The 69739-nt window shown below is 45.2% G+C and overlaps 6 protein-coding genes and 1 long non-coding RNA gene across 8 annotated transcripts; 2 read left to right on the forward strand and 5 right to left on the reverse strand.

The window, feature by feature from the left end:
- Window positions 1-2469: 2469 nt before the first annotated feature.
- On the reverse strand, window positions 2470-7011 carry LOC122367892. Of its 2 annotated transcripts, none has more exons than XR_006254132.1 (3): window positions 6819-7011; window positions 3531-3659; window positions 2470-2818 (listed from the first exon to the last, which is right to left on the reverse strand). It is a non-coding gene; the product is annotated as an uncharacterized LOC122367892 (long non-coding RNA). The 2 variants fall into 2 exon arrangements; XR_006254133.1 differs by lacking the exon at window positions 6819-7011 and adding an exon at window positions 4766-5460 and having other exon boundaries at window positions 2474-2818.
- A 6335-nt stretch (window positions 7012-13346) lies between these two features.
- Window positions 13347-14980, reverse strand: LOC122367885 (heterogeneous nuclear ribonucleoprotein A1-like). The gene is made up of 3 exons (XM_043341412.1): window positions 14784-14980; window positions 14181-14374; window positions 13347-13638 (listed from the first exon to the last, which is right to left on the reverse strand). The coding sequence occupies exons 1-3, from the start codon at window positions 14959-14961 to the stop codon at window positions 13510-13512; spliced, it is 501 nt and encodes a 166-aa protein (XP_043197347.1). The 5' UTR covers window positions 14962-14980; the 3' UTR covers window positions 13347-13509.
- Window positions 14981-19643: 4663 nt separating this feature from the next.
- LOC122367890 (keratin, type I cytoskeletal 24-like) lies at window positions 19644-38155 on the forward strand. Its single transcript, XM_043341417.1, has 3 exons — window positions 19644-19675; window positions 23647-23843; window positions 37867-38155. Exons 2-3 carry the CDS (start codon window positions 23661-23663, stop codon window positions 37990-37992), a joined length of 309 nt encoding a protein of 102 aa, XP_043197352.1. The 5' UTR covers window positions 19644-19675; window positions 23647-23660; the 3' UTR covers window positions 37993-38155.
- Window positions 28289-29270, reverse strand: LOC122367888 (nucleoporin NUP145-like). Its single transcript, XM_043341415.1, has 2 exons — window positions 29052-29270; window positions 28289-28538 (listed from the first exon to the last, which is right to left on the reverse strand). Exons 1-2 carry the CDS (start codon window positions 29235-29237, stop codon window positions 28413-28415), a joined length of 312 nt encoding a protein of 103 aa, XP_043197350.1. The 5' UTR covers window positions 29238-29270; the 3' UTR covers window positions 28289-28412.
- Window positions 38156-43695: 5540 nt separating the features above from the next.
- On the reverse strand, window positions 43696-44957 carry LOC122367887. The gene is made up of 3 exons (XM_043341414.1): window positions 44763-44957; window positions 44305-44484; window positions 43696-43963 (listed from the first exon to the last, which is right to left on the reverse strand). Exons 1-3 carry the CDS (start codon window positions 44940-44942, stop codon window positions 43838-43840), a joined length of 486 nt encoding a protein of 161 aa, XP_043197349.1. The 5' UTR covers window positions 44943-44957; the 3' UTR covers window positions 43696-43837.
- A 2386-nt stretch (window positions 44958-47343) lies between these two features.
- Window positions 47344-48338, forward strand: LOC122367891 (glycine, alanine and asparagine-rich protein-like). The gene is made up of 3 exons (XM_043341419.1): window positions 47344-47392; window positions 47690-47878; window positions 48050-48338. Exons 2-3 carry the CDS (start codon window positions 47705-47707, stop codon window positions 48173-48175), a joined length of 300 nt encoding a protein of 99 aa, XP_043197354.1. The 5' UTR covers window positions 47344-47392; window positions 47690-47704; the 3' UTR covers window positions 48176-48338.
- An 18380-nt stretch (window positions 48339-66718) lies between these two features.
- LOC122367886 lies at window positions 66719-67942 on the reverse strand. Its single transcript, XM_043341413.1, has 3 exons — window positions 67763-67942; window positions 67295-67474; window positions 66719-66973 (listed from the first exon to the last, which is right to left on the reverse strand). The coding sequence occupies exons 1-3, from the start codon at window positions 67940-67942 to the stop codon at window positions 66848-66850; spliced, it is 486 nt and encodes a 161-aa protein (XP_043197348.1). The 3' UTR covers window positions 66719-66847.
- Window positions 67943-69739: the final 1797 nt, after the last annotated feature.

Genomic DNA, 69739 nt, shown 5'->3' on the forward strand with positions numbered 1-69739 from the left:
TCTCTCTCCTCTTTCTACTCTTCTCTCCTACTCTTCCCTCTCTCTCTACCTCTTCCCTCTCCCCTCCCTCTCTCTCCCCTCTCCCTCTCCCTCTCCCTCTCCCTCTCCTCTCCCTTCTCTCTCTCCCTCTCTCTCTCTCTCTCTCTCTCTCTCTCTCTCTCTCTCTCCTCTCTCTCTCTCTCTGACCGATTCTCACCCCCTGACCGATTCTGCTCTCTGAACCATGCTGACTGTCCGGCGGCGGCCGGCGCAGTCGACGACTCAGAGTAGGGGTCGCCTCGGTCGTCGGTCGTCATGCATACAATCTCTGACATATGGTACAGTGTCTGACAATGTTACAGCTGCAATGGGGTTTTCCGGGGTGCTGATCACGAATATCGTGTAAGTTTGATCAGAGATGATGTCTTTAAGCATTTAGACCAGGTCGGGTCAGGTCACGTCAGGGCAACCGGTAGGGGTTGTGACGGGTATTCGTAATACGTGTCAACCGCCTCTTACAGCTTCGTAACATGTTATGAAGGCTTCAAAACTACTTCGTAAATGTTCAAATGGTTGCTAAATTCGAATTCAGCTCCAAAAACTAGCCTAGAAACATGTAAACTCGAAAAAGTGAACCGAGGTCACCCGAGGTCACCAAAGGTCAATGACCTGATCTGACCTTCAGGTGACCTTGACACCCACCATAATATATGGGAGCAACATCAAATCACATGTCAAAACGTTTGAAACCACGAAAAGCTTGCAAACGCGCGGCTAATGCGAGCCAACATACGCCGAATCGCGATTCCGGCCAAACATGGTCTCGGATAAGAGGTCACAGGTCAAAGGTCATTTGGGTCAGGGTCATGAAATTTTCATAGTAGGTGTGAAATTGATCAATGCGAGGGTACTGTAAGTTTGTCGCGATCGGCCGCTTTTTACGCGAGTTATTCGCGAAAAACCTTAGGGGGATTGCATCAACCCCCTGTCATCAACCCCCCGTGCCGGCGAGGGTTAATATTAATGGCTGTAATTGTGTCAGTCTTAGCTGTCATTGACGACCTCATTTTGATTCGGCATCCGTAAATCCTAATCGTCTTTAACGACATGATGTATTCGATGTCACGAGTGATCTATGGATGAATCCACACGCGACTCAAACTTGCACATTTAACCCGCGCGGGGCTGGGGTCTCCAGCCGAACGCGCGGGGCTGGGGGGGGGGGGTAAATTTTACCCCCCCCTGTTATCTCCCAAACTAATGGTCCGATTTGGAAAATTCAAACGCCAATCGAAAGCTCTCATCACGAACTACTAAAAACATGTACTTAATTTAAAGTTTGAGGTCAAGGTCAAGGTCAGGTCAAGGGTACAAATTGCGAGTTTCTACAGTATCGGCCTTGCACCGTAGTTGCCGAAGAATGGAGTCATGGACTGAGACTGATCGCCCAAAACGTGTTCTTAGGCTACCAAGACAATATTCGTTGCATACAATATCATTCAGAGGTCAAGGTCAAGGTCAGGTCAGGTCAGGTCAGGTCACCAAAAAACAAAATATAGAAAAGGGCATGTGCGACACATGTTTTATGGGTCATTTTACTCATGGAATTCAATAGGCACACTCAATAAGGGATATGGACCACCTCTGGATGAATTTCAGGTCGAGGTCAGGTCAAGGTCAGGTCAAGTGAGGTCAAATTTTGAAGTTGGTTGTTAAGGCCTAAAAAGGTGTCTATCTGATGCAGTTTTTCACGGCGAATCGAATGGTGCTATTTTTGTTTCCGTACGAGGTCTAGAACTTTCAAAAAAGTCATTTTTCAAAAATTTTGTGTGTCGTGACGTCATAAAATTTTGAATAACTCCCACATTTTTGAACCGATTCTTCCAAAATTTGGTATGTAGGTGCACATAGACCACTTCTCTGACATATATTCCGGTTTTTTTGATAGACTCAAAATTTTGGATTTTATAATGATTTTCCCAAAAAAGTCAGTTTTTTGAAAAAATTTAGGCCAAAATCCAATATTTTCAAAAAACCGAGATAGCCATTTGATAGACAAAGTAAAATTACGTATAACCTTTTTTGTTACGTCTTGATTCCTTTAAAAATGAAGATGTTAGCGGCGTTTGAACTTTTGCCGTTTTTGAGGCGAAAATGGCGAACATGACGTCACTAAAACGTCAATTTCGCAAAAATTTTCCGACGGATTTCGCTCAAATTTTCAGGGAACGTGTCAAATTGATGTAAGAAAAGGTACTGAAAGTTTGGCGGCGCTGCGCGCCGCCGTTTTTGAGATATCGCAAAAATTCGCGAGGGGGGGTAAAATTTACCCCCCCCCCCAGCCCCGCGCGGGTTAATGGTGTATTGCATGCCCGAAAGGCACGCATAACATGTTTTTTTTTTACGTTTTACCTTGTTCCCGCTCGTTTGATGAATATGACCGGCTTCATTCAGCATGCTATAGCACAAGCATAATAAACCCACGAAACCTCTAAAATTGCATATTTATTATGAAATGACAACAAGTAATGCACAGCAATGAGCAAACGATATACAGTCACACTGTTTCCTTCAATGAAAAACTTCCACGAGACTGACATCGCATGGTTCCGAAAAGGTGTACATAAGTGTACTCTTCAAGTATGCACTCAGAATCTGTGGATTAGCGACCCACCCCGAAAGTGTTGCCGAAAGTCGTCTGGCTAGTAGTGACCCGAGTGCCACCGACACCGAGGCCTGTGCCGAGTCCGAGTCCTGTGCCGAGTCCACCGACACCGAGGCCTGTGCCGAGTCCGCCGACTCCCAGGCCTGTGCCGAGTCCGAGGCCTGTGCCCAAACCCTGGAAATGAGCAGTGTTTGTTGTCACGGAAGCATGGTACCTTAAACAGAACACCTATTTTGACCTCGCCTTAACCTCAAGGTAACACTAAAATAATCCTTTAACGGAAAAAGGTACATCATTTATGGCCGCTGAGCATGCTGAATACCGTGGTGCCGAAATTATGCCGCTGTTACTATAGTTTTTGACGACGCTTTTCTCAGCAAAAACCGCACTTTAGGCATTTTGGTCTGTGCTCTCAGATGAGAGCTCACCAGTTGATCTGATTTCTTAAAATTGAGAAACATTCTTACCTTGCAACGCGGAAACATGTTAGCCCACGCATATAACAAATACTCGCGAAAAAGTATGGATTTAAACGGAAATTGATGGCATTTGTAACGAGACACTTGCTCGTTTTTGCTAAGCCAATTAGGTTGGCGATGCGGCAGGAAGAGAGCGCATCTGACCCCCCCCCCCGTCTTCTCTTTGCGCCACGCCGTTTCTATAGAAAATGGACGGGTCTCGGAAGGTTTGCTTTCATGATGAGAATGGAAAAGTACATTTTACCTTATAAAACATTACGTAACGCAGCCAGCAAATGACGTACCAAAGGACCTACGACTGAACGCGCGCAACAGTAAGCCGTTTTAGCCTAAGCTGATTAAACTGACTCCACCCGTTTGAAGCACACCCTCCTACCCGACAGATTACACGAATCAGCTGGACTTACGCCCGTGGTGAGACGGCCGGTTCCAAGAGTTCCGACAGTTCCAAGACCAGTGCCCAATCCGAACTGGGGCCTGGCAGCGACAGCCACCAGCAGGCAGGCGAGAACGACGGCGGTCTTCATGATGAAAGGCTGCAAATGAAAGAACAGGGTTAACGACCGAGCCCGAAATGATCACTGAAGGCCTGGCTACTGGCGACGGGACTATGCGGGCGGGTCACCGAACCAATTGACCTGGGGAATGGACGAGGATGTCAATTGCTTCGGTGACTCAAATTTAGCAGGTCCTTCCTCGATCAGGCTTGATGGATCCACCGACCCGTTACTTTGCGCGGTACTTTCAAGACAGACTGTACACCGCACACGTCGCACCAGCATAAGTCACAGTAAAACGTAACGCTCGCCCGGCCCCTTCAGCCCTCCCAACGACGCGGAACGAACAGGACCCGGGACCGTAAGGTCCACTCCTTTTCAACAGCCGCATCTCGCGAGCCGCACCATGCATCGCGACGAGTGACATTTTAGCCATTGTTTGCTCAAAATTTAATAACTTTTTGGCCATTTGTTGTTCTTTTATTGCATTTGAAGTAAAAAAGCGGCCCCATAAACTTTCCCCTCTATCAATTTTTGTCATTCTTCGTCATCGTATGCGCCGTGAGATTGGATCGCTTCTTCTGCGGCGCACACCAGTTTGGTAGGTGCTTTCACTACAGGTTTTTCCGCCTGATACTAGCCGTAAGTAACTCCCTTTTCAGAGTTTCTATGACTGCCCTCAGGGCTTAAACCGGCGCTGGACCGTGGACACTGGACAATGCTCCGTGAACAGCCAGGTTTTTGGTGTCTTGTCTGCCTGAAGTTCCCGGGAATTTCTCTTCGGAGAACAACTACTGTTTGATTGCTTCTCTGCACTTTGCTTGTCAGAGCCTGCATATCCTCTTTTAGTTACTGCTCGGTTTACTCGAACCCCCTGCTGCAATTTCTAAATGAATGTTGATTAATTGTTGGTCGCATTTTGATGTTGAAAATTCCTATATCAAACAAGCACCACGCCAAAATTCTTACTCCAATGCCATTTTGATGGAGCCTCTCATTAACAAGCTGGATGAACGGTCGAGTCCTGAGGTCATTATATTGTTATCAGTGCAAAATAAGTCATTATTAGTTCAAAATTAATCGAAATACATATTTGTCTGTGATGTCACTGATGACTATGTAAATTCAAGTGATAAGACACTCACATGGGCCCAATCTCACCAAGTGCAGTAAACTCGTTTGGGGTTGCGGTAAGTTACCGCACCGAAATAACCCCAAGCAAATAATCCAATCTCGCCAACCCAAACTGCCCCATGCTGTAATTTACCGCATTTTGTGCAAATCCTGCAAAAGAACCCCATTTTTCGACGCTTCGGATTGGTAGAAAAGCTGCTAATCACGCCGGCGCCATATAAAGAACGCAATTGTTTTGTCGCCATGGCAACGAGAGCGTGTTTCTTCTTTCCAAGCGGCACCTCAGTTTCCAAGACTCACGGGCGACATCTACATGCTGTTTTGGGTACTGCAAATAGGAAGCATAGGTGGCGCAGGCTGCAATAAAAATAATCTTAAAAAAGAAACTTATTTCTTTTCTTTCTTATAAAGTTCTTTTTACATCTTTAATTGTTGATTCTTGCTCACAATTAGTATAAAATTTAGAGATTACGGCACAAATGTCTGCAGTAATTTTTGTCCGACATTTGGGGGCAATCAGCTGATTGTTTGGTTTGTTTACTTGCTTTCGGGCCGTGAGCAGCTGCGCACATGAAGAATTTGCAGTAAAACCGAAGCTATCCCATGGGGTTATTTCGATGCGGTAACATAAAAAATTACGGCAGTGGTGAGATTCGTTTTGGGGTAGGTTACCGCAAAATGAGTTTACCGCACTTGGTGAGATTGGGCCCTGGTGTGTCAAAAGTGGAAATAACCGCCCGGCTTTAGTTCGCCAGCCTTGACAATAGATGGCAGTACAACAATATGGGCAGCGGATCGTGCAATTCACGTCAAATTGTCGTTATCTGCTAAGAATTGAATGGCGGATCTTTTCATGCAAGAATCAAGTAAATCGGTCTACAACTTTTCTAGCAACAGAGATATGAAGTCAAACACCCTGCCAGAGCGGCGGCGCGGCGGCCGGCGGCAGCCGTTGTTCAGACCAAGTTTTAAGCGATTTTTCAACGAACAAACCCATTTAAATCAGAATGACTAAACGAGGTGACGTCACACTAACGGTCGCTCCATGTTGAAGATAGGGCCTTGCACAAGGCCCATTTTCAAATGAAGGGAACGAATTTCTTCAACACCAAGAGGCCGCGGGGGTTGCAACCTAGATAGATAGTGGTTTCTGAACCTCGCCGCAAACTTGGCTATCTCAACTCAAATCCCATGTTAAAGGTGGGATAGTCCCTTTAAGCGAATTAGCCCACCCTGGTTGAATAAATAAGAAGATTCCACCACAAGGTCGGGGAAAACTGACCGAAAACGGCCGCGCTCAGCGTTACTTTGGGCATGCAGACTCTTAAAAACTCGCATTGGGCGGGTAGGGTTTCCCATGTATTGGCTCCAAAACACCGTATTCGGCACCCGAATACGTCCAAGTGGCCCGCCTCGTTCCTAGTTAAGCTCTAATTAGATCAAATGACTCATAGGGAGCGAAAAAGCGACAAAAAGCATGAATTTCCCTATGCAGTTGGCTGCCGGGTTGCCAGACGGCGCACCGGCTATTTCCACTTTTGACACACCATGATCTCGGTATGGGTAAGGAATTTAGTCTTTAATGGTAAAAGGGAGAAAAAAATGCAAAAAGGCAGCGCTTAGTTTAAGTTCAAGGACTACAGTTATAGGCATGTTATTTCACTCAACCTTTATCATGACATCAAAATATGTCGCTATTCCACACGATGAAAAGTTGTGTGTTTACAAATATTTTAGAAAAGGTTCGTCTTTAAAGTGGGAAAAGTTTTATTGCTACCGGGTATGAATAAACATTAAAGAATAAATGTTCAATTTTGAGGCTCATTGTCTGATGACAAAGCCTCATGCTTGCATGTCTCTTTCTCCTGGCCATTAAAAATCATTTAGTAACATAAGGCTGAGGTTTAGTAGCATATGACTGTCTCAACTCAATGAAAAAAAAACATCAAAGAGTAAAGGGAAGTATATAAAATTAATTCAGACATTCATTGTCATAAAAAGACACTGGTCAAAATTTTCTTAATTATGTCACCTGATATTTCGCTGACTCTTGACTTCACTAACCTTAGTGCGTTGCAGAGGTTCTGTCACAGAGGGAGTCGTACGCTGAATGATGAGACTTGCGTGGCAGGCTCACCTTACCTATATAGTGGGTATTGGCATGGGTTTATCCAAAATGCAGACAAGTCTGCGGAATTCTGAGAACCCCAAAGCCATGGTGACAGCGAGATTCACTTTGACGTTCGTTTCCCTCGTAAAGTCGTGCTGCTTCCTACGGTGCATGTTATGTAAGAGACGAGTGTCATACCTGTCATACCTGTTTCGTGTGCCTTTTTGTTGTTCAGTGTGATAAGTTACGCATAAGCGCAATGCCTAACTTTTATCTTGGATTACCAAGATGCTAGGCGCTTGCCGCTTGGATAACACATTGTTCCTGTTTCACACTTAAATCGTAATATTTGTAACATCGTTTGATCTCGCTTGTCTGGGCTGTGACTAGATGAAGTATGTGATTAAGTTAAGAAAATTATGTAATTAAAGTAAGTAAATTAAGTAATTAAGTAATTTATGCAAATTAAGTAACTAAATTAAACAAATTAAGTAATTAAATTAAGTAATTAAATAAAGTAGGTACACCGAGCGTAAGTGATGTTGTCCATGATTGTTTTTGATAACTAAATCGGTCTGACCGCCGACATTGGTTTATGACGCGCTAAGGTCCTGTCATCAGCTCACACTTCGTGACATTTAATCAGCATCTTCCTCTTTTCCCCCAGCCTCGGCTAGCGACCCAATGCTCAACGGCGCTGACAGCCTTGGCCCCTCGTTACGAATACCGGTTATTTAAGTGTTACGTGTACAGGTTATGTTATATAACTAGCATTTGTCCATAAGATATCAGCAGCCGAGGAATGCTGGATGAATATAAGCACAGCTGAAGCTCGCCGTTACTTAGAATCTCATAATCCTTTGTGTTTTTATTACATATTACGGAATTTTGATCTAAACTTTCCCCAGCCGCACTTTGTCATCTGACGCTTATAACATAGCGAGGAAATACTTGCCTGCGTTGCAATTGGGGATAGCGAATCATGCGTTACCGGTAACCATGTTGACTATGTGTTATTGGTACCTAACTAGTTATATCATGCTAAGCAGGGGACGTAAAATTGGGGCCGCAGAGCCAGATCAAGTCTAAAAATCACCTTTGCTGTTAAGCATAACTGCCATGTACATAATTCAGGTCATTCGGCCCTAATCTTAGTTTTTCCAAGGCCACTGAATATGGGAAGTCGTTTTACAGCAACTGCGCTTAGTGTAATGCTATCATGCACGTGCAAAGGCTGAAACCGACTCTTTCGGCAGTCAGGTAATCGCATGCGTGAGCCTATTCTAATACATTTGTTCTGGCTCGCACCAATCGTCCCACCGAGGAGCGTGCAATTAATGTGAGTGAGATTTCTGCAGCCTTAACGGTGCAAAGATAAAAGTAAGGATTGCCGATTGTAACTATGCTTGCTAGTTGCTACCCTCTCGCAACTTCCGGAGAGCTCAGGTGTGCGCTGTGATCATAGTTGGCAGCTGCGTATTACGTAATGGACATTGCTTTACGCGTGTTACGCACTTCCATGTCGCGTGCGCGGTCAAATAGAAATGTGATGGCAATTCATTTATGGGAAAGGATATGGTCTGAACGAATATCTAAATAGGAAGGAATGCATCTGAACAATTTGTTGAATCATAGATGTGATATTGCATAATGCATATGACATGGCTAGTCAAAGTTGTAGGTAGCAATTATCATAGTTAAGATACAAACGTAGTGTTGGATCAATAGTGTTATGATTTTATATTTTATATTTCATTTTATATTTAGCATCATTTTATATTTTACGATTGTACTTATAAGTTTTGACTTTTCTTCAATTGTAAATAGATGGATGCATCGGTCTTACTCGATATAGGAATCCCTTTCCAGTTTTTTCCCAAAATTTTCTAGAATGACCTAAGCATCTTTCATGTCCACATTCATGCCGTGAAAATTGATTAAGTTCGTTTTTTAAACCGGTTTGGCTCCAAGTACGTTTCGACTAAGCATACGTTTTAGCCAGCGAAAAGAGCAAAAACTAAGCCTAAGAAAATCGAACTTGGCTAAAACTTAACACGGGTATTATTCACCCCATAATGTTCACGCGTGCGCTTTGGTGATATAGTTTTTTTTCAAAAGGCCTTTGGCTCCAAGTATATTTTCCGAATAAGCAAGTGTTTTAGCCAGCGAAACGGGCAAAAACTGAACCTGAGAAAATCGGCCGTCGACTAATTTCAACATGTGCTTTCTTCTCAATAATTTCAATCCGTAGGTATACATTTTGAAGCTAAATATTAGAACAGTGGTGATGTCAGGCTGTCAAACTTGCATTAAAACGTAGTGTATAACTACCCTGGACAGAACAGATTACTCGATTCTAACCTTGGTACAAGTAAAAACGAAGTTTTCATCGAATTCGTTGACACTTTGTGCCATCGAACGGACGTTGGATAGCCACGAGAACATCATAGTATGCTTATTTTGAAGACACGAATTCCACATACTTACCGAGCATTATTCGAAATGTAATATTTTAGCTGTGAGAAATTCTTGGCCAGACGCTGAAGCTGCCAAAAGTCAGGTGCGAGCTTCAATAATCAACCTGCAGCCAAACTGATTTCAAAAAGGGAACTATAGTTCCTGCTTTACCTCCCTATGGCATCAAAAATTCTTAACAACCGATAATACCTATATCAGTAGGCATGACACTTGTATCATATAGTCAATCATATAAGTCATTGCATTTTCTCGAATCAACATTGCATGCAGCGGCAGCGGAAGGTAGGCTTGAATGGGGGTGCAAAATTTTCTCTAGGCCCCCCTATGAATGTTTTGAGCCCCCTTTTTACTTTTCAGTGATTATCATTGAATTATGAACAACACGATTTCCTCAGTGGCCGTCGTGGGGCCCTGACGCTACCGTGGGCCTTTGGAGCTTGCTTTGGGTCTTGAGGGCCCTCGGATGTTGTTATGAAGACCCTTAGAAGCCTTCGAGAGGACTATCAGAGGTCGTCATGAGGGTCCTTGGCCATCGTGAGGTTCATCATGGGCCCCCAGAGACCTTTGCAAGGCCCTCAGAGGCATTGTTAAGGCCGTCATAGGCCCGCGTTAGGGCCCTCAAGAGACCGTCGCAGGGCCCTCAGATACCAGCATAGCCCAGTTCGCACATCAACGTTCGTTTCCTGATCACTGGTTTCAGGAGAAAAATGCATTGGATGGCGTGGTGGGCCCCTTGTACGGATTTTGGGGTGCAAAAAGATATGTTTGCGCCCTATGTTTTTCGATGGGAGTGCAGCTGTACCCCCTGCTCTCCCTATTATGCCGCCACTGATTGCATGTTCACCCGCTCTATGAGGCATAAAGACATCGTGGCACCCATAGAAATAAGGTGGCACCAATTAAATGCAGACTGCCCAGGTCTCGTAGCCGCTGTTGGCGGCGAGCGCTGAACAAAACGCGAATAGATGTCGCCTCAGTGCCTACACGAACCCAGCGAGCAGCGACTTCTGTATTCTTACGTCTGCAAGCGACGGTTTCAATAGGAAAAAGTATATCTACTATCGGCATCTCGGTGTATATGATGAATCATATGAGTGATGGATGACATGAATGTGGCATATGCATTATGCTGTGGCATATATGCAAGGCATAAGAGATGGAAAATGGAGAGTGTGCATTGTGCGACTAAATTGACAATGTGGACGTACCTAAGTACAAATCATGTTCGCCTCGGAGCCGAATAGGATCTTATTTTTATCTTTGCGCATTCAAGCTAAAACCTCATAGGCAATGTGTGTTAACTGTAGCTGTATGTTACATCATAGGCCACTTCATACGTGTGTTTAAAGAAATGGTAAATACTAGGTAGGTGCATAGATGGACAATGGAATGATGGACATGGAAGTGGCATGTTATCACGGCTGCAATGACCTCGGCACCAGTAATAACTGCCGATCAGTTTGCATATGACACAGCAAAGTGCCTATCAGTTTTAGTGATAGTATCGACTATGGGTAACACCGCCGTAGCATTTGCGGCATCACAGCATTGACGTCTCATGGAATCTATCGTAGACGTCAAATAACATGCAATGTGTATTGTGATTGCCTTAATATATTCGTATACCACGATAAGCTGGAACAATGAACTCAACTGTAAGTAGCAGCTGAGGATGAGCATATTTACCTAGTATATGTGATAAATGTAGTAAATGTAGTAACTTAGTGGAAGTAAATGTGTTTGCATGTGTGTAGGGATGTGGTGGCTCAAGGGTACTGATCTGGGGCTGCTTCCTGTCTCTGATGAGAGGTGACGGCAGCACATTTTCGCCACTCAATAGCCCAATTTTCTGAAAAACGCAGGTGACCAGCAATGATGCCAAATTGATAATGATAGTGGCAAAACCTTGGCGTCAATATTTCTTAGTTGGATTGCAATCCAGATATTCTTTAAGTACCACACATTCCTAACACGATACTGCCGGGTCGACTCTATTGTCGGCTTGTCATAGATAGATAGATAGATAGAATAAATTTATTTCATTAATCAGAACACGTACAAAACAATGATCGCCAATTGCTGCAAAAGCAATCTTAAAATTTTTCATATTTTCATATTTTGCATAAAAAACTCGCTAGATTCTCCTATTTTACATCAAGTTAATTCATCACTATTTAACCCACGAGCCGCTGGGGGGGGGGGGGGGGGCATAAAGTTGCCCCCCCCTTACGTTTTGTGGAATATCTCCGAAACCTGATGAGCTACGAACGTGAAACTTGGCATAGCTTCAAATGAATACCTAGGCAATGTTTGGGGAAAGTTTGGTGGTTGTAGCACCAAAGATGACGTCACAGTGACGTCATAAAGTTTTGTCGTTTTCCGATATGGACCGTTTCTGATGACGCTGAGCATGAAACTCAACTGTGAATGAACTAGACAGCACCTGCTGTCATCCTTAAACATCTAAGCACACTTCCATCTAGTTCCTGACCAATAATCGGCTCTTTATATTCGGTCCCATACATCTGATGTATCGTGAGGAAACTGAGAGTCGCAAATCTATAATTTGACTTATGACGTCACTGTGACGTCATTTCAAATGGGATCGACACCAAATTTGGACACAACCTCGGCTAGGTATTCAGAAGGACGTGTGCAAAGTTTCGCTTCTCTATCTCTTCGCGTTGCGACGATATCGTCGTGGAAGTAAAGGGGGGCAACTATATGCCCCCCCCCAGCGGCCGGCGGGTGGCGCGGAGGCCCAGCGGCCGCCGGGTTAATCCAAGCTTTACGACTTCCAGGAGTTGAACAGGTAAATTTTTACTAAATCAATTTATCTTCCATGGTTTTCGCAGCTGTTATGAATTGATGATAACTCTTGCTTGCCTCGGTTGGAAGAACGATGTTTTTGTTTTGAGGAGCAGAACGTGTGAATCGCAACCCAAATTGAGGTAAATTTTTAACCCTCGCCCGCACATGCCATTTTCCCATCCTAGAACGCACATGGGGGGGGGGTGGTTGCCACCCCCCCCCGCGCCATTTCGTTCCTGTTGGAGATAGAGCTTAGCGATAAAGACCAACAAGATTCTTTGGGAAGAGACGAATCCAATGATACCCAGATTTACCTTCTCAGGTCAGTCATTGACCTTCCAGGTCAGGTCAAACTAAAAAATGTTGCTGTTTTGGGTCACCGTTGGATATCAAGTGCGCTGCTTATCAAATACCGATGACGATGCTGTTTTCTGGTGCCAAGCCAGCTAGAACCTCTTTGTCACACTACCCGACCAGAATTTTGCTGCTGAGGTCATTTCAGGTCAAGTTAGGTCAAGGTCAATTATATGTGAGTGTATGTCTGTGTGTGTCTGTGTGTATACTGATGTGTGCACGGATTGTTTTGGGTCCATATTACATGAAATCATGATCTGAGAAGCTTTTACCAAAAATGCAGTCAAAAAACTTCACAAAAAGTAAATTCAGCTTGCCTAAAACGCAATTATCTTAGATGACCTAGGTTGACCTTGACCCTGACCTTGACCCCTATACATCGTCGAACAACATGTTCCATGATAGGTGGGAGGTAAGACTGGCAAAAAAGGCCGAAATCAGGGTGTCAAAAGCTCACAAGGCCCATGGCAGGCGCAAGATGTTGAGAATTGGCCATTTGGGTCATGACATGACCTGAAAAACAAGGTCATATCTCTGAAAACAAAAAGCACAGAAACTTGAAATTTTCAGTGGACCTCAAGAAAGGATAGAGGAGCAGCTATACGAAAAATCAGCCTTCTAGCTCTAAAAATGTTGAGTGCAGAGCAGAAAGACTACCTGGGGGGTGGGGGGGGGGGTGGCAACCACCCCCCCCCCCATGTGCGGGCGAGGTATAATGCTTTGAAGGGAAGTGTAACATAGTGTAACATAGTGTAAGGAAGGGATAACATGACGCCTGACGCCATTCCTTTGAAGTGCGCAGAATTGCAAGTCCCACAGAGTTCAGTTCAGAGTCTGACTTGGTCGTGCAAGTAACTATATTGCTCAATATCAACAGATATGTATTACCCGTGCGGGATGAAAAGATGCGTCACACATGTCAACGTCCATCATATAAAAACGTCAGGAACATAATGCGTGATTAGTGATACAGAGATGACCTAGCTATCATGCAGCACTCAATTAGCGTCCGCCGAACTGGTTACTGAAGGCGTTGTTGCTGGCGCTCTGCTGCCCTCCGAAGAGTCCGAAGCTCTGACCAGCGTTGCTGTTGGCACGGTTGAAGGAAGATCCACCGCCGAATGCAGAGCCCTGAAACCATGAGCAAAATGTCATTTTGAACTTAGTGCCTTTTGTGACATTTTTTGTCTCCTGAGTAGTAGCCGTTTTCACGACGGGCTATCCGGCGAATGCACCTGATTTGACCAAATCTACACCTAATTTCTTGTACAGCAAATATCTTCATTTTATGAATTCATTTAAGTGTTTTAATCGATGTTACTCTCTGATAATATGGCAAAGCAGGCATATAAACAATTAGCGCAACCCTAACTGATAGCTACTAAGAGATACACTGCACCTAATTTGACCAAATCTGCACCTAATCTGCACCAAATGTGCATAATATGTGTACCAGATGGGCGTCGTGAAAACGGCTATTATCTTAGGGAAAACACACCAGACAGTGATTTCATGCATGACAATGCAGCATCGCATAAACGCGTAATGCTTATTGCAGTCTAAGGTCATATGTGACAACAACAACTTTGAAAGCTGAAAGCATCTGATATGGGAAATGATATTCCAAAAGTCACTTTGATCTATCCTAACCCAAGAACAGCACGACTACTCACCTGTGCATTAGCGAAGCTGTTCTGAATCTGGCTGTTTCCGAGGAGACCACCGGTCTGTCCCTGAATGGAGCCAGAGTTGGTGCTTCCCCTGGAACCACCAAATCCACCGAAACTTCCGAAACTGCCGAACTGGGGCTTGGCAGCGACGGCCACCAGCAGGCAGGCGAGAACGACGGCAACCTTCATGTTGAAGTCTGCAAGAAAACAATGACCAGTTAGTGATCATGATAGTGTATGCTGGGTAGCAGTTAACGATAACTTATGCTAGTTCAGGCTACTGTTCAACACAATGATAAGTTTATTATGAAACAAATGATGCATGATGGCATTTGTCACAAAACGCGCTGGGCTGCAAATACTGAAAAGCTAGCGCCAAAAAGTCGATTGAGCTTTTCGAGATGCTGAAATAAAGGCTAAGTAACTCGCATGAAATCGTACACCGAAGTCAAATATCTTTTAAAGTTAGCATCAATCCAGAATCACCAAAGGCATTCCAATAAAGTCATCACCTCGTATATAACAAACAGTATTCCTAGATGCAATTACTTCTATGCGCACAAGTTGCAAGTATTGATCTGCTATGAACGGCCATATTACGCTTACCTTTGCGTAGTGAGCGACTTGCACGGGTTCGCAGTGGATTGCTGAATGACTGCCGCAGCGTCGACCCGTATCTTATACCGTCTTGCGCCAGAACGGGTTTTCCGCGCCCACAGTCTGGGCAGGCAGCTCCGGGAATCGCGTGGCCCGCCCGCCACGCAAATCCTTCCATGTTACTCATTTCCTGGTGGTAATTCTTGAAAACTTGCAGCAGCGGCAACATTTTTGCAGTTAAGCGGTTATCAGAAACGGCTACCTGTAAGGCTATCGATGCGGAGAGATTTACTTTACTCCTGTAACATTTCGTCTATTGATATTCACGATGAAGGTGGGGCTAATAGGCAACAAATTATGCTTAGGCACCACTCACTTTACTCATCGCTCTCAGCCTATCAAAGCAGCAGCTACTTGAGGTGACGTTTAAACGCAAATTCAGTCAGGCACTTCGGCCTTAGCCTCGCACGATGACAAATTTAACCCTCGCCGTCCGAGGGGGGGGGGGGGGGCGGGTGCCGCTCCCCCTAGGGTTTTTTCGCGATAGCTCCGAACACGCTGGCGATAGAGAGCTGAAACTTAGCATACCTGACCTTTGATTCAAGCCGCATCTTTTGACACCAACCGCATTTTTGGGTCAGGTCAGGTCACTTACCTATGACGTCATAAGTGAACCTCTGCACGGTCTTCAGATGTCGCAACTTCGCAACGCCCTCACTGCCAGAGGAGATGTCACAGGGAAATGAAACTTGCAGGATCTAGTATCCATTATGAGTCTCACAACTTGTATCTCTCGGATTTTTCCTAAATGTCATATCATGAGGTCAGGTCATTTTCATGACCTCACCATTATACCTGGTAAGTCAATGGGGAAAACTGAAAACTGCTATTCTGGCGCCGGGAACGATCTCCAACTATCTCAAGCACACAGAATCGTGATTTGATGCACTTTTTGCAAGGTTAGATGCGTCACTTTTGCAATGTTGACCTTGCGTGACGTCATTTATGACGTCATCAAGGTCATATTCGTTTTTCGTCAATAACTACGATCAAATTGAGCTAGCGAGTCGGAAAAGCCACCAATGGACTCAGGAAGACCTGCCGAATCGAATGATATGCGACATGACCTCTTTCGACCAACTTCGTGACCTTGGGGTGCTGACCAGACCTTGACCTGAGGTCAACACCCTAAGTTGACCCAGGGGCGGATCCAGAAAATCTCCAAGGGAGGGGCCATTAGAAACCAGGAGGCCCCCCCCCATAATCCCACCTGTTGGAGGCCCCATCTTCCCACTTGTTGGGCCCCCCCCAAAAAAAAAACTGCGTCTATTGAGCTTATCTAGCTGTTCAGGCAACATCTCAACATCTGTGCAGGCTTGGAGGCCCTCTGTGCAGGTTAGGAGGCCCTGTAAAAGTGGTCATCTCTGTGAGTATAAGAGACCTCCAAGTTATGAAAAGCTTTACCAATCTTCTAACAAAGAAGTCTTCTCAGCTAGTCTTCTAAGAAATAACTAAGTGGGTAGGTTAAAAAAAAAACTCATCGGATTTCGGCCACTTTATTTTCAGGAGGCCCCCTTTTCAGCTTTTTAACTTTTTATTTTATTTTTGAAAAAAAAATCGGCCAAGGGGGGGGGGCCATGGCCCCCATGGCCCCCCCCCCTTGTATCCGCGCCTGAGTTGACCTGACCCGAACAAAAAGTATATCATTCGACGCGCCTCAGCGAGGCGAACACGATGCTGCCAAAATCGCGGCTCTGCGGGCATTTTTGCGAAGTTATTCACCAAAAACTGAACGTACCTTGGGGCACTTGACCTGACCTCGTAGGTCACCGGTTGACCTAGGACCTTACAATCGGATACCAATCCCTGCATCTCGTAACGGCGCACACGCTCGTTTTTCCGCGACGCGCTAGCTCCACCAGGGGCGAAACGGCGAGGGGGGTCGTACCCGCCCCCCCCCCGGCTGGCGCGTATGTAGAAAACCAATAGGTCCGGCGAGGGTTAACATGACACTACTGTGTGACAACCACCTGAGAACATTTATTTGATACCGGGCATGAAAGTTGTCTGAGTCTGGCAGATGTGATGCGGAGTGGATACAAACGAAAACAGGGCTGTAATGTCTGTAGGTAAGTATCTAATCAGGAAAATCTAATCAGGTGAAGTCTGCGGAAGGTAGCCAGTTGCTCGGCGCGGAACACGAACTCTCCGGAAAAGTGATCAAACTTGCGCAGGCCTCTCACAACTCGAGCACAGAAATGCAAGTTTCTGAATGCGATGTGGTTGTGCTTTACTGCCAGCCGCCAGGACCCGAAGGCTTCAAGTGACCGTGCCTCTAATAAATTTTGTTATTCTGCCATTCGGCATTCGTACAGTTTGCTATCCATAAGTTTGAAACTCGAGCTATTGCATGAGGAAATCAGTACCAATAATTCACATATTTACCTCGGAATTTTTATATCGGTGACCTAAAGTTGAGTCAATTTTGAGATCGTTATAAGCCAATGGGAGAAAATTGAAATACTCTTCTTTTGGACAAAAACATCGTCAACAGTTAAAAAAAAAAATCAAGCTTTTAAATAGGAGCATGCTTGAGCGCTGAAAACACCGTGCATGCGTTCAGCTCAACGATACGGTTCGATAGATATGCAACTTTGACCTTGACCTTACGTCAAATTTCGAAATTGACCTTTTCAGGTCAACTTATAAGTTATAGTTCAATTTCACCTTTTCAGGTCAACTTATAGTTCATTCTACGCGTCTCGACACGAAAAAACGCGATGCAGGTAAAATCAGGGTGAGGCAAGCTTGTGTCAAAAGTTATTTCAGGAAAACGTTTTCCGTAAAAGGTCAAATGCTGAGTGTTTGTCCTCTGGGGGCTAAACCGTTGACTTAGATCCAATCACAGAACGATGCTCAAAGAGGCATTCGAAAGAGCTATCGAATGCGCCTTTCCTCGGCGCTGTAGCTTCATTGGTTTCCGACTTACTGCGCCGATTGGTGCATGCTGTTAAAATCGGTAGCCAAAATCCGTGATATTTTATTGTTGGTGACCTTCAGTGACTTCAGCAATGACCTGATCGAAAAATGATCGAATGATTCTGAAAGATCCTATAGCGATTTATATATTGCTTTTTGCCGTGTTTTTTTTTTCTAAATTGCTTACTTTCTGGGATAACCTGGTGAGGCCAAAAAGGCCCCCGATCATGGTGAAGTTGGCTTAGCGCGGGATAAAGTCGCCTGATCCATATTTTCAGGAACCTGTCTTTGAGAAGTTTAAATTGGTCGATTTCCGAGTTGTGTCTGCGTTTTGGGATGGAAGGAATGAACGGTTTGGTATGATTACTGAGTGTTGTGGTTTTTAAGTGCATTCTAACTTGTTTCCCCTTTTATCTCAGACGCGACAATCAAAATAGCCATTTTACTGTGAAGAGTCAACTATACATATAATGCAGTACAAACCTGTACGGTCAACCAATGATCTACTACCTTAGAATAAGGTACCATCGGAAAAACATCAGTTTTTCCACGAAGCTCTGGTCCATCTGTGATCGGAGTGCGGGAGATCCGATCGCCTCCCCCCTCCCGTTGACTGTGAAAACGTAAGTAAGGGCGAGAATTAATTTACTAGAACTGTAGGGGTACAGATCATGAAGGAGGTGTATCAAGGAAGATAGACAACAACAAAGCTACTGCTGCAATTCAATAACCAGTAAAACGCCTTTTGGGCGAGGAACGAGCGAGCGAGATAGTGAGCCCTGCACGTGCGGAAGGGCGTGAGGGTACTTCCAACGGGCTTGCGCAAAGCACCCCTCTAACCGGTCGCTAGCGGTGTACCAAATTTGAACGCAATCGGCCCAGTCGTTCCTGAGATCTGGAAGCGGCACTATGCACGTGCGCACGTGCAAACGGGGTCCAAACTGACTTTTGCAAGGCACCTGACCCTACTAACTGGTCCCCAACCGTGTACCAAATTTGAGCGCAATCGGCCCAGCCGTTCTCGAGATCTGGAAGCGCCCCCTGCACGTGCGCACGTGCAGTAGCACCTTAACCGCAACACATGGGAATGCATTGCCTGGTGGGTGCCTACCTGTATGCCAAGTTTCAGCGAAATCGCCGCAGTAATTACCGAGTTATTAAAATGGGAACAAATTTGACACCTCTTATTGTTGTATTTTGCTGTTTGCACGTGCACTGGGGGTGACCCACATGCATCGAGAGTATCCTATTTTTGGTAGAAGGGATGCTGCTACCCTACACAAATTACCGCAAGTCAATCGCCCAAGCGGCTGCTGAGATATGAGCCTCTCAAAATCACTACTTTTGCAAAACAGCTTGAATACCCTTGGCTTTTCACGTGGCACGTGCCACGACGGTCACTGAGATGTATCAAAAGTAGTCAATTACGGGGTAGAAGGGATGGGGATTCCCAGCAAAAAAGACCGCAGGCCAATCGGTCCAGCGGTTGCTGAGATATAAGCCTCTCATAAGCGTTACAGGCCGGGCCGGGCCGGGCCGCTCATACTGAGATTTTTCCGTTATATTGAAAAGACTCGCTTCGCTCGCTGCGCTCGCTCGCTCGTAATCAATGTCTATATGCACGAAGGAGAAGATGCATGGCATGGTCGGCAATTTGGTGCACTACTCGCGCCAGGGTTTCCCCGCTACGTAGAATTCACCCAACATATCCCGCTAATCCAGCGTCGCCTGTGTGACGTCACCAGCCGTCGGTATTCTGCGTAGGAATTCTCGTAGTAGAAGCAGGCCCACGTTGTCATAACAAGTTTGACTGGTTGTAGCGCGGGAAACCCTGCAGCATGACTACTATATAACCGCGGCTGGCACCAGAGTGGTCATTCAGTCGATACCTGAGCTAGTATTGGACAGTCCGCAACTCAAAGGTAAGCAGCATCACATCATATCAAATATTAATAGTACTTACAACGGAAATGTGGTTTAATTTAGTTGCATCGAGGTATTCTTAAATATATCCGAATGTGTTGTCCAACAGAAGTATTATTTCGGGTTTTAAATGGGATAAATTAACATCGTAAAACAGTATGTTGCAAATACTATAGAAACGATCAGCCGAAGGCGGCTTTCAACAAATGAGTTACGTACATTAATAAATACACACATATACAGTTGGTGCACACGCTAAACATACATGTGGTCCTACAGGGCGCGATCGATAAAAGGTCAATAACATGAAGAGCTACACATTGTAAGCAAGGTTACCTGACAACAGACAGGGGATATGCCGATGTTGTGCCATTAAGCCTTGGCTTCAGTTGATGGATGAAAAGTGATTCCAAGATCCTGAGAGAATGTGATAGCTCGCTGCCTAAAATGGTGAAATCGTTGAAGGAGACAGGGGTGTCACATGTGTGACTGTGATCGCGAATGGACGATTGTTTTGGAGTTGTTAGAATATTACCAGTGCGGTCAGAAATGCCCTTATGTTCACATACCCTGGTGTACAAGCGTACATAGGTGGAACCTATGTACGATTCCTCGCACGAGGAACAACGAAACTGGTACACTACACCAGAGCGGATGCACATAGGGACATTGTCTTTGAATTTAAAGAGACTTCCAATGGTAAATCTATTCCTGAGAACTATCTTGGGGCTTAGGTATGGGTAAAACTTCTTAAACATCTCAGTTAGCTCATTTTGCATATTGATCGAACCCTTACCTAGATATGGGAGGACAAAATACTTCTCCAACTTTGGAACTGTTGGTGCAGTCATACTGCGCTTATTGAACATCTTGTCGAGCACTGTCCGGATAATTGTTTCAATAAACTGCTTGGGGTAGCCGTTCTTTTGGAAGAAATCTCTGATGAAGTTCAGCTCTATATCAATCAATTTGTAATTGGAGCAAAGGCGGAAGGCACGAGTCACAGCCGAATAAACTATTGCCCTATTGACGGTTTGTGGGATAAAACTGAAAAAGCTCAATCCCAAGCCTGTAAAAGTGGGCTTTCGGAAAACGGACATCTGAAGGCGGTTGTTTCGACGCACTACGTTCAGGTCAAGAAATGACAGACAGCCATTATTTTCGATCTCTTTTGTAAAACGGATTTTGGTGTGCTGACTGTTCAGGTAAGTAAGAAAATGATCTATATGAGTCTCGTCTCTGAAGATGATAAAGCAATCATCTACGTATCTTCTGTAGTGAACAGGTCGAAACGCCACGGGACAGTCGCGTAACCACTTCTGTTCATGAAAACAGAGGAAGATGTTGGCGAAGGTCGGTCCAAGCGGCAGGCCCATACCGACGCCGTCTGTCTGTTTGAACAGGTCACCATTGAAAAGAAAGTAAGAATTGAGGGTCGCTGTTTCTAACATAAGTCTAAAAAGGTTTTTGGTGAACTTGACAACAGAATCCTTTCCATTGAAGACATAATTGACACAGATATCGATAGTTTCACGAACAGGTATGTTGGTAAACAAGTTTTCTACATCGAAGCTAGCCATAACCATGTTGTCATCTAGAGTAACTTTAGACATGTCTTCAGCAAATTGGTAGTTGTTCTTCACAGTGAAGTCATTTTCAGTGTAAGGAGCAAGTATAGGAACAAGAAACTTCACCAGTTTATATGTGGGTGTTTTACATGCCGAGAAGCTAGGGCGGAGAGGAACCAAAGCCTTATGAACCTTCGGCAGTCCATAAAGTATGCCGGGATTGGAACCTGAGCAATATAAATGGCCGTACTCAGTTTCTGAGATCGCTGCAGTCTCTTTAAGTTTAGCCAAAAGCCTGTTCACCTTTCCTTCCACTTTGAGTAATACCTTATGCAGTGGCTCCTTGATCTTAACAAACTTAGTTGCATCAGAGAGAATAGTGGTGAGCTTACCCAGGTAATCGTTTCGATCCAAAATCACGACACCCTTGCCCTTGTCATTGTCATTGTCATTGTCATTGTCATTGTCAAAATCACACACCCCCTTGATTAGAACAATAAGTTACAAATACTATCACGATTTCAAGCCCAGCAAAGTATTTTCTATTTTTTCCCGTGATGACATCAAGACACTGAAAGAATTTGCCTCGGACAAGTCAATTGTGGTGACCAGACCGGACAAGGGCAAGGGTGTCGTGATTTTGGATCGAAACGATTACCTGGGTAAGCTCACCACTATTCTCTCTGATGCAACTAAGTTTGTTAAGATCAAGGAGCCACTGCATAAGGTATTACTCAAAGTGGAAGGAAAGGTGAACAGGCTTTTGGCTAAACTTAAAGAGACTGCAGCGATCTCAGAAACTGAGTACGGCCATTTATATTGCTCAGGTTCCAATCCCGGCATACTTTATGGACTGCCGAAGGTTCATAAGGCTTTGGTTCCTCTCCGCCCTATCTTCTCGGCATGTAAAACACCCACATATAAACTGGCGAAGTTTCTTGTTCCTATACTTGCTCCTTACACTGAAAATGACTTCACTGTGAAGAACAGCTACCAATTTGCTGAAGACATGTCTAAAGTTACTCTAGATGACAACATGGTTATGGCTAGCTTCGATGTAGAAAACTTGTTTACCACCATACCTGTTCGTGAAACTATCGATATCTGTGTCAATTATGTCTTCAATGGAAAGGATTCTGTTGTCAAGTTCACCAAAAACCTTTTTAGACTTATGTTAGAAACAGCGACCCTCAATTCTTACTTTCTTTTCAATGGTGACCTGTTCAAACAGACAGACGGCGTCGGTATGGGCCTGCCGCTTGGACCGACCTTCGCCAACATCTTCCTCTGTTTTCATGAACAGAAGTGGTTACGCGACTGTCCCGTGGCGTTTCGACCTGTTCACTACAGAAGATACGTAGATGATTGCTTTATCATCTTCAGAGACGAGACTCATATAGATCATTTTCTTACTTACCTGAACAGTCAGCACACCAAAATCCGTTTTACAAAAGAGATCGAAAATAATGGCTGTCTGTCATTTCTTGACCTGAACGTAGTGCGTCGAAACAACCGCCTTCAGATGTCCGTTTTCCGAAAGCCCACTTTTACAGGCTTGGGATTGAGCTTTTTCAGTTTTATCCCACAAACCGTCAAAAGGGCAATAGTTTATTCGGCTGTGACTCGTGCCTTCCGCCTTTGCTCCAATTACAAATTGATTGATATAGAGCTGAACTTCATCAGAGATTTCTTCCAAAAGAACGGCTACCCCAAGCAGTTTATTGAAACAATTATCCGGACAGTGCTCGACAAGATGTTCAATAAGCGCAGTATGACTGCACCAACAGTTCCAAAGTTGGAGAAGTATTTTGTCCTCCCATATCTAGGTAAGGGTTCGATCAATATGCAAAATGAGCTAACTGAGATGTTTAAGAAGTTTTACCCATACCTAAGCCCCAAGATAGTTCTCAGGAATAGATTTACCATTGGAAGTCTCTTTAAATTCAAAGACAATGTCCCTATGTGCATCCGCTCTGGTGTAGTGTACCAGTTTCGTTGTTCCTCGTGCGAGGAATCGTACATAGGTTCCACCTATGTACGCTTGTACACCAGGGTATGTGAACATAAGGGCATTTCTGACCGCACTGGTAATATTCTAACAACTCCAAAACAATCGTCCATTCGCGATCACAGTCACACATGTGACACCCCTGTCTCCTTCAACGATTTCACCATTTTAGGCAGCGAGCCATCACATTCTCTCAGGATCTTGGAATCACTTTTCATCCATCAACTGAAGCCAAGGCTTAATGGCACAACATCGGCATATCCCCTGTCTGTTGTCAGGTAACCTTGCTTACAATGTGTAGCTCTTCATGTTATTGACCTTTTATCGATCGCGCCCTGTAGGACCACATGTATGTTTAGCACGTACATTAATTTCTTACCCGATCATCCCTCAGTTTCAGACCCCGTCATGAAGGTTGCCGTCGTTCTCGCCTGCCTGCTGGTGGCCGTCGCTGCCAAGCCCCAGTTTGGTAGATTTGGACTCGGTGGATTTGGTGGTGCCAGGGGAAGCGCCAACTCTGGATCCACTCAGGGACAGACCAGTGGTCTCTTCGGAAACAGCCAGATTCAGAACAGCTTCGCTAACGCACAGGTGAGTGTAAGAAAGAACAAAGTGCTTAAATTTGTTGCTGTTTTTTTCCCAAAATATAAACACATTTTATCATATTGTCGTTTACTGAAAATGAGTCAATGAAAATGTCTGTGGATTTGAATTGTTGCAGCAGATATCAACCTATATAAAACAATATGAATCAGCTCCTGAAGTTCAGGTTATTGACTAGGCACGTCGTCTTTCCAGGGCTCTGCTTTTGGACGTGGCGCTTCTTTCAACAGCGCTGGCAGCAACGTCGGACAGAGCACTGGACTCTTCGGAAACCAGCAGTTCGCCAACAACCAGGCCACCAGCAACCAGTTCGGACGCTAATGCGATTCTTTTATAGATGAAAATTTTGCCATTGTGCGCTTCTGTACATTATGACTTGTACAAGGTAATCAAAACATAAGTGTAGAGAATTATTGTTACCACCGTGCATATTGTACAATATACATATCATATTGCTAAACGTGTGATTTCTAATGGGAAAGAAGAAGTTGAAGGTCAGAAATATGAACAGTTGATTGGTTATCATTCAACCTTAAAATGTTTCAAATGCTTTAAAAAAATAAACAAGCTCATATATACTCGAGATGCATGGGAAGGACTTGATAACGTGCCCTGGCTGATGTGTGGCTCTCGTACTGACGCAGATGACATCAAGACCAGGGCACTAAAAAGTCATCAGGACCATCGGCACCAGTCATAATCCCAACAGGCACTGCACAATTCGCAATTTGCAGCTGCCGGATGCGCTGTCAGTTTACAAGAAGAGACATCGGGGGATGGCCGTACTGTCATTGAAATGAGCCGACATCGTCATATTCATCCATATTCCATATTCTTACCCGATGGGTAATCGCCACGCCGATTGTGGATTGCTCTTGATCGTCATACATACATACAAGGCCTCGAAGTGTGTATCAGAACTGCTTCAAATTCACGACGTACTAAGGCAATCATAAGTTTTCACTTCTGTATCATAGCTAGCAGTATCCTCGGACCACACACATATACTGAACGGGTGCGCAAGTGCTCCCCGCTATGTCTAGAAAGTAACGGAATGGGTGTTCCTGAGCACACCCGAACACTGAGCAGATACGTTTGTGGTTCTTGGAGCTTCCTTAGCACGACGCAAATGATGTTTTGATTCAAGTTGGAGGCCAATAGCGGAAAGCAAAATTGTTGTAATACATTAAACATTAGAAATTATTTATTGGCAGACATTGAAAATATATGTCTATAGAAATTATTTATCGATTGTAATTAGGCAACACATTTTGAGTGACAAAGTCTGTGCCTGAAGTAAACCTATGCCTCAACTTGCATGGTCCAATATCGCTATTCGCTATTCAGTCCAATATCGCTATTCACCCATCTGAAGCCTTGGGCTGTATGAATCAATCATGTGTGATGCAAAATTGTCCGAAAATAGTTTCCATTTAGTAAAGATTGCAGAAAAGATCCAAGATTCCTGCGTGACGAGGTGCTAAATTTCGGAATCGTGGAACTATGTGTGGGCTTGAGAGGGTTAACACAGCTAACACTGAACACATCATGAACCGTAGGTCAACATGGCTACAAACAGGCTGCAGCCTTTCTACTCAGTGCTCACTGCTCCCACTGTAAACACGCCAAAAGAAGCGAACACTTTCGGCGTCTATAATTCCCCGTCACCCATAGAGCCTAGCGCCCAGGGTATATTGAGTGAACCTAGCGCCCAGACTGGCCGGCGACTTCCAGCTCAGAACTGTCGGCGTTTCATGGGTTCAGGGGTTCAGGGGTCCACCAGACACACGGTCGGGTCAGACTTCCTCGGAGAGCGCGCCGCGGAGTACTCCAAAATCGGCCCCTGTTTCACAGCAAGCCGCGCGCGACTTGCCGGGCTTGCCGGTACCTTCTAGGTGTTGGGGTTTAGCTTTCATCGAAACGAAGGGAGAATCAGTCATTTTGTTTGTTTCCATGGAAACCGAGCGTGAAACCCTAGTAGCGTCAGATAGCGTCGTACCGTGAAACATGGCTCAGGGTTGTTCGAACGATCAAAACAACGGCGGCTCGCACAGGCTCCGTGCGCCGCGGCGGGTGTCCGTCCATCCTTCTATAGAGCCTTGGTCCATCCTACATACAACGGCCGCACCTGACGGACGACGAATCCGGGTGGGCGGAGCCTAGCACCGGAGCGAGGCTCCGCCCATCAGGACCCGTCGGCCCGCGGCCGTTAGGAACGCCATTTTAAACACCCTCAGACACAGAAGTACAAGTATAAATGACACACTGAACCGAAAAATGGCACCCGCCACCCCTTCTCATGTCCCTGGGGGCACTTAGGTTACGAGAGGTGTGCAACAGTTTTTCGCTAATAACTTTTGATAGAGGCACGCTAGAGCGATTAAAAGGCCTAAGCTGTGTTCGGCTCGACGATGCGGCTCGATTGATATGCAACATGACCTTTTACGGTCAGGTCATGACCTTGAACTTAGGTCAAATTTATTGATTGACCCTTTGAGGTCAAATTATAGGAAATTCGACGCGTTTTGAGGAGAGAAAAATTATGCCGGTAAAAGTAAGCACGTGCGGTGTTTGAGTCAAAAGTTTTTGCAGAAAGCTGTTTCCGCAAAAATTGCCTACTTTGGCAGCTCATGTTCTAGCAAAATCGTTCACGTTAGGTCAAATCAGAGAAAATCGTTCTGAACAAGTGGTGCAAAAAGGGCTATCAAATACATACACTTATCGAGGGCGCTGTAGTTCCATAAGGATCCCAGATGCGCTGCTTTGTTGTAAATTGTCAACGTTTGCCCTGCATATTGGCGAGATTTGGCCTTCGATGACCTCTGGTGACTTGTCCTTTGACCTGACAAAGAAATGACCTAAGTAATTTGGTCACAACTTTTCGTCATGTCGCTGCGTAGCCCAGTGGCCGGCTTAGAAGGGGGCTCAAACACCCTCCCCCTTTTCTCAGAAGGGCGTGCCAACCTAGAAACATCAGCGGGGCGCGAGCTTATTGAGCTAGAGCCTCGCAGAAAAATCGCTTTGTTTTCGTCCCAAACGACACATGCTTCATCTGGCCTCACCCAGTATTACTAGAACCTTGACGTAGGCTTCCTGTTAGATGTTATTAGTCTACATATAGGTACTTGAGATTCTGGATCCGGGATCGTAAAAGAGACGTGGTATTTTGTGCGCACCTCAGTCTTTGATATCGACGCTGATCCACTCCGTTCAGAGACTCTCGTAGTTGACACAAGTGACGATCTTTCCGTTTTGTATTAACCCGCGCGGGGCTGGGGGGGGTAAATTTTACCCCCCCTCGCGAATTTTTGCAATATCTCAAAAACGGCGGCGCGCAGCGCCGCCAAACTTTCAGTACCTTTTCCTTCATCAATTTGACACGTTCCCTGAAAATTTGAGCGAAATCCGTCGGAAAATTTTTGAGAAATTGACGTTTTAGTGACGTCATGTTCGCCATTTTCGCCTCAAAATCGGCAAAAGTTCAAACGCCGCTAACATCTTCATTTTTAAAGGAATCAAGACGCAACAAAAAAGGATATACGTAATTCTACTTTGTTTTTAAAATGGCTATCTCGGTTTTTTGAAAATTTTGGATTTTGGCCCAAATTTTTTCAAAAAACTGACTTTTGGGAAAATAGCTATAAAATCCAAAATTTTGAGTGTATCGAAAAAAACCGGAATATATGTCAGAGAAGTGGTCTATGTGCACCTACATACCAAGTTTTAAAAGAATCGGTTCAAAAATGCGGGAGTTATTCAAAATTGTATGACGTCACGACACACAAAAATTTTGAAAAATGACTTTTTTGGAAGTTCTAGACCTGGTACGGAAACAAAAATAGCACCATTCGATTCGCCGTGAAAAACTGCATCAGATAGACACCTTTTTAGGCCTTAACAACCAACTTCAAAATTTGACCTCACTTGACCTGACCTTGACCTGACCTCGAACTGAAATTCATCCAGAGGGGGTCCATATCACTTATTGAGTGTGCCTATTGAATTCTATGAGTAAAATGACCCATAAAACATGTGTCGCACATGCCCTTTTCTATATTTTGTTTTTGGTGACCTGACCTGACCTGACCTGACCTTGACCTTGACCTCTGAATGATATTGTATGCAACGAATATTGTCTTGGTAGCCTAAGAGCACGTTTTGGGCGATCAGTCTCAGTCCATGACTCCATTCTTCGGCAACTACGGTGCAAGGCCGATACTGTAGGAACTTGCAATTTGTACCCTTGACCTGACCTTGACCTTGACCTCGAACTTAAAATTAAGTACATGTTTTTAGTCGTTCGTGATGAGATCTTTCGATTGGCGTTTGAATTTTCCGAATCGGACCATCAGTTCGGGAGATAACAGGGGGGGTAAAATTTACCCCCCCCCCCAGCCCCGCGCGTTCGGCTGGAGACCCCAGCCCCGCGCGGGTTAAACAGCTCTCAACACATTGTAAACCACGAGGATATTTCCAATGAACAAACACTTGCATAAGCTGCATACAAGGACTCATGCAGTTATGACAGTATCACATATTTTTCCCTGGCCGAACGGGTTACCGTCCGAACTGGTTGCTGGTAGCCTGGTTGTTGGCGAACTGCTGATTTCCGAACAGCCCGATGCTCTGTCCGACGTTGCTGCTTGCCCTGTTCAGGGAGGCGCCACCTCCAAAAGCGGAACCCTGGAAAAAAAGATACGTCATTAGTTGAATGTCATAAGTCGTTTAACTTGTTTCGGACCCACCTCAATGGATGACCTGTTATAATCAAATATATTTATACATGTAATTTTTACTGTAATGGATGGTGTTTTTGCCATGATTATTGCAAAAAAATAATACAGAAATTGATCATTAACATGGCAGAAAAGGCACATTAAGGCAATTAGAAAGACTGAAATGCAGAATAAGCTTTTGCCGCTAAGGCACCGTCAAATCCTTAGCATTTGAATCTGATGATTACTTCGCGGCGAAAGCTAATTCTATATTTCGGTCTTTCTAATTGCTAAAATGAACATTGCTGTAGCATGTTAATGGTTAACTTCTTTACCACTATATTAATAATGAGAATCAACTAATAATGTATCTATCGTTTCTCAAAACGTATCGAAACGTTTTTAAGAGTCAAGTGTAATGACGATTTCGTATAGCTGCTGTCAAACTGCATCAAAGCGATATATTGGAGTTGGTACTCACCCCGGCGCTCGCGAAGCTGTTCTGAATCTGACTGTTTCCAAAGGGTCCACTGGACTGTCCCTGAGTGGATCCGGAGTTGGCGCTTCCCCTGGCACTGCCAAATCCACCGAAACTTCCGAATCTACCAAACTGGGGCTTGGCAGCGACGGCCACCAGCAGGCAGGCGAGAACGACGGCGACCTTCATGTTGAAGTGTGTTTTCTGGAAAATAGGGGCAATTGGCTTTCATATAGCTGAGTTCTAAACGAAGCAAAAACCTGAAACTCATAGAATGCGTGAGTGACTATGAACTTCACCGGTCCATGAAATATCTGTCGACGATATTGGTAGATGAAAAATCAAAGAAATTTCCTTTTTCACTTGAATAAATTCAAGTGAAAAAGGAAAGCAGTAAGCAGATCAACGGAAAAAGTGACAGACGTGAATGAAAATTTCAATTTTTAGTCAACACACTTGACTCAACAAAAAATTTGAGTCAAGTTTGAGTCAACTCATATTTTTATTGAGCCCCTTGAGTCATGAGTCGAGTCAAAGGAAAAAAATCAGCTCCTTGTTTGAGTCAGAGTTGAGTCAGGGCTTTCTGAAGTTGAATGATAGTCGAGTCGGCAAATTTTTTTGAGTCGGACACAACCCTGCTGGACAGTGGACAGTGGTGAAATTTTAGCTTCAGTGACTTCTGGTGACCTGATCTTTGACCTGACCATAAAAAAGACTTGGAGTAAGGTCGTCATTATTGTTACACTCTTTCGAACGGCGCCTACGGCATGGCGCTACGTGGACCAGGAGCCGAGTTAGAAGGGGGAGTGTTCAATCACACCTTTCCAGCGGGGCGCGGAAATCCAGTACTCCCAGCTGAGCGCGGGGTAACTTGCTTAAACTTTTCTGAAACCGCTTCCATTTCTTCATCTATTGGATTATTGTTATATTTCGAAAACAGTGTTAAGATTAACCCTAGAACGCCTAGGGGGGGTTGTATCAACCCCCCCTGAGGTTTTTTCGAAGTGCACGCTAAACGGCTTGTCGTAGCGGGCTGAAATTTTCAATACCCTCTGGGGCCAAGGTCATGACCTGATTGGAAAGGGTCGTGTTGCATATCGATCGATCCGTATCGTCGAGCTGAGAACATCTAAGGCGTTGGCATCGCTCTAGAATGCCTCTATCAAAAGTTATTCGCGAAACCAAACTGTGAGATACCATTCGTGACCTGAGATGACCTCGGGGCATAAAGAGGTACCATGGGTTCCATTTTAAGTTCAGTGTGTCAGGACTACTTGTACTTCAGTGTTTCAAAGTGTTTAGAATGACTTTCGCCCAAAAGAGGCGGTTTTGAATTTTATCCCATTGACATTCCTAATGGGGAGGCCGGAAAATTGACCTGACCTTAGGTCACCGATAGGAAAATTCAAAGAGGTACATTTTGTACATACTGTTGGCTTTATCAATCGCTGAAAGTTTCAAAGCGATCGGTCACTTGATGTAGCTATGGCGAACATTGAAACATTTTATGAGGTGAGGTTCACTTGCAGTGACCTGGTTACCTGACCTTGATTGACCTTGGTCTGAAATTTTCACAACATGTGAAGTATTGATGCATGATAAGGTGTGCCAAAAACGGCGGCGTATTCGTTTTTCATGAATACCTCGAATTCGAGATATTCGTGAAAAAAAAACGGAGGGGGGGGGGGTGTTCAAACACCGCCAGCAGGGCGCGGGCTAATCAGCAGTTCACTATAACCTTGAAAATGTTTTGGTTTGAAATATAATATCGGTCGAGACTCGTTACCAAGCTACACCTGCGTTATATTGCATACGGCGTGCCCAATGAGCATTCCGCAATTCGTACTGGTTCAAATCTGCTCATACCGTTAAAGCAAAAATAACCAGTAAACTTCTAATAAAAAAAGAAATATGACCCTAAAGTAGTAATAGAAAATATCCGAAGGTTGGGACTTTTCAATTAGACAATCACTATTCTTTAGAATTGTGATTTTCTATTGAAAATCCCAACCTGAGCTACCTCTCTAGGGGGGTGTTTAGCGTTTCTGCCGCGATTTTGGTCATCTTGATACCCTCGAAAACGGCACGGTAGAATTTTTTGCCATTTTCAGCGTTTGGTCCCGTATCGGGGAGCTACCGGCTGGCATCGGTCGCTTGAAATATAATTAACCCGTTTTGGGGTAATCGGCACGTGCATTTTCCCATAGTATAGAAAAGTAAAGTAGTAATAGAAAAACTGATTGTATAATCCGCTCCCGAAGGTTCGCCATCAGTAATTGCCTGATGGAGGTCCAGGAGCAAAATATGCGACCAGGCTTTATATAAAGGAATGGTTTATTCCATTTTTTAATATGAGGTCACTGGTTAGTTATCTTCAATCATTTTTATAATGATCTGCGAGCAGAGTTTCTATCATCTTAGGTGCCTCAAATTGGTTTATCTTTATATTTTGTTTATTTTTCGTTTATCAGTTCATTATTACACGTCGAAACAAAACATCGCACAGTTACCCAACCATAACATTATCACAAAGGTACCCATATGGAAAACACAAGTCACAGCTCAGTTTAGACATCACGAATCAACGTCCGAACTGATTGCTGGTGGCCTGGTTGCTGGCGAACTGCTGATTTCCGAACAGTCCGATACTCTGTCCGACGTTGCTGCTAGCGCTGTTCAGCGAGGCACCGCCACCGAAAGCAGAACCCTGGAAAAAGAACATTGCACGTTAACCCGCGCCCTGCTGGGGGGGGGGGTGTTTGAACACCCCCTTGTGGTTTTTCGCGAATATCTCAAAAACGGCGGCGCGGAGCGCCGCCGTTTTTGGTATACCTTATCATACATCAATTCTACACATGTTGTGAAAATTTCAGACCAAGGTCATTCAAGGTCAGGTTACCAGGTCACTTGAAGTGACCTCACCTCATAAAAAGTTTCAATGTCTGTCATAGCTACACCGAGTGACCGATCGCTTTGAAACTTTCAGCGATTGATAAGAGTAACAGTATCTATAAAATGTATATCTCGGAATTTTGATATCGGTGACCTAAGGTCAGGTCAATTTTGCGACCTCCCCATTATAAGTCAATGGGAGAAAATTGCAATGCGCCTCTTTTGGACGAAAGACATTATAAACACTCCCAAACACTGAATTACAAGTGGTTTAGTCACACTGAACATGAAAATGGTGTCCGTGACCCTTGTTTATGCCCTGAGGTCATCTTAGGTCACGAATTGCATCTAACAGTTTTTCGCAAATAACTTTTGATAGAGGCATGCTAGAGCGATGAAAACGCCTTAGATGTGTTCAGCTCGACGATACAGATCGACTGATATGCAACATGACCCTTTCCGGTCAGTTCATGACCTTGACCTGAGGTCAAATTTTCAAGTTGACCTTTTAATGTCAAGTTATAGTTCATTCGATGCGTCTTGGCGAGAGGAACACGATGCCGGTAAAATTAAGCTCGTACAAGGCTTGGGTCAAAAGTTATTGCCGAAAAACTGTTTCCGAAAAAATCGGCTATTTTTGCAGTTTTTGCCCCCTGCAGGCAAAACCGTTGACGTTAGGTCAAATCTGAGAGAATTACTCAGAAAGGGCGTTAATAGGGCTATCGAATGCGCTTTTCCGCGGCGCTGTAGCTCTATTGGTTCCCGAGTTATGCGTTGGCTTCTTGGAAATTTTCGATATTCGACCTGGAAATCGGCGAAATTTTGCCTTCAATGACCTCTGGTGACCTGACCTTTGACCTGACCAAAAAATTGACCGAAGTGATTTCGTCATTGTTTTTGACGCTCTTTCGAACGCCGCCTTCCGCGTATCGCTACGTGGCCCAGGAGCCGAGTTACAAGGGGGGGGGTGTTCAAACACCCCCCCCCCAGCAGGGCGTGGAAATCCAGGACCCCCAGCCGGGCGCGGGTTAATGACCTGAACTTTGCACGTTGCCTGGTGTTTTTGTCGAGTTCCTTTTTGAAAAAAAACATATACTGGAGTCCTTTGAATGATTTGAAGCGTTGAAAAATATGCACTTCTGAATTTTATTAGCTTGAAGTTGCTTCAATAAAATATTTCATGTAATAAACTTAACGTGGAATTTTAGATGCAGATCCTGCTCGTGGTCGCCAATTGCCAAAGATGAAACACTTATGACAGAATAAGATACTTATAAAATAACTGTAAAACATAACTCTATTTCATTTCATATTACCACAGCTGAGGGGTTTGAGAAAAAAACTTACCCCAGCATTGGCAAAGCTGTTCTGGACCTGGCTGTTTCCAAAGAGACCACTCGACTGTCCCTGGAAGGAACCAGAGTTGGCTCCTCCAGTGGCACTGCCAAATGGGATTCCAAATTGGGGCTTGGCAGCGACGGCCACCAGCAGGCAGGCGAGAACGACGGCGGTCTTCATGACGGAAATCTGGAAAGAAGAGACGGTTAAAACGTTTAAATGAGGGAGCTGAAATGTGAGAAACAGGAGCCAGTAACGAGTTTGACACATCGCTTAAGACAATGCCAAGATGAAGAGGCATGTCACTGAATTTTTGCGAAGGGAATTGCACTGCAACGGATATCCGCTTGAAAAATATAGATTCTCATGGCTTTATAAAGGCTACCTGTACATATGGGCTGGCCAACAAACACCGTATAGGTAAGCACTTTGTAAGTAATGGTAAATATTTTGCCAGCTTCACTCACCGTTACGCTGGGAGCGTCTAGACACCGGTATGATCTTGCACTGAGTGATGACAGTCGCGGCTCGGCATTGTTTTTATATCCATCCGGTAAGCCGTGGCGGAATGTCCTTGTGTTCGGAACCAGTCTGCCGTCTCCCAGAATCGTGTAGTAGCGGCCTCCGCGAGAAATATTGCGCGGCCTTTGTGTTACGCGATTATTGTGTTGAAATTAGTCAGATTGAAGAAGCGGGAATGGTATTCATGCTTCTCAGTAATCCTGGAAAATCCGGTGCAATTGTTATAGTCATGCTGCTCACTTGTGGAGTGAGGTTATGTGGATCAGTAAACTGCCTTTTACGTCCATCGGAAAGACACGTTTCAGTTCCACACCATCCTCTTCAGTTGACGCGTTGCGACGTCTGCGTAGCGCTCGAGATGCAGCCTGGGCGTAATCTTGGCCTGGGCTGCATGAACTCGGAGACAGCTTGGAAGATGGTGTATCAGCCTGAAACTCCTTGAGGAATCGGGAGATGCTCTACCAATTGCCTCGCGGACAATGAATCCGCTGGACTTAGAAGGCTCCTGTCAAATGTCCTGGTTGTTAGAAAGGCAACAAAAGTTTCTATGCAAGCAGTTCGTCCATCAGCTGGAAGAACTCTCAATTCACTGAGCCCGCTACATTGGCTGCTTCTCGTCTTTGATAGTCTTAACCCTCGCCCCAATCTTGAAACGCTCACAAGAGCTACAGTTAACGAGCAGTTTCAAAGTTCTTTATGTGGTCGTGTAGAGCACCGACAGCGCTACAACACTGCTACCTCGGATTTTAACATTTTGTTATTTTGACCCCCCAAATCAATTTTTTTTTTATAAAATAGCAATCAAATCCCAGAAGTTTTTCGAAATTCGAAAAACGGAATATATGATAGACCCTACCCTCTTCACATACCAAATTTTAGATCGATACCTCTTTTTTGGTCAAGTTATAGCGAAAAAAAAAACTTCAAAATTGATGACGTCAACTTTTCAAGCTCACTTTTTAGCAAGTCTAGACCACGTAGCGCAAAACAAAGACCACCATCAGACTCCCCGTGACGAGTGCATCGAATTGATACCCATTTTATGTAAAAATAGCAAGTTTGAAATTTGACCTAATTTGACCTGACCTTGACCTGACCTTTACCAGAACATAACCTAAACTGGCCCCAAAGGTTGCCTGACCCACATACTCGCATTTGTCATTTAAAATGGACCATAAAACATGCATCACATGATATTTTCATATTGTGAACCTCAGCGACCTGACCTCTGTGACCTGAGGTCACGAAAATGACTTGACCTCATATGAACTTAAGGAAAAATCCGAGATATACAAGTTGTGAGACTCCTAATGAATACTAGGTCCTGCAAGTTTCATTTCCCTGTGAAAGCTCCTCTGGCAGTGAGGGCGTTGCGAAGTTGCGACATCTGAATACCGTGCAGAGGTTCACTTATGACGTCATAGGTCAGTGACCTGACCTGACCCGAAAATGCGGTTGGTGTCAGAAGACCTGGCTTGAATCAAAGGTCAGGTATGCTAAGTTTCAGCTCTCTGTCGCCGGCATGTTCGGAGCCATCGTGAAAAAACCCTTGGGGGGGGGGGGGCGGCACCCGCCTCCAACTCGGCCGGCGAGGGTTAAAAGACATCGACGTTAGGCACGGTTGCTGAAAGATTTCTTAACTGCTGCCCCATCCGTCCCATTTTTTGTTGTTGTTGTTCTTACGACATCCAATCACTATGCAGAATGAACATGTATCACAATAGTTAACCTTCGCCCGCTTTTTCCCATTTTCCCATCCTAGAACGCTCATGGGGGGTTGCCACCCCCGCGCCATTTTGTTCCTGCTAGAGATACAGTTTCGCGGTAAAAACCAACAGATGCTTTGGGAAGAGACGAATCCAATGATACACAATTTTACCTCATTAGGTCAGTCATTGACCTTCCAGGTCAGGTCAAACTAAGAAATGTTGCTGTTTGGGGTCACCGTTGGAATATCACGCGCGGTGCCCGTCATATATCGACGAGGCTGCCGTTTGTGGTGCCAAGCCAGCTAGAACAGCTCTTTGCCACACTGTCCGACTAGTTTTTTGCTGGCTGTGGCCATTTCAGGTCATGTTAGGTCAAGGTCAATGATATATGTTTGCAGGGGCGGATCCAGAAAATCTCCAAGGGAGGGGCCATTAGAAACCAGGAGGCCCCCATAATCCCACCTGTTGGAGGCCCCATCTTCCCACTTGTTGGCCCCCCCAAAAAAACTGCGTCTATTGAGCTTATCTAGCTGTTCAGGCAACATCTCAACATGAATAGCCACTTTATTTTCAGGAGGCCCCCTTTTCAGCTTTTTAACTTTTTATTTTATTTTTGAAAAAAATCGGCCAAGGGGGGGGGGGCCATGGCCCCCATGGCCCCCCTTGTATCCGCGCCTGTATGTTTGTATATCTGTGTGTGTCTGTGTGTATACTGATGTGTGCACCGATTGGTTTGAGTGTCACTATTACATGAGATCATGAACTGAGAAGCTTTTACCAAAAAATGCAGTCAACGATACTTCACGAAAAGTACATTCAGCTTGCCTAAAACGAAATGTTTTTCGATGACCTTGACCTTGTCCCTGACATTTGTACATCGTCGAACAACATGTTCCATGATAGGTGGGAGGAACGACTGGCAAAAAAGCTGAAATCAAGGTGTCAAAAGCTCACAAGGCCCATGCCAAACGCAATATAATGGGTATTGGTCATTTGGGTCATGACATGACCTGACGAACAAGGTCATATCTCCGAAACCAAAAAGCACAGCAACTTGAAAGTTGCAGTAGACGCTGCGAAAAGATAGAAAGCAGCTAACTATACAAAAAAGTCAGGCTTCTAGCTTTCAAAACGTTTAGTTCAGAGCAGAAAAACTACCTGGGGGGGGGGGGGGTGGCAATCCCCCCATGTGTGAGCCAGTGTTAATTCAAAGCAGACTCTTCTCTTCCGAGATAATATCCACTCGCATGGAAACGTCAATTGTTGGCTGGGCCTGTGTTCATCCGCAGACCAAGTCGGATTAACCATGGATCTAAAGTTTATCAAATAGATAGGCTACATGGAGGTTTGGGTGCAGTGCTGGTCAGGGGTTCCCCGCTACGTAGAATTCGCCAAATATATCTCGCTGATCTTTCGTCAGATCTGACTAAAACAGTATTGTTTTGTAAGTGTAGTCACCAGACGTCTGTATTTGCGTAGGTATTTTCGTAGTAGAGGCCAGCCCACGTTTGCCTGAACAAGTCAGACTGGTTCGGCGCGAGGGAAACCCTGCATCATGACGAATATATAAACTCGGCTGGCACCAGAGTGGTTACTTCGTCGAGACCTGAGCCTCACAGCAGCGTCCGCAACGCAAAGGTAAGCATCATATCCCACATTATAGGTACCAAACATTGATAACACAGCTGCCAAATCAGCCTTTATTAGGTTGCATAAGGGTATTTTTATAATGTGTTACGATATAGCTGAGAATGCCGTCGCAATCCTATAGGATTTAGTGCCCTGGCTAGGATCTTCTTAGTTATTGAGCTGGTTAAGCACTAGGCAGTTACGAGTTAATTGTTTCACAGTGTTTATCTTAAGTGTTTTCTTTTCGCACTTCTGTGTGTCTCAGAAACCATTCATGTGACTGAATTTGTAACGTTTCCCCTCCCCAGTTTCAGACCCATCATGAAGACCGCCGTCGTTCTCGCCTGCCTGCTGGTGGCCGTTGCTGCCAAGCCCCAGCTCGGTAGATTTGGACTCGGTGGATTTGGCAGTGCCACGGGAGGCGCCAACTCTTTTTCCACTCAGGGACAGTCCAGCGGTCTCTTCGGAAACAGCCAGATCCAGAGCAGCGGCGCTAACGCACAGGTGCGTTTCACTCGGAGCTTGTTTTACCCACAAAAACCATTATGTAAATATGTAATTGTGAAAGCTGGTCAATAAGCTCGCTGCATTTTCCAAAGAGACATTCTGCAAACTGCATATCCTTATTATCACTATCGCGTCCCAGGTGTTCGCAGGACCATGCATAAGAAAAAGAAAACGACCGCCGAATTTCAGCATGCTGACAGGCACTCCGTTTTTTTTTCCAGGGCTCGGCGTTCGGGGGTGGAGCTTCCTTCAACAGCGCTGGCAGCAACGTCGGTCAGAGCACAGGGATCTTCGGAGGCCAGCAGTTCGCCAACAACCAGGCCACCAGCAACCAGTTCGGACGCTAAGCGGATACATTGCTAGACGAAGATTTCGACTAGTGTTTTGTTTTTTACTTCCGTGACTTTGCTAAAATCAAGACATCATTCTTGTTGTTGAGACCACTGCCCATCCATGCTATTTTGATTGTGCAATATACAAATTACAAACAAAATAAAAAAATGTTCTTGGATTTCAAAGGTGGAGAGGAAAAAAATTTGCAGGGCTAGATCATTCGGCTGTAACCACCAGCAATGACCTAAGCCTTCTAAGCGTGAGGGTGTCCGGCCGAATCGCTATTATTTGAAGAGGCATATTAGGCAGATCCGACGATCTTATATAACCTCAACTTTATAGATAGAAAGGTACCGAAAAAACATCGAAATAGGATATATCAAAACATGAACATCATAGTTGCAACTAGGTCATATTTCGATCAGAACAGTACTGAGGCTTCATGAGGTCACTTGTGGTAAGTTTTGAATTTTAACCCGTATTGGTGTTTTGCCAGCGTAAAACGTATGGGGGGGGGGGGGGGCGAGTTCGTTCTTCCTTGCCATTCGCCATCTGGTGGAGCTAGAGCTTCGGGGAACAAAACGAGCGCATTGCCCGCAACAAGAGGAAGTCGATGATACCCAATTTTAACCTGCGCCCTGGTGGGCCTCTCAGCCAACTTCGCCATGGTGGGGGCCTTTTTTGGCCAGTCCAGTTTATCTCGGAAAGTAAGCAAGCTAGAAAGACGCGGTAAAGGGCAGTAGACAGTTCGCTACAAGATCTTTCAAAATCAATAAGGTCATTTTTTTATCATGTCATCGCTGAGGTCACTGGAGTTTACCAAATGGAAAACTTTCACGAACGTTTGTTTCCGATTTTGACAACGTTTTACAATTCGGCACATAAGTCGGGAACCAATGGGAGCTACAGCGCTGCAGAAAAGCGCATTCGATAGCTCTTTCAAAGGCCTTGCTCAGTAATTATTCTCAGCTTTGACCTAAGGTCAATGGTTTAGCCTCCAGAGGGAAAAACTATCAAAATCTGACGTTATTTTGCGGGAAAAGTTTTTGTATCATAGCTTTTGACTCCAAACTTGCATGACGTTGATTTTACCAGCATCGCGTTTGTTTCGTCGAGACGAGTCGAATGAACTATAAGTTGACCTAAAATGGTCAACTTGAAAAATTTCACTACAGGTAAAGGTCGAGGAAAAGGTCATGTTACATGTCATTCGGTTCGTATTGTTGAGCTGAACACCTTCATAGTGTGTTCATCGCTCTAGCATGTTTTTATCTAAAGCTATTGTCGAAAAACTGTTGGAGACGTTTCATGACCTGAAATGATCTCAGCGGAATTTAAGCAAATTTCACAGGTGCACACAAATCACAGGTGCACAAGTTAAGTAACCACAGGTGCACAAGTTAACCCTCGCCCGTATAGGGGGGGAGGTCGAACGGACCCCTCCCCTCGGTTTTTCGCAAATAACTCGCGTAAAAAGCGGCCGATTGCGACGAAACTTTCAGTACCCTCGCGTTAATCAATTTTACACCTACCCTAAAATTTTCATGACCCTGACCCTAATGACCTTTGACCTGTGACCTACTTTTCGAGACCATGTTTGACCGGAATCGCGATTCGGCGTATGTCGGCTCGCATTAGCGGCGCGTTTGCAGTCTTTTCGTGGTTTTGAGCGTTCAAACATGGGATATGATGTTGCTCCCATGCATTAGGGTGGGTGTCAAGGTCACCGGAAGGTCAGGTCAGGTCATTGACCTTTGATGGCCTCGGTTCTTTTTTTTTAGTTTTACATGTTTCTAGGCCAGTTTTTGGAGCTGTATTCGAATTTAGCAACCATATGAACATTTACGAAGTAGTTTTGGTGCCTTCGTAACATGCTACGAAGCTGTCAGAGGCGGTTGCCACCTACTACGAATACCCTTACTGGTTGACCTGACCTGCACTGACCCGACCTGGCCTAAATGCATGAAGACATCATCTGTGATCAAAACTAACATGATATTCGTGATCAGCACCCCGAAAAACCCCTTAGCAGCCACGCTTTACGACTTTCTAACAGGTCCCGATTTTCCCGACTTTTGGGTCATTGACCTGACCTGGAAGGTCAACCGATGACCTAGAACCTTAAAATTGAGTATCATCGGCTTCCTCTCGTCACGGGCAACACGCTCGTTTTTTTTCCGCGAAGCTCTAGATTGATCAGGAGCGAAACGGCAAGGGGGTCCAACGGCCCCCCCCCCCCCTTATACGTTCGAGGCTGGAAAAACACCAATACGGGCGAGGGTTAACACGCGCAGTGGAAGGGTTCGAGTACTACGCCCAGTGGAAGGGGGGGGGGGCGAATGTTGCCCCCCTAAGATCTCAGCTCCCACTAAAGCTAGAAAGACGAAATTTGGAGGGTAGGTGGGGGCACTGGGGAACTCTGTTGTGTGTGAATTTCATGACCCTAGGTCAATATCTTCAAGGTCAAATGAGGTCAAATGTGGTCAAATCTGCCATATTAGCGACTTTTTTGCGTTTACAAGCCGATAACTCAAAAAGTTACCGTCCGATTTTCCTTTTGCTTTCACTATACGTAAGAACGTACATTTCTGAGTGTGTATAGTGAATTTCAAGTTAATCCAACAATAAATATGGCAGTTAGAAGCCTTCTAAGAGTAAGGTGTCGCCGCCTGAGGCGGGATCGGCCGACGCGGGAAACGCGGCAATCACAATTTTGTGTTTACACGCTCATAATTCAAATTTTTACCGGCCGATTTTCATAATTCTTTCACCATAAGATTGCCTGTACATTTCTTAGTCTTCTCACAAAATTTGACGCGAATCGAACATAATCAGCGGTAACGAGCGGGCGGAGCGTCGAGCGCGATGTAAAGACGGAACTGTCCCGCCCCGGCACAGTCTACAATTCGGGCGGCGCGTAACGGCCGACGCCGGCTGCCGCGGCGCCGCGCCGCCGCGGCGGCAGGCTGTTTGACTTTACACCGCTATTACTAGAAAAGTTGTGAACCGATTTTCTTACTTCTTCCACGAGAAGATCCGCAGTTCAATTCTGGACAGGTGGCCAAAATTTCACGTTGATATTACGTTTACGGCGCGAGTTATCAGCAAAAAAACAGGAGGAGTGGGCGAAATTCGCCCCCCCCCCTTCCACTGCGCGTGTTAACCCGCGCCCTGCTGGGGGGGGGTGTTTGAACACCCCCCCTGTGGTTTTTCGCGAATATCTCAAAAACGGCGGCGCGGAGCGCCGCCGTTTTTGGTACACCTTATCATACATCAATTCTACACATGTTGTGAAAATTTCAGACCAAGGTCATTCAAGGTCAGGCCACCAGGTCACTTGAAGTGACCTCACCTCATAAAAACTTTCAATGTCTGTCATAGCTACACCGAGTGACCGATCGCTTTGAAACTTTCAGCGATTGCTAAGAGCAATAGCATGTACAAAATGTATATCTCAGAATTTTGATATCGATGACCTAAGGTCAGGTCAATTTTGCGACCTCCCCATTATAAGTCAATGGGAGAAAATTGAAATGCGCCTCTTTTGGATGAAAGACGTTATAAACACTCCCAAACACCGAATTACAAGTGGTTTAGACACACTGAACTTGAAAATGGTGTCCGTGACCCTTGTTTATGCCCTGAGGTCATCTTAGGTCACGAATGGTATCTAACAGTTTTTCGCAAATAACTTTTGATAGAGGCATGCTAGAGCGATGAAAACGCCTTAGATGTGTTCAGCTCGACGATACGGATCGACTGATATGCAACATGACCCTTTCCGGTCAGGTCATGACCTTGACCTGAGGTCAAATTTTCAAGTTGACCTTTCAAGGTCAAGTTATAGTTCATTCGATGCGTCTTGACGAGAGGAACACGATGCCGGTAAAAGTAAGCTCGTACAATGCTTGGGTCAAAAGTTATTGCAGAAAAACTGTTTTCGAAAAAATCGACTATTTTTGCAGTTTTTGCCCCCTGCAGGCAAAACCGTTGACGTTAGGTCAAATCTGAGAGAATTACTCAGAAAGGGCGTTAATAGGGCTATCGAATGCGCTTTTCCGCGGCGCTGTAGCTCTATTGGTTCCCGAGTTATGCGTTGGCTTCTTGGAAATTTTCGACATTTGACCTGGAAATCGGCGAAATTTTGCCTTCAATGACCTCTGGTGACCTGACCTTTGACCTGACCAAAAAATTGACCGAAGTGATTTCGTCATTATTTTTTACGCTCTTTCGAACGCCGCCTTCTGCGTATCGCTACGTGGCCCAGGAGCCGAGTTACAAGGGGGGGGTGTTCAAACACCCCCCCAGCAGGGCGTGGAAATCCAGGACCCCCAGCAGGGCGCGGGTTAAGTAACCATACCTCTAAAAAAATGGGATTCTCTCATTCTTACACTTAACATCCCAGAAGTTGGAACCCTGGCTTTTGCATGAGAAATTCAGTATGAACAATTCGCATAACTCAGAATTCTTATATCGGTGACCTAAGGTCAGGTCAATTTTGGGACCTCTTCAGTCTTCATTATAAGTCAATGAGAGAAAATTTAATTGCTCTTTTTATGCCAAAAACACCCTCAAACATCGTAACACAGGTAAACATCACACATGCTGAACCGGAAAATTGTACTTGTGATTTTCCATTTTCAAGGTCATGACCTGATTGGAAAGGGTCATGTTGCATATCGATCGATCCGTATCGTCGAGCTGAGCACATCTAAGGCGTTGACATCGCTCTGGACTGCTTCTATCAAAAGTTATTCGCAAAAAAAAAAACTGTGAGATACCATTCGTGGCCTGAGATGACCTCGGGGCATAAAGAGGGACCATGGGTTCCATTGTAAGTTCAGTGTGTCAGGGCTACTTGTTATTCAGTGTTTCAGAGTGTTTAGAATGACTTTCGCCCAAAGGAGGCGGTTTTGAATTTTCTCCCATTGACTTATACCTAATGGGGAGGTCGGAAAATTGACCTGACCTTAGGTCACCGATATGAAAATTCTGAGAGGTATATTTTGTACATACTTTTGGTTTTATCAATCGCTGAAAGTTTCAAAGCGATCGGTCACTCGGTGTAGCTATGGCAAACATTGAAACATTTTATGAGGTGAGGTCTTTTGAAGCGACCTGGTGACCTGACCTTGATTGACCTTGGTCTGAAATTTTCACAACATGTGAAGTATTGATGTATGATAAGGTGTGCCAAAAACGGCGGCGTATTCGTTTTTCATGAATATCTCGAATTCGAGATATTCGTGAAAAACCGGAGGGGGGTGTTCAAACACCGCCAGCAGGGCGCGTGCTAATCAGTAGTTCACTATAACCTTGAAAATGTTTTGGTTTGAAATATAATATCGGTCGAGACTCGTTACCAAGCTACACCTGCGTCATATTGCATACGGCGTGCCCAATGAGCATTCTGCAATTCGTCCTGGTTCAAATCTGCTCATACTGTTAAAGCAAAAATAACCAGTAAACTCCTAATAAAAAAGAAATATGACCCTAAAGTAGTAATAGAAAAACTGATTGTATACTCCGCTCCCGAAGGTTCGCCATCAGTAATTGCCTGATGGAGGTCCAGGAGCAAAATATGCGACCAGGCTTTATATAAAGGAATGGTTTATTCCATTTTTTTATTATGAGGTCACTGGTTAGTTATCTTCAATCATTTTTATAATGATCTGCGAGCAGAGTTTTTATCATCTAAGGTGCATCAAATTTGTTTATCTTTATCTTTTGTTTATTTTTCGTTTATCAGTTCATTATTACACGTCGAAACAAAACATCACACAGTTACCCAACCATAACATTATCACAAAGGTACCCATATGGAAAACACAAGTCACAGCTCAGTTTAGACATCACGAATCAACGTCCGAACTGATTGCTGGTGGCCTGGTTGCTGGCGAACTGCTGATTTCCGAACAGTCCGATACTCTGTCCGACGTTGCTGCTAGCGCTGTTCAGCGAGGCACCGCCACCGAAAGCAGAACCCTGGAAAAAGAACATTGCACGTTAATGACCTGAACTTTGCACGTTGCCTTGTGTTTTTGTCGAGTTTGTTTTTGAAAAAAAAAACATATACTGGAGTCCTTTGAATGATTTGAAGCGTTGAAAAATATGCACTTCTGAATTTTATTAGCTTGAAGTTGCTTCAATAAAATACTTCATGTAATAAACTTAACGTGGAATTTTAGATGTAGATCCCGCTCGTGGTCGCCAAAGATGAAACACTTATGACAGAATCAGATACTTATAAAATAACTGTAAAACATAACTCTATTTCATTTCACATTACCACAGCTGAGGGGTTTGAGAAAAAAAAAACAACTTACCCCAGCATTGGCAAAGCTGTTCTGGACCTGGCTATTTCCAAAGAGACCACTCGACTGTCCCTGGAAGGAACCAGAGTTGGCTCCTCCAGTGGCACTGCCAAATGGGATTCCAAATTGGGGCTTGGCAGCGACGGCCACCAGCAGGCAGGCGAGAACGACGGCGGTCTTCATGGCGGAAATCTGGAAAGAAGAGACGGTTAAAACGTTTAAATGAGGGAGCTGAAATGTGAGAAACAGGAGCCAGTAACGAGTTTGACACATCGCTTAAGACAATGCCAAGATGAAGAGGCATGTCACTGAATTTTTGCGAAGGGAATTGCACTGCAACGGATATCCGCTTGAAAAATATAGATTCTCATGGCTTTATAAAGGCTACCTGTACATATGGGCTGGCCAACAAACACCGTATAGGTAAGCACTTTGTAAGTAATAGTAAATATTTTGCCAACTTCACTCACCGTTACGCTGGGAGCGTCTACACAACGGTTTGCTCTTGCACTGAGTGATGACAGTCGCTGCTCGGGGTTGTTTTTATATTCAGCCGGTAAGCCGTGGCGGAAAGTCCTTGTGTTCGGAACCTGTCTGCCGGCTCCCAGAATCGTGTAGCAGCGGCCTCCGCGCGAATTATTGCGCGGCATTTGAGTGACACGATTATTGTGTTGAAATTAGTCATATTAAATCAACGGGAATTGTTTTCATGGTTCTAAGTAATCCTGGAAAATCCAGTAAAATTATCAAAGTCATGCTACACACGTGGGAAATGAACTGAAGTGGATCAATAGATGTATAGCCATAGTGGATAGTGTATACGAATAATTACTGAACGAGTTCAGCAGTGCCCGAGTGGGGATATAGGTAAAAAACAGCCACGGGCTGACCTCCTTCGGCATTTTGTCCGTCACCCGATGATGATTTTCTATCTCTCCCTAATGCTAGAGATTCTACATACTCAAGGCCGCCACACACTGGACCTCGCATGCGGGTTGCGAGTTTGCCGGTTTTGAGTTTGCAGGCATATTCATAGAGTGATTAGAGTGATTACTAATTCATAGAGTGATTAGACCGTACCCTTATGGTAACTTCATGAATACAGACACAGTGAAGCCGGTACACCTTATAGTCGCAAAACCAGCGCAACGAACCTAAATTCGACTCTAACGAAAAGCCCGCAAACCTCGCACAACTTGCAGACTTCGCAGCGAGGAAGATCGAAAGTTGACTGAAAATCCACTTTTTTAATAGGATTCAAGGTGGCTCGCAATCTAAAAACATACAGACTCGCTTTTTAGATGGTAGTATAGTATGGGTCACTCAGCTTAGATTGTATGATTTGTTTTTGAAGAAACCCTAAAACCCAAAAACTCGCGACCCGCATGCGAGGTCCATTGAGGGGCGGCCTGAGTCAAAAACCATCGAGAACCTTTCCTGAATTCACTCACAAATGAACCTACCAAGCGACGAATAGCAAGCTTCAAGCAGTTCCCGAAGAGTATTTTGGAGGGAAAAAAGATGTTTTCGTTCATGAAGAAAACAGAACCATCAGGCCAATTACCCAAATGTTGGGAAAGCCCTCTGGTAGAACTTCTTAAAGTACCCGTCCTTCTTATCATTACCTTCTTAAAATACCTGACCTTTGATTCAAGCCGGATCTTTTGACACCAACCGCATTTTTGAGTCAGGTCAGGTCACTGACCTAGGACGTCATAAGTGAACCTCTGCACGGTCTTCAGATGTCGCAACTTCGCAACGCCCTCACTGCCAGAGGAGATGTCACAGGGAAATGAAACTTGCAGGATCTAGTATCCATTATGAGTCTCACAACTTTTATATCTCGGATTTTTCATAAAGGTCATATGAGGTCAGGTCATTTTCGTGACCTCACCATTATAAGTAAATGGGGAAAAATGAAAACTGCTATTCTGGCGCCGGGAACGATCTCCAACTATCTCAAGCACACAGAATCATCGTGATTTGATGCACTCCTTGCAAGGCTATATGCGTCACTTTTGCAATGTTGACCTTGCGTGACGTCATTTATGACGTCATCAAGGTCATATTAGTTTTTCGTCAATAACTCCCGATCAAATTGAGCTAGCGAGTCGGGAAAGCCACCAATGGACTTAGGAAGACCTACCAAATCGAATGATATGGGACATGACCTCTTTCGACCAACTTCGTGACCTGGGGGTGCTGACCTGACCTTGACCTGAGGTCAACACCCTAAGTTGACCTGACCCAAAGAAAAAGTATATCATTCGACGCGCCTAAGCGAGACGAACACGATGCTGCCAAAATCGTGGCTCTGCGGCCATTTTTTGCGAAGTTATTTACCAAAAACTGAACCGTACCTTGGGGCACTTGACCTGACCTCAGAGGTCACCGGTTGACCTAGGACCTTAAAATCGGGTACCAATCTCTGCGTCTCGTAACGGCGCACACGCTCGTTTTTTTCGCGACGCGCTAGCTCCACCAGGGGCGAAACGGCGAGGGGGGTCGTACCCGCCCCCCCCCCCCCCTCGGCCGGCGCGTATGTAGAAAACCAATAGGTCCGGCGAGGGTTAAATTCATGATATGAATATATTTGTTGTAAAAGAGATTTGCTGCAGATTTGGTCAAATTAGGTACATTCTCTAGAAAGTCCGTCGTGAAAACAGCTTAGCCGACTCTTATGTTCCGAAAAAAATATCCAATCGTACGAAACCTCGTCTGCTGGCTGGGTTTGGGTTCATACACAGACCAGACGGGTTAAATGCATGGATTTCTACAGTTTATCACAGAGATTAACTACATCGTCAGCGTTTGAGGGCAGTGGTGGCCAGGGTTTCCCCGCTACACAGAATTCGTCAAACATATCCCGTTAATCCTCTGTCACAGCTGACAAATCAACATTGTTCTATAAATGACGTCACCAGCCGTCGGTATTCTGCGTAGGAATTTTCGTAGCATAAGCAGGCCCACGTTGTCATAACAAGTTTGACTGGTTGTGGCGCGGGAAACCCTGCAGCATGACGACTATATAACCGCGGCTGGCACCAGAGTGGTCATTCAGTCGAGACCTGAGATAGTACAGCACCGTCCGCAACTTAAGGTAAGCATCATATCCCACATCATAGGTACCAAACATTGATAACACAGCTGCCAAATCCACCTTTATTAAGTTGCAGAAAGGTATTTTTATAATGTGTTACATTATAGCTGAGTATGCCGTCGCAAGGATTTAGTGCCCTGGCTAGGATGATCCGTTCTTAGTTATTGAGCTGGTTAAGCACTAGGCAGTTACGAGTTAACTGTTTCACAGTGTTTATCTTAAGTGTTTTCTTTTCGCACGTTTGTGTGTCTCAGAAACCATTCATGTGACTGAATTTGTAACGCCTCCCCTCCCCAGTTTCAGAGCCCTGTCATGAAGGTCGCCGTCGTTCTCGCCTGCCTGCTGGTGGCCGCCGCTGCCAAGCCCCAATTTGGTAGATTTAGACCCGGTGGAGGATTTGGCGGTGCCAATTCTGGATCCACTCAGGGACAGACCAGTGGTCTCTTCGGAAACAGCCAGATTCAGAACAGCTTTGCTAACGCACAGGCGAGTTTCAGTCGGATCTTGTTCTATCTTACAAAAACCATTATATGTAAAAATGTAGTCGGGACATCAGGTCCCGACTATCCCGTCGGGGGTATTTACAGGACCGTGCCGTAAGAAAACAAACCACCTCCGAATTTCAGCATGCTGACAGGAATTCCGTTTTTCCTTTAGGGCTCGGCGTTCGGCGGTGGAGCTTCCTTCAACAGCGCTGGCAGCAACGTGGGTCAGAGCACAGGGATCTTCGGAAGCAATCAGTTCGCCAATAACCAGGCCACCAGCAACCAGTTTGGACGCTAAGCGGATACATTGCTAGACGAAGATCTCGACTAGTGTTTTGTTTTTTACTTCCGTGACTTTGCTAAAATCAAGACATCATTCTTGTTGTTGTGACCACTGCCCATCCATGCTATTTTGATTGTGCAATATACAAATCACAAACAAAATAAAAAAATGTTCTTGAATTTCAAAGGTGGAGAGGAAAAAAAATTTGCAGGGCTAGATCATTCGGCTGTAACCACCAGCAATGACCTGAGCCTTCTAAGCGTGAGGGTGTCCGGCCGAATCGCTATTATTTGAAAAGGCATATTAGGCCGATCCGACGATCTTATACAACCTCAACTTTATTGATAGAAAGGTACCGAAAAAAAAACATCGAAATTGGATATATCCAAACATGAACATCATTGTTGCAGCTAGGTCACATTTCAATCGGAACAGTACTGAGGCTTCATGAGGTCACTTGTGGTAAGTTTTGAATTTTAACCCGTATTGGTGTTTTGCCAGCGTAAAACGTATGGGGGGGGGGAGGGTGAGTTCGTTCTTCCTTGCCATTCGCCATCTGGTGGAGCTAGAGCTTCGGGAAACAAAACGAGCGTATTGCCCGCAACAAGAGGAAGTCGATGATACCCAATTTTAACCTGCGTCCTGGTGGGCCTCTCAGCCAACTTCGCCATGGTGGGGGCCTTTTTTGGCCAGTCCAGTTTATCTCGGAAAGTAAGGAAGCTAGAAAGACGCGGTAAAGGGCAGTAGACAGTTCGCTACAAGATCTTTTAGAATCATGAAGATCATTGTTTGATCAGGTCATCGCTGAGGTCACTGGAGGTTACCAAATGAATAATTTTCACGAACTTTTGTTTCCGATTTTGACAACGTTTTACAAATCGGCGCATAAGTTGGGAACCAATAGGAGCTACAGCGCTGCAGAAAAGCGCATTCGATAGCTCTTTCAAAGGCCTTGCTCAGTAATTATTGTAAAATTTGACCTAAGGTCAATGGTTTAGCCTCCAGAGGAAAAAACTATCAAAATCTGACGTTTTTTTTGCGGGAAATGTTTTTGTATCATAGCTTATGATTCCAAACTTGCATGACGTTGATTTTACCAGCATCGCGTTTGTTTCGTCGAGAGGCGTCAAATGAACTATAAGTTGACCTGAAACGTTCAACTTGATAAATTTCACGACAGGTCAAGGTCGTGGAAAAGGTCATGTTGCATGTCATTCTATTCGTATTGTTGAGCTGAACACCTTCATAGTGTGTTCATCGCTCTAGCATGTTTTTATCTAAAGCTATTGTCGAAAAAACTGTTGGAGACGTTTCATGACCTGAGATGATCTCAGGCGAATTTAAGCAAATTTCACAGGTGCACACAAATCACAGGTGCACAAGTTAACCCGCGCATGACTGGGGTATTTTCCATACCGCGAGTGACTGAGGGGGGGGGGGCTCTCCAGAGCCCTCCCCCTCCTATCTCCGAAACTACTGGGCCGATCGTCAAAATTCAAACGGCGTCTGATAGCCCTGGAAAAACTGTCGAGCGAAGCCTACTTTCATTGGCCTGGAGGTCACCGATGACGTCACAGGTCAGGTCAAAGTAAAAGTTATCGGCATTTTTGCTTGTTTACAATTTAGGCTCTGGCCGACGGCTGACAAGTCCGGTCAGGCTCATTTTTGTTTTACCCACTCCTTGATACCCTGAAGGTACCGAACTCTTACTTCGAATTTTTCAGGTCCGGCCAGGTCATCCTAGGTCACGAAAATTGTATATCATGTATCGGTCACGCGATGCATGTTTTATATTCCATTTTACACTTAGATTTCGAAAATAATGTCGTCTGTGTCATTTGAGGTCATTTTCAGCTGAATTTACCGGAGGTCAGGTCAATTTCAGGTCAGAAAAGGTCAAATTTTGAAAATGAAATTTTTCAACGAAAAATGTGCCTATCAGATGCAGTTTGAGCTCAGAAACACGATGGTGCCATTTATGTTGCTGTATGATGTAAAAAAAACGTACTGAAAAATGGTTTTGAAAAATATATAATTGTAAATTTTTGACAATAATGCAAAATAACTTGGCTATTTTTGACGATATTGGGCTAAAACTTGCTAGAGTAGTTCACCAGTGTAAGTTCTATTACATATATTCCGGCTTTTGCGAAATATCAAAAACTTTTTGAAAAAATCAAAAAACATATCTTTGTAATTGTGAAAATATATTTTTCAAAATTCTCAAAATTTTGAAAATTCGAGATAGTATTTTGATAGCTACGTGTATTTGTAGTCTATTGATACAAAGAAATTGGATCTAGCTTTAAAACTAAGCTCTTGAGAGCGTTTGCCGTAATTCAATAATTTGCATCAAAATCGGCCGACATGACGTCATGCTGACGTCATTTCCGGCCAAACTATGGTAGCTAGAAAGTTTATATTTCAACACAAGGTGTCAAATTGAAGCAGCTGAGGGTACTGCATGTTTCGTGTTGATCCGTGAAACGGTTTAGAACAATTGCCGAAAAACAGGAGGGGGAGGGGGCTCTGTAGAGCCGCTCCCCCTTCCACAGTCATGCGCGGGTGCACAGGTGTGGGTAGGTGTGGTTAGGTGCACAACACACCTGTGTGTTGTGCACCTAACCACAGGTGCACAAGTTAAGTAACCATACCTCTAAAAAATAGGATTATGTCATTCTTACAGTTTATGTACATCCCAGAAGTTTGAAACCCTGGCTTTTGCATGAAAAATTCAGTATGAACAATTCGTATAACTCGGAATTTTTATATCGGTGACCTAAGGTAAGGTCAATTTTGGGACCTTCTTCAGTCTTCATTATAAGTCAATGGGAGAAAATTTAATTGCTCTTTTTTTTTGCCATAAACACCCTCAAACATCGTGACCCAGGTAAACATCACACATTCTGAACCGGAAAATTGTACCTATGATTTTCAATTTTCAAGGTCATGACCTGATTGGAAAGGGTCATGTTGCATATCGATCGATCCGTATCGTCGAGCTGAGCACATCTAAGGCGTTGGCATCGCTCTAAAATGCCTCTATCAAAAGTTATTCGCGAAACCAAACTGTGAGATACCATTCGTGACCTGAGATGACCTCGGGGCATAAAGAGGTACCATGGGTTCCATTTTAAGTTCAGTGTGTCAGGACTACTTGAACTTCAGTGCTTCAGAGTGTTTAGAATGACTTTCGCCCAAAAGAGGCGGTTTTGAATTTTATCCCATTGACTTATACCTAATGGGGAGGTCGGAAAATTGACCTGACCTTAGGCCACCGAAATGAAAATTCAAAGAGGTACATTTTGTACATACTGGCCGTTTTCACGACGGAATAGCAGGCATCTATTTGATACCAATTTAATCCTTTAGTTCCTCAGGAATTTTAGTAGTTCTTTTTAGTAGGTTTACCAGCTTTCGAATGAATGGCGCGTTAGTTTGCTATTTTTCTATTAAATATCACATCGATTTACTTTATCTAAGGATTTATCACTAACATCAACATAAAGCGTAAGCACAATTATAAAATTATGAAATTATTAAATACTAGTACAATAGTTAAAAAAAGATACTGAGTTGCCAGGCTACAAAGAATATATTCATTTATGGCGCACGACAGACATTTAGAAAGCAGCGCCCTGTTTTATTGCACGCTGCTAGCCGCTTCCATTGGGTTTTGCAGGCCGACGTCATTGGACGTTACACGTATGATGTCACGCGACTTGTGACCTGTCACGGCTCTTTAATGATCTCCACTAAATGAATGCAACAATGGCCTTTTAAGTTGATCTCTGTGGCCATCTGTCTATGGAGCGACCAATATGAAAGTTGGGTGAATTTACCGGGGCTACATGACTATGAGCAAGCAAATGTGTACAGGAATGGATTTAGGTGGAGAATTGCGCTGGACCATGAGTGCTCGAACGCTCCCAATTCCACGCCGGTTTGGCTTTGGAGCCGAGACAGACGATGCGGGTCAAGGTCACCGCTGGGGTAACGGTGGATTGGCTGCGCCCGAGCACCCGTAACGCGGCACAATTCTCCATCTATGGATTTTCCTATTCGCTCAGCATTGTGATAGGCGTTCGTAATAGCATTTACTCTGCTCATGTACCTATCCCCGGTTATTTAAAAGAAGTTTTTGTGGGGGAATATCACGGCTTTAGGTACTCGGTGGCCCTATTCACGACTTTCAAAGAATGCTCCGATAACTAAACACCGCACAGACCTACTGCATTAGTGAATCTGACAGAAGGTCTGTGGAATTACATCCCCCCTCACCACACCCCTAAAAACTCATCCAGTGTCCAAAACCACTTTTATCGACTCGCCAAAAAAAAAAAAAAAACACACACACACACACATACACACACAAAGCATGGGGCATGTCAGCTCTCAGTTCATTTATCAATTGTCTTTACCATGGTTCAATTGCATTGCGCGATTTAAAGCACGTGAGTGCCTATATAGTATATATGTAGAAAATAATATCTACAGCAAAACATCGAAAATTACAAAGGCTACAATGCTTAAAAAGTAGGTTCATCAAGGAAGCCCATTTTTACTTGCGTTGTGTTCCCAACCATGCGATTCCAACGCGGGCTATTCGCAACGTCTGTTAAGGCACGTTAACAACTGACAAGCCGCCACCGCTGCCACTTATTCATAGATGGTTGATATCGCAGCTTGGGCGTCAGCAGCGCGGCCCACAACGCGTCGGCGCCAGCGCACGCAGCTGTTGGCACTCGGCAGCCGGTGTTGCGACTTAACGGCCGGCCGGCCCCATGAAGGAGAAGCTCTTGGTGAAGCTTTGTGATCGCCTCATAGCCGCCTTGGATGTCATCTTTCTTGGCAGATCCATCCGTTCAAATGGTACGGTGCAGTCTGGATTAAGGACGAAGTCCAACGCCGCTAACCCCGCGACCGCCACCCCACAACGTGGCCGCAGACCAAACGGGCGTGAGGGCCGTAAGGGCCACCCCGCCATCCGGTAGGTGGCTGAGCAGCCGGGCGCAGCGGCGCCTGGGCGGCGGCCGCGCTGAGATGAAGTCCCAAACCGCCATGTCGCCATCACCGCCATCACCATTGCTGCAGCTGTTCCCAACCGCCTCAATCGCCGCCGTTTTGCCAGCAGTCGCGCCGCGGAATGGCAGAAGCTCCAGAGTAGCCTCCAGCGCCCCTCTCCGCACGTGTGCAGGTGCACTGCGGCCGCCGGGTCCGACGTCGTGTCATTAGCGGTCGTCGTAAATACCACCATATTAGCGATGTACTCCGCGACCTGCAGTGGCTGAATGCACCTAGCCTTGTTAAGTACCACCGGATCTGTGTGGTGCACACGCTCGCTACGACGGGCAAGCCCGAAGTTCTCGCAGAAACTATCGGTCGCACCGTGCACCACTCGTACCAGACACGTGCTGCGGGCAACCACATGTTGCCGAGAATTCGCACTGAAGCTGGTCGACAGCGGCTCTGCTACGACACTGTGCGCGAGTATGACCGCTTACCGTTCGATGTCACCGCTCGCAACTTTCGACACCAGCTCAAAAAGCACATTTTTATGGAGCAGTCTGCGATGTCTAGTTAGTTTCAGTTGAGCACTGTGTCTTGAACCTTGTGTATTTACATATTTGACGTATTGCAATGAAAAGCCATGTTCCATGGATTTGCTGTGAATAAAGTATCTGTATCTGTATCTGTATCTGTCCAGGCAGAACATGATATTTCCATGCTGCTCCGACGGTGGGCTGGTCTTGTTTGGGCGTTCCTCCACTGTGACGTCGGTCACGCCTGCCCCGGCCAGGGCGCAGATGCCGACGTGTCACCATCCGGTTGCAGTCCTCAGTCGGGTCGCAACGTGTACCTCTTCCGCAGCGTGGAGCGCGCTCCCGCTGGGCAGCGATACAGCCAAAAGTAGCATAGCATGCGGGCGGCCAGCGCTGCGCCGGACAGCGGACCCATGCCGGGGGTATGCCGGTCTCGGCCATTAGCGGGGTCGTCGGGGCCGAGGCTGTACATACAGCTGGTGACCGCGTGAGCCGCCAATCGAAGCTCACGGCTTATAAGCTCGACGCGGACATCACACACCGTCCCGATGGGAGCTCCACGACGCCGCCGCGAACTCCAGCGCGGCTCGCAGCGCGAAGACCAGTACGGACGGCCGGGGCAAACGGCGTGCGGGAGTCGCAGGCGACGTTCTGCGGACAGAAAGGGTTGGGCATAAGCTGGTCGGCAGGACACTCTTGAGCCGAGCCTTTGATGTAATTACAGATGATCCAGAAGCATGCACAAAAATTCATGACACACTATTCTCATTTATGTATTTGCTACATATGATATGATATACCAGCTCATGATCAGTGACGCATTCTGGGCAATATGTTCTAAAGTGAAGTAACTGAAGTTACAGCTTAAAAGCTTAAAAAAAAACAGCTTAAAAACACACACACACATTCGATAGCTTATGAGAATAACATGCCTTGTGTGCTTAATGCAGGAAAATATTTTTTCTCACCTTTTTAGAAACAGCAAAAGAGTTGTCAACAAGCCATGTCAACTATCTAAACAATTTTTATGGAAACTGCTCTAGCTAGCCTTAAAGTTCCACAACGTTTCCGGAGCACCGTACCCAAACTCAGTTCATGTTACAAGAAAAAACAGTAATAATGCCTCCTAATTTTGAATGAAATATAGGTATAAGTAATTTGATTTGGAAAGCAACAAATTTCCGCACATCATTTTAGCAAAATTACTATTTTCTTCAGCCATCAGGTTACACAAAACTATAGTAAACTTTATGATCTAGTTTACACAAAACCAAAGCCCCGATTTTAACAAATGTAGATAAAATTTAAACAATTTTAAAAAATGTATCGTGGAGAAAATGAAAAGTGTAGATTTGTAAAGCCGGGATATTTCAATTTCACGGATTAGGCACTTAAAGAAATGTCTTCACCTTTCTTTGAGCCACCAGCCTTCACCCAAGTTTTACACGAATGTAGTGAAGTAGGCAATGTGGCAACTCAAAATTGTGATGGTTTGAGATAATTATGACGGTAAAAGAAAAAGCAACACAAGGTTCCTTACCCTCGTTTTTTCACATGGGTTCAGATGAGGCTTCAACTGTTGCCGACCTGAGGAGCTATAGGGACTTGAGCTTTCCAAAACTCAATTTCTAAGGGCACTGAGCAGTGTTTGGCTTTCACACGAATGCGATAGTAAGTTATATGAAGTTGACAAAGCAAGCAAAGCAAAGCATGATGCCCCGCGCGTCCGCCCGCGACCACGCCCCGCGTCCGACTCCCGACCGCCGCGTGACCCGAGGCGCCCGGCGGTCACGTGACCTACCGGCCGGGACTGCAAACGGCCTTCACCACCATTCTTGTATGACGTCATATCCTACTGAGGTGCTGATTGGTCGGAATTAGATACCTGAAGGTAATTATCTGCCGTAGTTATTTTTGTTTCATTGTTTTGCGTGTTTTCTTATATGAAATGTAATTAAAAAATTTGTCATATTTTAATCACCATTAAAACATAACTGAATAGGTATAAAAGAGAACTCGATATATACTTTCCTTGTTTTTAAGAATTCCGGAATTAGATACCCGAGGGAGCAAAGAGGGAGCAAGTTGCCACGCTGATTTAATACCTCATAGTCGAAAGGTGGGCTACTAGAACCAAAAATTGCTGTGTTTGTAAATAAATAAGTGATTTGAGGGCAAAAAATGCCCAGATTTAAACTTCTAAAATTATTTTGAACATAAAATATTTCAGTTTGAGGGATGTTAAGGCCTCTAAGGGTAGGTACTTTTTAGGTATCAAATAAGTTCCTCTGCGAAAGTTCCGTCGTGAAAACGGCCACTGTTGGCTTTATCAATCGCTGAAAGTTTCAAAGCGATCGGTCACTCGGTGTAGCTATGGCGAACATTGAAACATTTTATGAGGTGAGGTCACTTGAAGTGACCTGGTAACCTGACCTTGATTGACCTTGGTCTGAAATTTTCACAACATGTGAAGTATTGATGCATGATAAGGTGTGCCAAAAACGGCGGCGTATTCGTTTTTCATGAATATCTCGAACTCGAGATATTCGTGAAAAACCGGAGGGGGGTGTTCAAACACCGCCAGCAGGGCGCGGGCTAATCAGTAGTTCACTATAACCTTGAGAATGTTTTGGTTTGAAATATAGTATCGGTCGAGACTCGTTACCAAGCTACACCTGCGTCATACTGCATACGGCGTGCGCAATGAGCATTCCGCTATTCGTCCTGGTTCAAATCTGCTCATACTGTTAAAGCAAAAATAACCATTAAACTCCTAATAAAAAAGAAATATGACCCTAAAGTATAGAAAAACTGATTGTATATACTCCGCTCCCGAAGGTTCGCCATCAGTAATTGCCTGATGGAGGTCCAGGAGCAAAATATGCGACCAGGCTTTTTTTTTTATAAAGGAATGATTTTTTCCATTTTTTATTATGAGGTCACTGGTTAGTTTTCTTCAATCATTTTTATAATGATCCGCGGGCAGAGTTTTTATCATTACGGAGCGAGCGAAGCGAGCGGAGTCTTTCCTTAGATTAACGGAAATTTCTGAGTAAGAGCGTGCGGACGCTTTTGCGAGGCTTATATCCAGGGTTGTATACGACTCAATCAATAGCAATCAATTCAATCACGACAAATTTGGGAAACCAATCAAATCAATCAAGTCAGAGCAGTTTTCGGGAATTGATTCAATCGACTCAAACGCGACGATGAAAGGAATCAATCAACTCAATCAAACGACTCAAACCAAGATATACATTAGGTTTTTTGCCCCACCAACTTGGAAAAGTGTCCATAGCAGTCTGGTGTACCTACCTACCTACCTACCTACCTACAGAAGAAACATAAAAATATTGTCATTTAAAATTATAAATTGCCATGCCATTCAAAGTTTCTATGTAATAAGGAAGGATACCTAGTGATGGACAGGTGGATCATGATATTGAGGTTCAATGGGTAGAATTGGAGCAGAAGTTTCATTTAATGGGTGCAAAATAACCCAGTAGTTGACTTCAACAAACGCCCCTTAACCCAAATCACCACCTTTCACCTAAAAGTTGTCAATTTAATTTTGGCCATATTCCAGCTAAGTCATCAGGCCATCTACCTCATGTAAAGCCCCCGTCTGTCTCTTATGTGAGTTATGCGGAGCTCTTCTGAATTGAACCCTGAACCTAATGAACCTAGCTAGGTTTCATGCCACACTGACACCATATGAAAGTGTTGAAAATGTGCTACAAATTTGACAAATTCATTAGGTATGCTTTATGAAGACAGCAGGAAAGCAGGTAGGTACCTACTTACCTGCCTAGATGTGTCAATGGCTACCAACAGTACCAACGAAGGTAGATAGGTTAACCCGGCGGCCGCTGGGCCTCCGCGCCACCCGCCGGCCGCTGGGGGGGGGCATATAGTTGCCCCCCCTTTACTTCTGCGACGATATCGTCGCAACGCGAAGAGATAGAGAAGCGAAACTTTGCACACATCTTCCTGAATACCTAGCCGAGGTTGTGTACAAATTTGGTGTCGATCCCATTTGAAATGACGTCACAGTGACGTCATAAGTGAAATTATAGATTTGCGACTCTCATATTCCTCACGATACATCAGATATATGGGGCCGAATATAAAGGGTCGATTATTGGTCAGAAACTAGATGGAAGTGTAGTTAGATGTTTTAGGATGACAGCAGGTGCTGTCTAGTTCATTTACAGTTGAGTTTCATGCTCAGCGTCATCAGAAACGGTCCATATCGGAAAACGACAAAACTTGATGACGTCACTCTGACGTCATCTTAGGTACTACAAACACCAAACTTTCCTCAAACATTGCCTAGGTATTCATTTGAAGCTATGCCAAGTTTCACGTTCGTAGCTCATCAGGTTTCGGAGATATTTCACAAAACGTAAAGGGGGGGCAACTTTATGCCCCCCCCAGCGGCTCGTGGGTTATATGTGAAGAATTCAAAACATTTTATTGCAATACAATTTGAAACTGTTAGGACTGGGGGATAGGGATGAGCATTAAAAATATATTTAAAAGGAAATGGAAAGGACAGGGACTCTGGAACCACAGGATAAGTTAAAGACAAAGGAAGTAGGTACAAGGAAAATTAAAACGCGAAAACGGCACGGTGCGACTGCGAAAAAAAAAAACAAAGAAAACGTTTTGCCGATAAGTATGCTAAGCTTTTATAAATCCTTATTCTACGTCTTTTGATTTTTTGGTAAGATGACGTCATTGGTTATCATGTAGTATGGTAGATCATCATAAAATAAATCGGTTGTACAACACCAATTTCGTTTTAATTATTATTTCATTTGAAATAAAACCACTTACTAATATTCGGTAAAATATTTTAAGGAAAATGAAATATATTAAATATGTTATGCTTAGGCTCTCAGGAGAAAAGGATCAACAAACGTTCTGCTGCAAATTAAACAATGCAGCAAATTAGCTATTAATTTACGTAAACGTAATAAGCGAGACGAAAACGACGCTTTTATTTCAGTTATTTTTGTAGGGGTTTCAGATATTTATAGAGTTCAGTGGGTTGTTTCTGAGGAGATGTGGAGACGTGAATTATTAATTAATCACACTTTATTAGTATATAGGGCCTTGCACTTTATCATCTGGATTAAAAAAAAAAGTTTCCTGCTGAGTGCAGAAAGGTAGGTAGGTGCATCGCCAGGTATTATCTCATCCATGGCCAGGTTCTATCACAGGATTGGAGCAGTTATTGCAGTTGAAAGTCAAAGTTGGCTGTTCATGTTTAGGCCCTGTTCTTTATTTGGCCATCTACCCCATATTGCAGTTGTGATGACAAGCAGTTTTCAGTGTAGTTTTGTGATCTTTGATGTCATCAATTGGTGTCATTATTTTTCGTCAACTAAAACTTATTTAAACTTTCCATTCAATCGACTCAATCATACGAGTCACTCTAATTTTCGGGAATAAAATCAGACAACCAGTCGCTAAAGTCAAACGATTCAGTCAACCAGTCATCTCGAAAAGTCAATCGACCCAATCCAATCAACTCAAAATACGCGTTGAATCAAATCAATCAATTCAATCGACTTGATTGGTATACAACCCTGACTTATATCTCAGCAACCACTTGACCGATTTACAAGCGGTAATTTTTGTAGGGTAGCTTCATTCCTTCTACCAAGTATTGGACTGTTCCCGATGCATGTGGGTGACCCCTTATGCACGTTCCACGTGCAAAACGAAGAGGTGTCAGTTTTGTAATTGTTGCAATATCTCGGTAACTACTTGGCCGATTTCGCTGAAAGTTGGCATGTGGGTAGGCACCCACTAGGCACTGCATATCCATGTGCCAGAGTTGGGGTGCTGCTGCACGTGCGCACGTGCAGGGCTCGATTCCAGATCTCGAGAACGGCTGAACCGATTGCGCTGAAATTTGGTACATGGTTAACCCGCGCCCTGCTGGGGGGGGGAGTGTTTGAACACCCCCTTGTGGTTTTTCGCGAATATCTCAAAAACAGCGGTTGTGAAAATTTCAGACCAAGGTCATTCAAGGTCAGGTCACCAGGTCACTTGAAGTGACCTCACCTCATAAAAAGTTTCAATGTCTGCCATAGCTACACCGAGTGACCGATCGCTTTGAAACTTTTAGCGATTACTAAGAGCAATAGCATGTACAAAATGTATATCTCAGAATTTTGATATCGATGACCTAAGGTCAGGTCAATTTTGCGACCTCCCCATTATAAGTCAATGAGAGAAAATTGAAATGCGCCTCTTTTGGACAAATGACATTATAAACACTCCCAAACACTGAATTACAAGTGCTTTAGACAGACTGAACATGAAAATGGTGTCTGTGACCCCTGTTTATGCCCCTGAGGTCATCTTAGGTCACGAATTGTATCTAACAGTTTTTCGCAAATAACTTTTGATAGAGGCATGTTAGAGCGATGAAAACGCCTTAGATGTGTTCAGCTCGACGATACGGATCGACTGATATGCAACATGGCCCTTTCCGGTCAGGTCATGACCTTGACCTGAGGTCAAATGTTCAAGTTGACCTTTCAAAGTCAAATTATAGTCCATTCGATGCGTCTTAACCAGAGGAACACGATGCCGGTAAAAGTAAGTTCGTACAAGGCTTGGGTCAAAAGTTATTGCAGAAAAACTGTTTCCAAAAATAGGTTATTTTTGCAGTTTTTGCCCCCTGTAGGCAAAACCGTTGACGTTAGGTCAATTCTGAGAGAATTACTCAGAAAGGGCGTCAATAGGGCTATCGAATGCGCTTTTCTGCGGCGCTGTAGCTCTATTGGTTTCCGAGTTATGCGTTGGCTTCTTGGAAATTGTCGACATTCGACCTGGAAATCGGCAAAATTTTGCCTTTAATGACCTCTGGTGACCTGACCTTTGACCTGACCAAAAAATTGACCAAAGTGATTTCGTCATTATTTTTGTCGCTCTTTCGAACGCCGCCTTCCGCGTATCGCTACGTGGCACACTGGTCGGAAACGCTCACCAGAGGAACACGATGCCAGTCGTGTCAGCGCAGCGCCACGGTGCGCAGCGCGGCGTCTCTCCTCCTCCCACAGCCCATCAAACCTTGTGTGATAGGAGTGTGGATTGTGCGAGTGAATCAGCGAGTGCCGAGTACCGCAATCAGTGAGTGATCGATTGAGCGAATGCAAAGCATGTGACTAGTGTTGCGAACCAGTTGAGTTTGAATTGCGCAATCGTACCTACTCTGAGTCAGTGATGCCGCCAAGACCAAACCATGCGGCGTTTACATCTAACAGTGACACGAACCGAGTGAACACCATGCACGACTTACTTCTCTTCGTCCTCCTGCTCGTGAACACGTTCCAGCTACTGAGAGCCGCTATGCCGGCTCCTGATCCCTGGAGAAGCGGGAGCAACGCACCTGGACACCAGTCGCCTCTGCTCTCTCCCACGCCTGAGCCCTCTGCCCCGCCCGGTGCGTTGACAGGCGGGTCCCACGTGACCGGCCTGGTCCGCGGTCCGCCGCCGAGCCGGCGCACGGGCGCACCCAGGCGCCGGGGCAGAAGGGGAGGTGTGCAGTGGCGCAGGCACGGTGATATCGGCAGCGTACACCTCCTAATTGGACAATTAAACGTTCAGAGCTTGCTGCCAAAGCTGCCAGACATACGTTTTGACCTCGATGATCGGTTCCAATTCGATATTTTCATTTTAAGTGAGACATGGCTGTCTGCCACTATCCCCGATCGACTCGTAAACATCAGTGGCTACAAGATCCTACGCAACGACCGACCCCGTCGCGGAAGGCTCCCCAGTGGCCACTGAGGTGTTGCAATATGTGTCCGAGAGTCGTTTGAGACAGAACTCTTGCCGACGCCGGACTCTGCTGTGCCAAACTCCAACCTTGAAATGTTGTGGGCAACGATTCGAGTTAACAAAAATCGCCGCCTCTTAATCGGTGCCGCCTATAGAGTACCGAAGAACTCGGTCCAGCAGGTCACCGCAGACCTGGATGATTTTGAGTCCCAAATACAGCATATGCTTGCTGCCTACCCGGGTCTAACGATAGTCATCGGAGGTGACATGAACTGCTGCCTCCTCAAACCCGGCGCCAATACCCCTGGTAAGCGGCTCAGTGCCCTCCTCGCCCAGCATGGCCTGCACAGCTGCAACACTCATCGGCCCACCTACCGACCAGCCAACAGTCTCCTGGACATCTTGGCCACTAACCGGAGTGAACTCGTCACTCGAGCTGGTGTGACGAGGTGCCACTACGGCACCCCCCACGACACCACCCGACTGGCGCTCCGGCTCACCGGGATCAAACGACAAGCCGGCCCAGTGACTCAGCGTCGGCTGCTAGCGCGTGTCGACAGGGGTGACTTCAATCATCAGCTTCTTAACGCTGACTGGACGACAGTGTACCTGGACACAACCGGTCTCGAAGTGGACAGCATTTGTACGCATCTTCTCGCCGCTTTTGGACTCTGTTGCACCGATACGACATATCCTGCAGCGATCGACTACAGCGCCACCTGCATCCGAGAACACCCGTCATCTACTGGCGCTCCGACGAACTGCTCTGCAGGCCGGCCGCAGCCAGGAGTATAAAGAGATAAATCGATTATCTCGCGCCGCCATTCGTGCCGACTGCCGCCGCCATCTTCAGGAGCAACTGGCTAGGGGTAGACCTGGAAGCATGTGACGCATACTCAAACCAATTATCGGCTCCAAAAAGAACTCCTCTCCGATCAGCGGCATCACCGCGGACGCGCTGAACGACTTCTACGTCTCGGTAGCCGCTGAGCTGGCTGCCACTGTACCAGCGCCGTCCCGAGCAGTCCACGTAAGGCTACCGAGAGTTTGTTCCGGTGGGCTGAAGGTCCAACCAATAAGCATGGAAACACTTTGGGCCATAGTTCAGGGAATGAAACCGTCCAGTTTTGAAAGCAGTGATGGACTAAGTGTCAAAGTCATTCAAGATTTCTTCCCAGGACTCGGACACATCGTGCTGGACGTGGTGAATGCCAGTCTGGAGACCGGTAGAGTCCCGGCATCGTGGAAACACGCCATCATAACCCCGATTCCCAAGGGAAAGCGCGTCACGTCAGACCCGTCCAGTACGCGGCCTATCTCAATGCTGCCGGCAATCACCAAAATCACCGCGAGGGCCGTGCAACTCCAGCTCACGGAGTACATGGAGACCCACCACCTGCTGAGTGAGTCACAGCACGGATACCGGCGAAAACACTCGTGCGAGACTGCCCTTCATGTTGTTACTGATGATGTACTGCGAGCAATGGACTGTGGCGAAATTACCCTCTGGGCAATGGTTGACCTTTCGAAATGTTTTGATATGGTGCCGCACGACAGACTGATCGAAAAATTGTGTTTGTATGGTATTGATCCTTTTTGGATAGAGGATTATTTACAAGGTCACACGCAACAGGTGCAGATTAACAACCATAGTGGATGTTCGATGCGATCGTCTTCGAGACGGAACTCTATAGGCGTCTACCAGGGGGGATCTCTGAACTGTATATTATGGTGCATTTTTGCTAACGACCTATGTCTTCACGTGCCAGAATTCGTAAAAGTGGTTCAATTCGCCGATGACACCCAAATCTGGACTACCGGTGCAAAGCAGGATTTACCGGAGCTTGTGAACCGAATTGAAACTGCTTTACAATGCATGTTTGATTGGTTTTGCGATCATGGTATGAGAGTAAATGAGGCAAAAACAGAGTTCTTGGTGATGGGCACGAAACAAATGCTTAGGAATGTTGGCAATGTAAGTGTTAAATTTAACCATGCAACGATCAGATCCACAAGCCAGGTTCGCAATCTTGGTGTGATTTTCGACCGCAATTTAGATTTTCAGCCACATGTCGATCACTTGATTCCAAAATGTACTGCAATGCTGCTCGCGCTGAACCATGCCAAACATGTTATTCCCATCGCGACTGTGAAGTACCTTGTGCAAGCTCTAGTCTTTCCCACAATGCGGTACTGCATGTCTATCTATGGAATTTGCAACAAAACCCAGGTGCGTCGTATCCAAAAATTAGTCAACTTTGCCGCACGTGTTGTGACCGGACGCCGGAAAACTGATCACATTTCAGATGCAGTACGAGCGCTGGGCTGGTTTACTGCTGAAGAGCTCATAACTTACCACCGAGTTCTAGTCATTCACCGACTGTTAGACTACCATGTGCCGTCACCCATAGCTCAGACTATCTGCCCTCCCGCTCACCATCGGCACGATCACAATACACGGACTGCGGGTCTCCTCTCTGTGCCGCGCATCCGCACCGAGTCAGGGCGCAGTCGTTTGTGCTACAGTGCTGTGAAGGCGTACAACGACGTACCGAGACCACCCGGAATGTCTTTTAAAACCGCTACCAAGCGGCATCTGTTTAGCCGCCGCGATTGACGCCTATGTACTCGTATCGTTCGCAGACGTTATTCGGGCATGAGTGGTGTGTCGTGTCTGATTTGCAGTGAGCTGTGAGACTGTGAACGAGTGCCCCCCATCAACGATGTTTGTTTACTTCTGTGACGTGCAATGACGAAAAGCCACTGATTGCAGTGGACTCGTTGTGAATAAATAAGTTTCAAGTTTTCAAGTTTCAAGCTCCAGCGAGAGGCCAGCGGCCTTTCCGCAAAAGTTTTTTGCTTGTTATTCCACAACTAGTGAAGCAAACTTCATAAAACTTTGCATACCTTCTCTGTCATATGTAAACTATCATTTGGATGTCAAGCACTAAATATATGACGTGAATCTGTTAAGTTATGACGTCATAATTGAGTATAATACAGGATCTAGCACCACTTTAAGTCAACAAGGGAAATTGGGAGCTGCTATTCGGGCACCGGGAATGGTTTCATGCACTCCTTAGAAGGTCCAGTGCTTCACTTTAGCATTGTTGACTTTGCGTGACGTCATGTATGACGTCACTAAGGCCATATAAGTTTTTCGTCAATAACTCCTGATCAGATGGAGCTAGAGAGTCGGGAAAGCCACCATTGGACTCAGGAAGACCTGCCGAATCGAATGATATGCGATATGACCTCCTTCAACCATTTTCGTGACCTGAGGGGCTCCGACCTGACCTTGACCCGAGGTTAACACCTTAAGTTGACTTCACCCGAACACCAAGTATAGCATTCAACGCGCCTGAGCTAGACAAACACGATGATGCCAAAATCGCGGCAGTGCGACCATTTTTGGCAAAGTAATAATTAACCTAAAACCGAGCCCGTGCCTTGTGGCACTTACCTGATCTAAGAGGCCACTGGCTGACCTAAGACCTTAAAATCGGGTAGTACCTAATTGTTGCGTCTTATAACGACACACAAGCTCGTTTTTTCCGCGAGGCTCTAGCTCAATTAGAGGCGAAACGGCGAGGGAGTTGTACCAACCCTCCCCGGTCAATATAGAAAACCAATCGGTCCGGCCAGGGTTAAATACCTACCGGAATTGTGATCTAATGTAAAAAGACGGCCCAAGGTAACCCGACGTCAGTGACAGGTGTCCTATATTTGCAGCGTATTATATTCACGAAGGTTTCAATTTCCACTTCCTTCAGCCGAGTGATGGTTATCAATAGCAAGGCTCTCTAAATGCAAGCCGTAATCGCCACGCAATATGAGGAAGGCTTTTGATGTCAATGCATACATAAATGCATACATAAAACGCGCTTTTCACAAAATTCATAAACTCAATCGCATCTGTTTTTAATGACCAGTCAGCTACGCATGGATGCGTGCAGGCCACACAGGTCAGCGTAAGCCGGGCGCGGCGGCCGAGCCGAAACTGGGGCGGGGCGGGCGGTAGTTGGGTAGGAAGAGCGGCTCCTGCAAATTTTGCGCAGATATGCACAGTTAGCTTTTATGTTGCCCTGATGTAAATTTGAATCCTGTTTCATCTCACAAAACATCAGAGTGGAACTAGATGGGACTACCTGTTGTTTCCTTACCTAAACTTTGCAGTTATATTCCAGAATCACTGTAGGAGAGCTTTCATAAAAAAGCTACAGTAAATCTTAGTAAGGGAAAAAGTATACCAAAAATTTTGCACTGACCAGTCGGCAACTTCATAACGAACATTTTGATGCATAATATGTGGGATTTCAATTTGGTGTCTATCAGCAATAGGCAGGGCTGCGGAGTCGATGGATTTTCGGCGACTCCGACTCCGACTCCGACTCCGGCTTTCAAAAACCAGCTCCGACTCCGACTCCGACTCCGGGCAGAATTGTCGACTCCGACCGACTCCAACTCCCGACTCCGACTCCGCAGACCTAGCAGGGCCGCGGAGTCGACAGATTTTCGGTGACTCCGACTCCGACTCCGGCTCGGGTTTCTAAAATCGACTCCGACTCCGACTCCGACTCCGGTCACAACTGTCGACTCCCACCGACTCCGACTCCGACTCCGACTCCGACTCCGCAGCCCTGGCAATAGGACTCTGAATATCCGGCTCAAGAAACCTCTTGCTCCGCGTCAGTTTCCGAGTTCTGGGATACCCCATCTTTGGGGGCTGATTACAGCTATTTTTGGTCACCCGAATTAGTTTTTTTGGCCTAAGTATAATAATTTGATCAATTTCAAATCGATCTATATGAAAAATAATCCGAAACTCCGGAATCGCCCGTGGCCTCTCGTAAGGGCGTTTTCGACCAGTGTGGTGGCCCAGGAGCCGAGTTAGAAGGGGGGGGGGTGTTCAGACACCCCCCCCCCCACCCCAGCAGAACGTGGAAATTCAGAACCCCCAGCCGGGCGCGGGTTAAGGACCGATTAGTAGGGTCCCGTGCAAAAGTCAGTTGGGACCCAGTTGGCACGTGCGCACGTGCAGGGTGCCGCTTTCAGATCTCGAGAACGGCTTATAGGCCGATTGCGCTCAAATTTGGCACATCGCTAGGGACCGGTTAGTAGGGTGCAGTGCACAAGTTAGTTGGAGGTACCCCTCGCAATTTCGCACGTGCAAGGCCCGCCCTTTCACTCGCTCCGTTGGTCGCCCCAAAAGGCGTTTTACTGGTCTTTATCTTTTGTTTATTTTTCGTTTATCGGTTCATTATTACACGTCGAAACAAAACATCGCACAGTTACACAACCATAACATTATCACAAAGGTACAGCTCAGTTTAGACATCACAAATCAACGTCCGAACTGGTTGCTGGTGGCCTGGTTGTTGGCGAACTGCTGATTTCCGAACAGTCCGATGCTCTGTCCGGCGGTGCTACCGGCGCTGTTCAGCGAGGCACCGCCACCGAAAGCAGAACCCTGGAAAAAGGCGCATTGCACGTTAATGACTTGAACTTTCGAACGTTGTACGTTGTTGCTGTGTAATTCATTAAAAAAAGAAACACGAGGCTTTAGAAAAACTCAAAACGTTTCAAAATACACTGATATATTTGTTACCTTTAAATTGTTTCCATGCAAATAATTGGTGAACTTACCAGAATGTTGAATATGAAATGCATATCTTGACCGTATTTGGTAAAAATACCAATGACAGAATTAGACAATTATCAAATAAGAGTAGAAAAGACATTGCTGCATCATATTATCTTAGATTTTAGGTTTAAAGCAAAAACAACTTACCCCGGCACTGGCAAAGCTGTTCTGAACCTGACTGTTACCGAAGAGGCCACTGGACTGTCCCTGGAAAGAACCAGAGTTGGCTCCTCCAGTGGCGCTGCCAAATGGGAATCCAAATTGGGGCTTGGCAGCGACGGCCACCAGCAGACAGGCGAGAACGACGGCGGTCTTCATGATGGAAGTCTGGAAACGAAAGATGGTGTAAACGTTTAAATAAGTGTGCAGAAATGATATTAGCCAATAACCGGATGGACATTGGACACATTGCTGAAGACAACATGACAAGGCGAAAAGGCATGCCATTACTATTTGCGAAGGTAGCTGCAATGCAGCCGATACCGGCATCCGTAATAAAAAAATATTCGTAAGTCCATAGCCCGATGTCGGCTAGCGGCATGGCCACTGGCCAGTACTGTATAGATAAGCACTTTGACGCTATGAAATAATTTATACTTGGCCACCTGTACTCACCGTTACGCTGGGAGCGTCTAGACACTGGTTTGATCTTTCACTGAGTGATGACAGTCGCCGCTCGGGGTTGTTTTTATATCCAGCCGGTAAGCCGTGGCGGAAAGTCCTTGTGTTCGGAACCTGTCTGCCGTCTCCCAGAATCGTGTAGTAGCGGCCTCCGCGAGAAATATTACGCGGCATTTGAGTTATGCGATTATTGTGTTGAAATTAGTCAGATTGAAGCAGAAGGAATTGTTTTCATAGTTCTCAGTAATCCTGGAAAATCCAGTAAAATTATTGAAGTCATGCTACACACGTGGGAAATGAACAGAAGTGGATCAATAGATGTATAGCATAGTGGATAGTGTATACGAATAAATACCTAACGATTTCAGCAGTGCCCGAGTGGGGATATAGGTAATAAACAGCGAGGCTTACGTACCTCCTTCGGCGTTTTGTCAGTCACCTGATGATTATTTTTTATTTCTCCCTAATGCTAGAGGTTCTACAGAATTAGAGTCAAAACCATCGGGAACCTTTCCTGAATTCACTTTCAATTGAACCTACCAAGCGTCGAATCGCAAGCTTCAAACAGTTCCCGAAGAGTATTTTGGAGGATAAACAAAACATTTAAGTATGGTTGTTCATGAAGAAAACAGAACCATTAGGCCAATGACCCAAATTTCGGGATACTCAGGATTTAACCCGCGCCCCGTAGGGGGGGGGGGGCCGAAACGGCCCCCCCTGTCCTTTTCGGTCGATATCTCCTAAACGGCTGGAGATATCGCCACCAAACTTTCAGGACCCCTCCGGGCATCGATTTTACACATTGTGACTAAACATTTTTCCAGAGGCTATGATAGGTTGGCCACAAATGACGTCAGAATGACGTCATGTTCTGTCATTTTCGACCGAAAAAAGACCTTCGCGAGAAGACCTGTCAGGCCTACAGCTTTGAAGATACAGAAAAATGATCAAGACACAAAAGGTGTAGAATTGACAGGGCTACAAAATTGCTATCTCAGATTTTTGAAATTTATGAGTTTTGACCCCCAAAAATCAAAAATGCATTTTTTTATATATAAGCCAAAAAATCAAAAAAAGTTTTTTGATTTTCGAAAAAAACGGAATAAATGTGATAGTACCTACCGTCTTCTATCTACATGCCAAATTTCAGATCGATACCTCGTTTTTTGGCCAAGTTATAGCGAAAAAAACTGTTCAAAAATGATGACGTCAAATTTTCAAACTCAATTTTTGGCGATTCTAGACCTCATAGAGCAAAACAAAGACGACCATTGGACTCCCCGTGACGAGCTGCATCGAATCGATACCCATTTTATGCAAAAATATCAACTTTGAAATTTGACCTAATTTGACCTGACCTTGACCTGACCTTCACCAAAACGTGACCTAGGCTGGCCCCAAAGGCTACCTAACCCACATAATCGCATTTGCCATGTAAAATGGACCATAAAACATGTATCACACGACACTTTCATAATGTGACCCCCGGTGACCTGACCTCGCTGTGACCTGACCTGGTATCAGTGACCTCAGATAGCAAAGTATGTGTTTGACGAACAATGTACCATCGATGGTTTTCAATAAATTACCAATTTACTCGATTTCACAACACATTTCTTGAAATGCCTGTGAACGGTGAAAGTCTGACCTTTGACCTGACCTGTGACGTCATCGGTTTGGCCTAGTTCAATGAAATTTGGTCACAAGGTAGTTCCCGGGTGGGGTTATCGAACGCCGTTTGAATTTTGAAAATCGGCCGGTAACTTTCCGAGATCTTAGGGGGGCCGTAACGCCCCCCCCCCCCTACGGGTGGTAGGGTCCGCCGGTAGCCCTACGGGGCGCGGGTTAAGGGAAAATCCTGAGTATGAGCGGCCGGCCGGCCGTGGGGACGGAACGGGACATCCGATTGACAAGCGGTCTTCTTTACTGAATGTCACTTGGACGTAAAAGTTATGTGGTGTGATGGCCGCC

This window comes from Amphibalanus amphitrite, unplaced genomic scaffold, assembly GCF_019059575.1.
Source record: "Amphibalanus amphitrite isolate SeventyFive unplaced genomic scaffold, NRLGWU_Aamphi_draft 000903F_arrow, whole genome shotgun sequence".
Taxonomy (NCBI): Eukaryota; Metazoa; Arthropoda; class Thecostraca; order Balanomorpha; family Balanidae; genus Amphibalanus; species Amphibalanus amphitrite.

What these genes read in the sequence shown, in the direction of transcription:
- LOC122367885 (XM_043341412.1), bottom strand. Translation starts at nt 14,961, where the DNA reads ATGAGTAACATGGAAGGATTTGCGTGGCGGGCGGGCCACGCGATTCCC. An exon ending in AAGTCGCTCACTACGCAAAG is followed by an intron (nt 14,375 to 14,783) that starts GTAAGCGTAATA and finishes GTTTTCTTGCAG; the next exon opens with ACTTCAACATGAAGGTTGCC. An exon ending in ACAGCTTCGCTAATGCACAG is followed by an intron (nt 13,639 to 14,180) that starts GTGAGTAGTCGT and finishes TCATGGTTTCAG; the next exon opens with GGCTCTGCATTCGGCGGTGG.
- LOC122367890 (XM_043341417.1), top strand. Translation starts at nt 23,661, where the DNA reads ATGAAGGTTGCCGTCGTTCTCGCCTGCCTGCTGGTGGCCGTCGCTGCC. An exon ending in ACAGCTTCGCTAACGCACAG is followed by an intron (nt 23,844 to 37,866) that starts GTGAGTGTAAGA and finishes TTTTTTTTCCAG; the next exon opens with GGCTCGGCGTTCGGGGGTGG.
- LOC122367888 (XM_043341415.1), bottom strand. Translation starts at nt 29,237, where the DNA reads ATGAAGGTCGCCGTCGTTCTCGCCTGCCTGCTGGTGGCCGTCGCTGCC. An exon ending in ACAGCTTCGCGAGCGCCGGG is followed by an intron (nt 28,539 to 29,051) that starts GTGAGTACCAAC and finishes CTTTTTTTCCAG; the next exon opens with GGTTCCGCTTTTGGAGGTGG.
- LOC122367887 (XM_043341414.1), bottom strand. Translation starts at nt 44,942, where the DNA reads ATGCCGCGCAATAATTCGCGCGGAGGCCGCTGCTACACGATTCTGGGA. An exon ending in TAGACGCTCCCAGCGTAACG is followed by an intron (nt 44,485 to 44,762) that starts GTGAGTGAAGTT and finishes TCTTCTTTCCAG; the next exon opens with ATTTCCGCCATGAAGACCGC. An exon ending in ACAGCTTTGCCAATGCTGGG is followed by an intron (nt 43,964 to 44,304) that starts GTAAGTTGTTTT and finishes TTCTTTTTCCAG; the next exon opens with GGTTCTGCTTTCGGTGGCGG.
- LOC122367891 (XM_043341419.1), top strand. Translation starts at nt 47,705, where the DNA reads ATGAAGGTCGCCGTCGTTCTCGCCTGCCTGCTGGTGGCCGCCGCTGCC. An exon ending in ACAGCTTTGCTAACGCACAG is followed by an intron (nt 47,879 to 48,049) that starts GCGAGTTTCAGT and finishes TTTTTCCTTTAG; the next exon opens with GGCTCGGCGTTCGGCGGTGG.
- LOC122367886 (XM_043341413.1), bottom strand. Translation starts at nt 67,942, where the DNA reads ATGCCGCGTAATATTTCTCGCGGAGGCCGCTACTACACGATTCTGGGA. An exon ending in TAGACGCTCCCAGCGTAACG is followed by an intron (nt 67,475 to 67,762) that starts GTGAGTACAGGT and finishes TTTCGTTTCCAG; the next exon opens with ACTTCCATCATGAAGACCGC. An exon ending in ACAGCTTTGCCAGTGCCGGG is followed by an intron (nt 66,974 to 67,294) that starts GTAAGTTGTTTT and finishes GCCTTTTTCCAG; the next exon opens with GGTTCTGCTTTCGGTGGCGG.